Source organism: Seriola aureovittata, chromosome 15 (assembly GCF_021018895.1).
Source record: "Seriola aureovittata isolate HTS-2021-v1 ecotype China chromosome 15, ASM2101889v1, whole genome shotgun sequence".
NCBI lineage: Eukaryota > Metazoa > Chordata > Actinopteri > Carangiformes > Carangidae > Seriola > Seriola aureovittata.
In genome coordinates, this window is record NC_079378.1 from 5747527 (window position 1) to 5819615 (window position 72089).

General features: G+C 42.2%; 1 protein-coding gene across 1 annotated transcript; it reads left to right on the forward strand.

Annotated features, from left to right (window-relative positions):
- The first annotated feature begins 17441 nt into the window (after window positions 1-17441).
- Window positions 17442-21761, forward strand: pou4f4 (POU class 4 homeobox 4). The gene is made up of 2 exons (XM_056397617.1): window positions 17442-17870; window positions 19237-21761. Exons 1-2 carry the CDS (start codon window positions 17751-17753, stop codon window positions 20161-20163), a joined length of 1047 nt encoding a protein of 348 aa, XP_056253592.1. The 5' UTR covers window positions 17442-17750; the 3' UTR covers window positions 20164-21761.
- The last annotated feature ends 50328 nt before the right edge of the window (window positions 21762-72089 follow it).

The following is a 72089-nucleotide window of genomic DNA, read 5'->3' on the forward strand; positions in this document are numbered from 1 at the left end:
CCAAAAAACGCTCCAACCTCTATACTTTGCAGATTTTTTCCTCATATTTCTATCTTTGTTTTATATGAGCCTAAAGCAAGTTCCTATTAACTACACTGAGATAGCAATTCAGTCTTGAGAGATCATCACATAAACACCGAAACCCACAAAATAACACACACACTGCCATCATCTCTGCATATACACAATGCTAATGCAAAGGTAATGTAAAGTTCAAAATACCATGGAAAGCAGATGAGTACCCAACACACACACACACACACACACACACACACACACACACACACACTGCATCAGGCTCAGTTGCAGCTGTTGCTGTGTGTGTATTTATGTTGTTCATTCATTTATTCAGGTTATGAGGAGAAGTTGCAACACGCACTGTTTGTTATACAGGTGGTCCATAGGAAACACACACAAATGTCAGAAAGACAAGCACCCATGGGAGTCCACCCCTCCCATCCCTCTCTCTCTCTTTCCTCTACTTTTTTTTTGCCTCCCTCTCTTTCCCTTTCCTCACTCTCCTCATTCACCCTCCCTGCCTTTACCCATTTCTTTTCCTCCCCTCTCTCTCTCATTCATTCCCTCTCTCTCTCTGCAAGCGCTGTGCCCATGGTTGCCAGGCAGTTACCACGGAAACATTCTGCATTATTGATGGAGCGTGCTCATTGCGTCCCAGCAAGCAGCACCCAAACTGTCCCAGCAGAGCTCACCAAGCAGCACTGCTTTCTTACCGGCAGAGAGAGCATCAGCCAGAGCGAAATAAATAAAACAAAAATATTAACTGTAATGTTTCTGCAAAGCTTCAGGAATCAGTCGACCAAGATGTCAATTTCATGTCTTAAGCAGTTTTTCCTAAAGCGCTCCTATAAAAGAAATTTCAGCTTTTATTATTTCTAAAGGAATAAGAGCTGATTCTGAATTATTGACTGAATTACTCAGGGCAGTTCAAGTTTGTTGTAAAATAAGTGAAATTACAGCAAATTTATTTTACATTTGTATTACAGAATGCACCAAAAAGCAGTCTAAGCTTGAACAAAGTTTATAATTATTGTAATGTTTATTTAAAATGCTTATTAACTTAACTAAAATGAGATTAAGCAAAATAGAAGAAAATGATTTAAAAAAATGATTAAAAAAAATACGTACCAAAAAAAGCCAAAAGCCTTCGATAAAAGTGAGTTACCAGAGATCATGTAAAAGATGATGCTGATTTTTTTCAAGTGTGAGTTCCTTATTCGAGTCAGACCCCAGCAGGTTGATTAGAGGAGAGGAGCTCAGAGATAGAGTCAGGGTCCAGGACATGAAGCACTTTAAAAGTAATGAGTAATTAATCTTGAAATCAATCCTTAAAACAAGCTGGCCGCCAAAGTAAAGACATTAAGAGGAGAATGATGTGTTTTCTTTTCTCTTGGTTAGGGAGTTCAGTCACTTCTGTACACTTCAAAATGGTCTGAACGTGTACATGTAAATATGTATGTTGCAATAGTACAAGATAAAACATGTATTTATGAATGGAAGGTCACTAAATGAGAACAGTAATATTAGATATTAGAAATGCAAAGTTGTACTTCACATTTTAAAAGTTTACATTGATTGTAGATTAAAAAAAAAAAAAAAACAGTTTCTCTGCTTGGAACAACAGTTTCAGTTCATGTTGTCAAACCCAGTCAGACTGGCAACACTTTGTGTTTCTGACACGTGGCGTGAGGTGAAACGAGATCTGTTCGAACATTACACCAGGGGCCATGCGTGCAGCAGGAGTCTTTCAAGCCCACCAGCCAGTAGAGCAGTCTGATAGTCGACCAGTCATTTACAGTGACTGCAGGACACTGAGGGAACATCCCACCTGAGAGACATCGGCCTTTCAGTCGATTTATAGATTCAGTGACAAGAATAAAAGGTGCCAGGATCCTTCTTTCTGGCCTGGTAGAATGTGACAGTTGCTCATACTCGAACTCTCATCCTATGATTGAATGATTGAATTTGACTAATGTCACTGATAAACAGGTGTTAATATAAAACAAAGCATGATTTTTCAAAGCTAATTCACCTTAAGCTTTTGATATTCTACTGTATTATAAGTTTTTCCCATGAATAACTTGTAATGTTAAATGTGACCTGACCAAACACAGACTTGTGTTACCTGCTTTCCTTTCTGTCACTTCTTTTAATCGTGTGTCACTTACTTCTTTGTAAAGAGTAGGCTTCATTCAACGAGCATGTCATCCATGCCAGCTAATCAGTAATAATTAGCCATCGCTCAGTGCTTCCAGTCAACCAGCCGGACAGTCAGCCGGGCAGCAGCAGCATCACTCACCTGTTGTGCCCCAGGCAACGCCTCCCCCTGCTCCCCATGATGCAGCTGTCATCCCAGCCACTCCACTGCTCTCTCTCTCTCTCTCTCTCTCTATATATATATCCTTCTTTGTTGTCCCTTGCACCACCTTCACATCCAACGCTGCCTCTGAATGAGGCCTATTGTGCAGCATCCATGCTGTTGCTGCGGCGGCGTCCTCCATGACCCTCCGTGCTCTACAAACTTCTTTGGCCATCATGTTGCACCTCCAGAGAAGCAGTTCCTGTTTACTTTTCTTCTGTGCAGACCCGAGCGAATCCGCAGCCATGAAGAAATGCTAAAAAAAAAAATTGCTACATCGTTTGTATGCTGTAAACATCTGGTCTTGGACAAAGTCTGTGTATGAAAACTGAGGATGCATCCCACAAATCCCAGTGGTAAAATTGAGTGAAAAGAACCAATGAAAAAAAACAGAAAAACAAGAGACAGCAAATAAAAAAATAAAGACGAGGGCAAGTGCATAGTGCGTCCACAGCTGGCAGGCTGGACCGTGTTAAGGCCTCAGGGCTCCGATGGATGCTCCCTGCGCCGCATCTCAGAATGAAAAAACAACAAAGAAAAAGAATGTAAAAAAAAAAGAAAAAAAAAAGAAAGAAAGAAAGAATGAAAGAAAGAGAGCGAGCAAGCAGGCGCCTCTGCTTTGAGCAGCAAACAGGAGCTTGAGTGAGGAGGAGAGGAACGAGGCTGGAAGTTTATATGTGTTCTCTCCCCCTGAACCAGGGGACTGGCTGAATAAATAATACAATAGATATTGGTGTGATGAGGTCTCGGCGCGCCATTCATAATTATTTCATTGTAGCTGTAATGAGAGTGCTGGCCCTCCCGATGCTCCCTGTGCTGGCAGGGAGGCCTCTCCAGAAACCAGGGCCCAGAGGCAAGATCCAGCAAACCTGCCCCACCTGTGTTGGGGAAAGTAACTTTTTTTTTTTTTTTTTGTAAATAACTAGTTAATTTACTTCATTGCCTTCAAAACCCAATCCACACGCCAAACAGAAAGACTCTACAAAACCCTGGATTATGTTCAGTGACAATTAAGAGCCAGTGTTGTTTGATTATCACTACAATATCCACATATGGTCAGTGGGCTGCAGTAAGGCTACAGTTAGACAACCAAACCACTTTAAATATCATCCAAACAACTAAAAAATGTGTTACATTTTTTAAAACATCTCTACCTTTAAGATCATTGCACAAGCTCACACAAGTGCAAACCAGTGTGAGCTCTTCTCCAGTACGCCATGCTTCTCCAGCACAAGCCTTTGGCCGTCTTACTTCTTAATGAAGAAAGCCGGATGTACTGGAGAAAAGTTGAGCAACCTGTTTAATTCTGATAAATATTTTAAATAGCAATCATTGTAATGTATCTGACACAGGATACAAAGTTGTAGTTTCCAGTGCCAAAGTTGAACAGCTCACATACCCATCACACCTCTTTGACCTCCCATCTACACACACTCCTGCAGAATTGTTCAAAAATGAATGAGACTGACTTCCCAAATAGTAACTAGTTATTACAGCAACCTGCATATCATGGAGGACAGGTGTGATGTCAAGTGTCCAATTACACAAACAAACCTGGAGAAAGAGCCAGTGACAACATTGGTCAGTATAGAGTGACAAAAAAAGGTTTGGGCTCTGAAAAACCAAGTAGACATGGAATAACTACTGTCGACAAATACTTGACAAACTGTATCCGTGCTGCTGATTTTGCTTTGAAAACTATGAATTTCTTGTTATTTTTTCTCCCAACAGTGCTTGACAGCTGACCGTTGCCCCTAAATAATCCAGTATCTGTCACTATTTTGGCATTGGTTGCAGACACACAAGAGCAACAGATGACCTGAAACAAACAGTGTGTTGATATTGAAACGAGGTGCATGATGCACTTTTGATTTCTCTTCATGACAGATTATGCTCCACTCCAAATATTTCTTCGCAAAGATACAGCACAGGTGGATTTTCACGGCCCTGTCTTTTCGACCCACTGTTCGTTTTCACCCCAGGTTTTGAAGTACAGTATGTCACTCATTGGAAATTCAATCTCATACATACAACACACCATAAATACATTCATTCAAACACCTTTTTTGTCTCTGATGGCTAAAAAAAAGGTATCCATATGAAAACATACTGTATATCCTCTGTATGTTGACTACAGTTTCAGGTTTTCCCCACAGGCAGTACCACTGGTATACAAAGTAAAAATGTCATATGTTTTACTTGATATAATTTTTTTTTTTTTTTGTCTCATAAACCTAAATGAACCTCATTTTGACTTTTTAAAATTAATTTCCAGCAGTTACATCACAGTCTTTGATTCAATATTTGGTCTACATTTCAGCCATGAGGTAGGCTATTTCTCTCCAGAGCTCTGTAGCAGTTTAGTTAAAGGTTTAAATTTCATCATCTTTATAGAAATGAGCTTTGTTTTCTATTTGTATTTGGCTGTAATTTGGGAAGGATTTATTTTTCTGAATTCACTAAACTATGACAATAAATGCAAATGACAATAGAGTTAACAGTATCGGAAGAAAATGTATGTCAAACCAAATGTACAAAGTCATATACCGTTTATTCAACAAAGATGCACACAGCGTGCTTAGACACATGGTCAAACACAAAAACACACAGACTCCCAGTTGTGTCTCTTGTCCCTTGGGGCCACTGTCTCAAGGCTTGTGGGGTCCCTCAGAGCCACATACACTTTCCCACAAAGCCCCAGTCTCAGACACACACACACACACATCACTATAGCTTGCTGTCTTTCACATATGAACGTCCTGAGGTCTGCCGAGCGAGCACCTTCCATCCTCTAATCCTGTTAGTGGGAAACGGGGGAGTAAAGGGGGACAGGGGGTGTGAGGTACTGTTGGGGTGTGTGTGTGTGTGTGTGTGTGTGTATAGTTAGGGGGTGAAGACAAGAAATTGTGGGGGGGGGGGGGGGGGGGTATATGGGACACAAAGACCCCCACCATCCTGCACCAGCTGGAGCCCTGTGGTATATGTGAGACCTGAATACCCCCTCTTACAACACACACATACAGTATATCCATCCATCCATTCATTCATTCATATATATATATATGCTCATTTGTTGCTTAATGAACAGGACAGTAACAATCAGAGTTTTGGGTTCAATTCCCACTGGACCCATCCTTTCCTAAAATGTATACATGCTGAAAAAAAAAAAAAGAAGAAGAAACTCCTGACACGACTCTACCTGAAACTCAACCTACATACAGACTGAACTTGGCCCAAAACAATATTCCAACATCAAAACTCCCACATTACACACTGAGTCTGGTTCTCTTTTCATTGTGTGAAGTTGTCAGCCGGTCCATCTGTCTCAGCAACCATCACACCCACAAAGACAAAATCTTTAAACTTCTCCTCCCCAACAAAGCACAACGTAACAAGACCGCAGCCGCATGTTAACAATGGCAGTGTGAGCTAAATGCTAATGTTTGTATGATGATCATGCTAATTTTGAGCAGGTATAAAATAAAATTGGGCCTGATGGCGGTGCTACTCAAGGGATCACCATTAGGATTCGTCACCTGGGGACCATGGAAATCTGGACCAGATTCTAAAATGTGAAGCCGCTGGGGGCGCTACACAAAACGTCACGGGATCACGAAAGTCAGTAGAATTCATCTGGTCGGGTCTTTGAATGTAAAAAATATCAATCCTGTGGATATTTCAGTCTGGACTAAAGTGTTAGATCAACAGACGGATATTGGGAGAACATGGTCAAACTGTTGAGTTCAGCAAGCATTCTGACATAAATCAGATATAAAATACTGTTACCCCACAAAACAGAACATTTTCTATGATTGAAATTTTAGGGCAACACCACCCAGCTATACACACATTCTGTCCTGTATACTTTCATAACCTCAATGCAACTAAATGGGACTTCAGGACCACGGGTCTGCAGTTGGACCATGATCCCAGGGGAGAAAAACAAATTAAAACTAATTTAGCATTTCTTTTCTTTTTTTTTTTTTTTTTTTTTTTTTAAAAAAACAGATTTCTTTCAACAAATTTATAACATAAATCTGCAAAATAAAAGTCTCAGTATCAGTCTTACACCATCTCTGCCTTGTCATTCATCCATTTGAAGGTTATTTACTTGTCGTCGTATCGTGGCTACATCTGGGAGCAGAGCTGAAGCAAAGCTTCCACGCATGCAGCCTCTTCAAATAACTTTGATTCTTCTGAGTATTACTGTCTCTTTTCCTGCTTCTCCCTCCAGTCCCAAACACCAGAGACATAAGTGAAAAAGAGACTAATTTTAATTTACATACATACATACACTCTTCTAATCCTTGTTATTTCCCCCTTATCCCAGTGACATGTTCATACATCATTTTGTTTGTTTACTCGTTTTCCCTTTGTTCGACTGCTCTCTATTCTTGTAGTACAGAGGAGGATTTTGTTTGTATGTAAATTAGCCTGGTGGCTCTCTGGGGAAACGCTCTGAGGGCTGAGCTGTTTGATGCCTGGCCCCTCCACGGCGTGCCAGGACGTCACTGTCGAGAAATGTTAAACTCAGGAGAAAGGAGAATCCGAAGGAGGAAGCAGCAGGCTGATGTGAAGACCCCCAGATGTTGCATTAAGAAGTCAAAGTTCATTCTGTCGGGCTGACCCAGAGGAGCATAAAGTCTTTTTAGTCTATCTGATTAGCTCGGCAGCTTGTATTTTATCCTTGTCCTTCAGGATTATTGCCTCTGACTTTTATCTACATGAGATGAAGCTTGTTTTAGTTATCGGATAAATGCGTAAAACATGAAGTGAAATTCCAGCAGGATGTTGGTGTAGTACAGAGTGATCATTTGTTGGGAGATCAGTCAGAGAAATTAAGTTTGATTGGATGGAAGTTTTTAAAGTATGATGCATTTATGAGTCTTTCTTTATCTGCTGGTACCTCCTGGGTTCTTTGTTATCCAGATTTCATATGAAGTTTTAAGTTCCTCTCCAGATATGTTTTATAATATGTATAAACATATTATATATACACAACTAATATTTTGTTTAACATGATTTTCTCCACATAAAAAGTGAAAAAGCTCATCTGCTCTTACTTCCTCATTGAGAAATCTAGATCAGGCCCTGTGCCCCGCCCACCACCACTGCTTGCGCTAACTGAAAGAGCAGTGCATATCAAGAGGGTTAAAGGAGGAAACATCAAAGAGACTCAGCCATGTTTGAGCCTCAGTCAGACCCAGACTCACATGAGGAATCTGTTGAGACCAGAAATCAGCAACTAGCAGACATATCAGAATGGTTAGTGCAGTTAGCATCTTTCATTTGTTTATGTTGTTTGTTAGCTTATAACTGGCAGTGGCTGACCCAGTGTTAGTGGTTGTGCTAATGTAAACTCCTCTCTGTACTGACAAGGTTTCGGGTTTATTTAGCCCCGCCCCCCCATCCCCGCAATTTGACAGGATTGGTTTCTTAGATTATATGACGCATGAATCCCTGGCTGTCTGAATCTGTTTTTATCCAACTGATGCAGTTCCAAGGTGGAAATACTCAGTCATGACATTGACTTTGTATGTATTATATAAAATAAACATATGGACATGTTAACAAGGTTAAAAACTTGATTTACATCAGAGGGGGTTCATTGCAGCTTTTAGAGAATCCAGTGGCAGTAAAATTAGCTGACAGATAAAAAGACATTCAGTCTAATTGTAACTTTAAACATAAAAATCAACACGATATTGTTTCAACCTGCAGATCTGGAGTTGGGTTCCCCAAACTCAGGAATGTTTTCTGATTACTTTTAAGTTCACATCTCACACACATGATTTAAAGTGTAATTATAACCTCAGGTCAACGTTCATTAACACATTATTTTGTACTGCTCATATCTGTTAATGTCATTTTAGCCATTTTGTCTCCTTGGGGCGGAAAGTTATATTTTCAAGTCTCAGTTTTTACCAAACAATAAATAAAAGCTGAGGCATTTCAAGTTGTCCTGAGCTGCTTCTGGTATTTGGATGTGATAATGTTATTTTTTTTAATATACTGTGGGACATTTTGTGCTTGTTTGAGTTGAGCCTGGCTGCTTGCTACACATCATTAAGTGGGAGGCAGATTCGGGATTGTTTCCAGGCAGACCGCGTCTAATCTCAGTTCAACTTTGCCTGGTTCGGTTCGGCATGACAGTGGTCCCCTTGTAAGCTCAGAGTAAACAGGCCAGCGGTTATAAAGCTTTTACACGCCAATCCTGCCCAACATTCCCTTTATGTGCAAGTGCTGCAGGGCTCAGATGCATAATACATGAGCACTCAGTTAATCTATTGATCCAAAATATGTCTTCTCTCTTTCTCTGTCTCATTTACTGTCTGTCTTTCTCTCATTCTGTCATAGCCTCTCTCTTTACTTCTTGCTCACTGTTTTTCCTCCAATGTTTTCTTCTTCTGCTCTTTTTCCATCAACAGGCCCCGACAACAGATTAGAAGAAGAGGCAATGAGAGAGAGAGACATACATGAAGAGGTGGAGATAATGAAAGGTGTAACCATGAAAAATGCAGAAACCCTAAATAAGAAATAACCCTGTGAGAGAACAGTGGTTAGAATGAAAAGGGCAGAGTAAGAAAACCTGTAACTCACTATGATGATGAACATATATACAAGCACAAAGACAAAACACCAGCGCTATGCGAGAACGGTCACAGATAAAGACGTCAGCAACCTCACATCCAAAAATGCCACAAATCATAAGATACAGGCAGAGACGGCGTCAACAACCCTCAGCTACAGGTTGGAGCCCAGAGATTGGTCAGATCCTTTGGAGATTCAAGAAAAAAAAAAAAGAAAAAGTCCAACAATGGAAATTAAACTGGGAAAATAAGCTGCCACAACAAGCTGGAAATGTTTCCACACAATAACAAGTAACTGAGGGTTAGGGGTAGATAAGAACATTGGTACTGGATATATTTGGATTATTGATTTATTCTACAAAAACCTGATTCAATGGCAACATTTTCAAATTCTCACTCACTGTATGGTTAAGGTTGTAGATAGATCGTAGGTATAGAAAATGGACTACGGTTATGGTACAGTGAGGTTTAGGCAACTAAAAGACCTTGTTAGGATTGGGGGAAGATCACAGTTACAGTCAATAACTAGAAAATGCTATCAGTAGAGCGCATACATCCGCCAATGCCAATGTCAAACAACATACACCAGACTTCAGAGGAATGAAATCAAATTCGTAGTAAATGATTTGGATCTGCCCCAAAATTTAATGGGCTCTTCCCTGGCTCATGCCCCACCCTTCCACCACATTCGGTGTAAATAGGTTCAGTACTACTCAGGTAATTCTGCTGACAAACAAACAAACAGACATGGGTAAAACATAAAAAAGGAATAACACTGACAATAGAGGTCTAAACACAATAACCGACTCGCCTGTCTCTATGTCTCAGAGAGACAGACTTGTGAGTTAATGGATGGAACACACTCATATTCCACTGAGACTCCTCCTCAAAAAGAAACCCTCAGTGCTCCCCAACCATTTTACAACATGGCTGCGCTTCTACAGCCGCACCAACACTGTAACATCCTGTCCTGGTTGCTCGATTTACAGTACCACCTTCATACATATTTTACTTTTCTCTCCACATCTCTCCTTCTTTCTCACCCACTCGCCTCTCCACAGAACCTAAAGCAGGATGACATTGTCCTGTAAAGAATCTCTCAACACTTGAAGTCCTGACTGATGAACCCTGAGCTCCTGGTCTCAGCTCCATTTTAAAACTCTAACAAAGTAGCTTCATACCTCCAGGAAGATCTGCTGAAGCCAGAATCACCACAGATAGCTCACAAATTCCTGGTTGTAAAACATTTTGCAGTGGACTCTAACCTGTGTAATAATATAACATGCTCCTTTGTCCCACTGTCCAATGATAATCCACTTTCATCACATCATCCTCTTTCACCTTAAAGACTATGGAGAGTTAGACAGGTAAATTCAGAGGTGACCAAGCCTTTCCTTGTTGTTTCCTGGTTCTCGGGATGAAGATGATGAGATTTGATGAATGGTGAAGATGAGAGCAGACAGTGATGAACATCCAGGAAACGGCGAGATGATGGTGATGAGGGAGGTGGAAATCCATGTGGCAGTGGGGTGATGGCAACTCGAGCAGCACAGTTCAGTCTAGAATAAGGTCTCAACCAAAACAAAAACCCAGCCTGCACAAGATGTGCAGAGGAACCGCTTAGTTGTCCATAATATTCAATTCACTCATTCTCCATAAGACTATAATCAATTACAATAGCCTCACATTTTACAATTATTGCTATACCTATACATCTCAACAACATACAATCTCTAACTTATCTTAGGACTTACTTCACTTCTCCAGGTGAATAAACATTACAATCACAAGCAAAGATGGAAAATATGTAATGTACAAATTGCTGTTTACTTGCATCTGAATAATTAATAATAACTAACCATTAAGTCAACACTTTCCCATATTTATAGAATTCAACAATGTAAAATGAAACCTGAGCTATCACCTTAACAAGATCTCATGTCATCCCGACTGTTTTTTTCCCTTCACTTTTTAAACATAAACCCTAATAACACTGAAAATAAACAATAATCAGAGCACTAATTTGTTAATTAGTTAACAGCTTACTCATCGGAATGCTCAATACAGCAGCCGTTTGGTAGGGGTCGGCAGCTCCATGGCCTTTGCGTTTAGTCAGCTAGCAATTAAGTCAGTGGAAAGTTCAAAACAAACGCCGCTTGAGCCGGCAGCTCCGTAGCTTCTGCGGACAATTAGCTAACAGCTAACTCGTTGGAATGCTGAACACAGTTGCCGTTTGGAAGGGGTCGGACGCTCCATGGCTTCTGCGTTTAGTCAGCTAGCAGCTAAGACGAAAATTCAAAACAAACGCCGCTTGAGCCGGCAGCTGCGTAGCTTCTGCGGCTAATTAGCTAACAGCTAACTCACCGAACGGCTCAAGACAGTCGCCGTTTGGAAGGGATCGGCAGCTCCATGGCTTCTACGTTTAGTCAGCTAACAGCTAAGTCGGTAGAAAGTTCAATACAAACCCCGCTTGAGCCGGCAGCTCCGTAGCTTCTCCAGCTAATTAGCTAATAGCCAACGGCAGCTCCGTAGCTGTTGCGACGCACTCTAGTCTCTCTTTGATGTCGTTTTCCTTGTCACTCTTTAATTTTTCCAAGTGGTAATCGTCTCTTTTCAACTTTCCTGCATAGAACCTATCGGCTAGCTAGATGTTGCCCTCTTGTTGGTCTCTGTTTCTCTCCAACACAGACAAAATGTGGCACAGTACGCCACTATGGGGTGCTTATGTACCATAATAACCGAGGGTGTAATTAATCAAATATTGTCAGATCTGTTTGATGACTTTAGACATCATAACAATGACTATATTTTAATGTTCTTTTAAATTTAGATATGATGATAACAGTGACTACACATCTGCTGACACTGATATGTCAACATAATGTGAGGATATGACTACCTCAGACTACCTGCCTACAATAACAAAAACTGATGTGCACAGCTGCAAGTAATTTAAGATCATCATCTGGGTTTTGAGCTGCTCCAACTTCTTGTTTCTTTCACTTTTTAGGTTGTGCAGGTCTTCTATCATCATGAAGCTCTACTGGTGATACATGGATGACTTAAGTGTCTACATGCTCATCACGCAAGGCTAAGTCAAGCAGAAGGACAGTCTACCATAGACTCTCACTCCGTTTCCTCTAAGAAAGCAGAGAGACGAGAGGCGAAGCCCTTTTCCAAACCTGCAGGCGCAGGTAAAGTGCTGAGGATCTCTCGCCGAGCAAACCAACTAACCTTTCCTTCCAGCCTCGTGTCTTTAATTTGTACTGGCAGACAATGAAATATTTACAAGGAACCCTACAGGCAATTACATTAAAAGTGTGCGGTTAGACACTGCCTACCCTTCCGCGGGCCCCCTCGGTGAGAAGCTGAGGCCGATTTGGTGAATGGTCGCAAAGTTTACAACGTCAGATTTTACTCACTATCAATAATTCAGAGCTAGAAGAAGCAGAGAGGGGGAGGAAAGGAGGACAAGAGTGAACGGAAAAAACAGGGGAAGGAGAGGAGGAGGTGAGGGCAGGAGAGAGGAGCAACGTGAGGAGGTGTGCGTTTAGATTGTGGTGGATGTCGGCGGAAGGCTGCACTTCAGTGTCCATTTGCTAAATGTGGCAGAAATACACAGTGTGGCAGCCATGTTCTGCTCGCTGAAAGCTTCGCCGGACGTTTGATCCCTCAGAGTCCATCCTGCTTTCTAAACACACACACACACGCACACACACAGAGACAGACAGCCATCCATGCATAACTTGACATAACCTACACATACGCGTATTTTGTTCACTATTTGTTTTTCGTCTCCGTCTAAAATACACTCGGACACATATCATTTATCTGACACGTACATACACATACACACACACACACACACACACACACACATATATATTGCAAAACTCTTATCACCCCAAACAAGGAAAACATAATGTCATATACACACATTTACAGAATCAACAAATTAAGCAGTTATGTGACATGTTTGTTAAGTTGTGTAAAGTTTTGACTGTTGTCTTCGACCCTCATTGAAGTGTGTTAAAGTGTTTGAGGCATGTTTTCTGAGACGAATTAGACTTTTCTGTTTTCAAAATCAAATGTGCTGTAGTGACACCAAATATAAGGGTGACAAATCAAGAAAAACTTGGACACACGCCACTTCAGTTACAATTAAAGAGCTTTCATCCAATCCAAACAGACCCGGCTGGAGGGCCAAGAAGGAGCGAGGAAAACGACTAAGTGACTTTGTAAGAGGGTTCATTACGGGGACACGGTGTTTCGGTCACACCGGCTGCTCATCTGGCAAGTGTTTAGTGACATCCAGTTTAAATGTAGGGGAAGCGAAAATGCCTGAATGCTTGTTTGCAACAGTGAGAGGACACGGTGGCTCTGTTGTGTTTCCCTGACATGGTTTGGATCCTCGTGCCTTTACAGTGAAAGCCATTTCATTTCTGGAACATTTCTATGCTTATGGTTGTGTTCTCTTCCAGGATGACGGGTCACTGGTGGATTCGATGTGTATGAAAATGATGTAAATCCTATGCTAAGGCCTTCACATCATCTATGGAGCTTAAATCAATCAAGTTTAACCATTCTTACAGTGGACAGTAAGTAATACACAATAAGTACAAAGCTGACAGTACAGTAGAAGCAATGCAAGTCTGTTGTCTGGTGAACTGTTAATCTGATTACTTTCTCTTGCAATAAGTTTGAACTTTGAGGAAAAGCCACTTCTCTTTCCCCTAAATGATTCTTTCTTTCTTTCTCTCTAATCTCTTTTGCCCAAACTCTTCCTCCATCCTTTCATCCCGTCTCTCCTCTCCCTCCCACCCCAGCTGGACTCCCTCCATTTTGTCCGTCCGGTGTCGCCTTCCCAGAGGAGCGTCCCGCTTGCCGGTGTCCCAGTGGAGGTGGGTGATGTATATTTGATGAGCGGGTGCTGGAGGGGAGGAGTGGGAGGGGGACCCTCTGGAGGGCCTACAGCAGGGACAATGGACCTCGCTCAGGTTTCCTGCTGGCCGTCACTGACACTGCTGCTCTTTTTGTGGGCGAAGCTGGTGAGATGAGGCTGGAGTTTCAGCCAGGACAGCAGAGCGGGAGGCAGAGTTACAGCAGGGACAAGACTCAGCACAGTCCAGTCTCATGCACACTGGATTTTTTTTCAATATATTTCCAATATATTATCACTCAGAAAAACAATACTGTCAAGATGCTGGTAAGACCACTTGCTGAATTAGAGGACCGGTGATCATCATACTGTGTGTATAGATTCGGTTTAAAATGAAAGTTGAAATGATGGTTTTCAGTTATTAAAAAGAATAATATTTCATAAATATTTATTTAATTTTAGCAGTTATTTAAGAACTTATTCAAGCGATAAAGTAAAATGTTTTATTGAGTTATCTTACAGATGTTGCACTCAAGTGTGGTGATGTATACAGTTTATGAACATGACAGTTTTCTCCAATAAAAGCGACTCTGAACTGGAGACTCTCCCTTAACTATAAGAGTCAAATTTTCAGCCGCTACTTTTGGGTGAATGATGACAACACAGATCAGAAATAGACAATAAAACTATAACTATAATTATTACTAATAAAAGCACAGATTCAGCTCAAATGTCCTGTGAAGATGTCTAATGTTAATGAACAGCAGAGGGAAACATGCGCAGATGTTTCCATCAGTTCCCTTTAAACTTTTCATTCTCTTAATTCATTTTGTTTATTTCTCTGAATCTCTCCCCTTCTCCCCAACATTCACCTCACACATCTGCTCATAGTATCACTCACACTGAATCAGCTTTATTCGCTATTTTAAACACAGATAATTCAATTGTTTTAACACAATAAAAGTATTTTAGTTCTATTTTATCGGTAGTTCCCAATTAATTTCATTTGCACCATAAAGTTTTAGGTACAATGTAAATGAGCAAAACATGTGCCCAATATGAATCAGTGTGAAGTTTGTCAATAATTTTTTTTTGGTTTTATACCTGTATTGAGAATACTGTACTACATTTAAACTATGGTGCATTTATTTTAAGTGACAACAGGTAAAAGATGATCAAATGTGATGAGAATATCATGTTCACAAGACAGGGGATGAAGTCCAGGCACAACATTTTTATCGTCGAGGCGACATGATGTAAAAACAAGAGCGATACACACACTGAGCACACACACACTGAGCACACACACACACACTGAGCACACGGTGGTCTTCCTCAGGGTCCAGCAATCACACACAAGTGAGAAAACGCTTCAGTCACAAAAGAGTTGACTCTTAAAAAAACGTATTACAATAGACTGTTTGACTGTAAACTCTGTTGTAGTTTTGAATTGGACAATATGATTCAATATGGGACACAAACTTATTGAAAGCGTTTTAAATGTCTCTTGGTTCACACAGACTCCCCTTAAAAATAAAGGAGCCATTTGTTAATTTGTAATAACGTCTTAATGTTATCGTGAACAGAGGATTGCCCCTCAATAATTCAGTTCAGGTCAAAACAGAAATTATCGTCATTGTATATCACTGCTTAATGTACAGGGCAACAAAACAGTTTTTCTTCGGTGCAACAATGAAACATTAAAAAAGAAGTCACAGGATGAAAGGAGCATTTATGTAACAGTCTTTTACAAATTAGTTCTGGTCTGTTAAGACAAACAGAGTTAATTACTTGTTGCACATTTGAAATGAAGATGTAATTGTTTCTTGTATTTGAGAAAAAGTTTGTTCAGCCCTCAGTCACAACTGGTTTAATTGAACCTACTAGACATTTTATTGTTACTCAATTAGTTAATTTTGAATGTTTGGTAAACAACTTTGATAAAGCAGAAACTCTGGCATATTATTATATTTACCGTTATTATTATAATCATTAGTAGTAGTATTATTATTGCACGTGTAGCCACATAATCACATAAAAAGAGGGATTCTCTAACCTGGAGACCCCTCACCCCATCAACCCCTCCATCCGACATTTGACTCCTCCCCCTCCATGAACGCCTTTAGGTGATTAATGCGATAATTATTCAATCTTATCGCCTGCGTGTCTGCTCGCCGGAAATCCCCTCTGTGATCGACAAGCTGCTGCCCCGATGACCCCGCGTGCTCTATTTGTATTTCATGGTGCCCCTTAGATCCCATTCGGACCTGTTTATTCTTTAATTGAGATAATTGTGTGTGTGTGTGTGTGTGTGTGTGTGTGTGTGTGTGTGTGTGTGTGTGTGTGTGTGTGTGTGTGTGTGTGTGTGTGTGTGTGTGTGTGTGTGTGTGGGTGGGTGGGTGGCTGTTTGTATATGTATGTATGTATGTGTGTGGGATGGGGGCATCCTTGCTACAGCCACAAAGTAAATGAAGCATGATTAATTAATGTATTAATTGCCGAGAAAGTGAATGGGGTTCAAGCGGAGGAATTCCTGCGCATTTTACCATGTGCCATCAATTAATAATCGGAGCTGTACAAGTGCGTGTGCGTGTGTGTGTGTGTGTGTGTGTGTGTGTGTGTGTGTGTGTGTGTGTGTGTGTGTGTGTGGCTGCAGGTTGATATTCATAATCAAACGCCTTTAGTTGTTGCATTGTGAATCCGGGCAGAGCAGAGAAGGAACAAACCGATTAATCAGTTGAAGTTGTATCCGCCAATGGACCGATCACTCTCCTGTTTATGTAAAGTCATATTCACTGTATATTATCATCATAACATGGACTCTATATTGTAAATATGTAAATCTGTTCCTCAGCAAGTAGAATAAACAAGTAGCCTATATGCTTCAGTATGAGTGTAGAGGCGAACAACAACATATAGTATTGCTATAATAATAATAATAATAATAATAATGTGTCTGTGCTCTGCTGAGCTCTGCAACACTCTAAAAAAGCTGTGTTGCTATCTCAGCGTGTGATCCTCCACAACAAAAAACCAAAGCCTCAAATATCCATTTAAATAAAGCTTTAAATAATTTATCTGCTTTGAGTGTTTGAAGATTAAACTCAATGATTTCCCTGTGAGACTAGTTGACATTTACATTTGACTGTTTTCAAGCAAGAAAAAAATACAATTATTCACTGCTTACTGCACATATTTTAGGGAAATGATTGTTAATCAGCATTTAGATTATTACAGGAGTGAAAGCCAGACAAGCACATTTCTGTCAGAACCTCATTGATGCAGTTTCATTAAGATTATTTTTACTGCTAAATTAAATGTCTTCTTCTGCTGCTGTGATGATTCTGGTGGATTTCTTCTTGCAGGTGTTTTTTTTTTTTTTTAATTTTATTCCAGAAAAATCAACGGATATTTTTTTAACAGTGCAGCCAGACAGCATCCTTCCTCGTTGCTCCTTTACAGTGAGCCAGGCACGCTCAGGGGCGTGGTTACAGACGTCTATCTCCACGTGATTGGCGGAGGCGTCCAGATGGATGGAGTGAGGATACACCAATGAGGAGGAGCCTGCGCGGCACTGGTCCAATATAGGCGCTGGAGGCGAGGAGCATCTTTATTATAGAAGTCATTTACAGGCAAAGAGGAGGCAGGAGATCCACAGGAGTGCAGGAGTTACCTCTCCTCTTCTTCTTCTTCTTCTTCTACTTCTTCTATTTCTTCTTTTTTTTTTTTTTTAATAATCTGACGCCACCTGCGATCCCCGATTCACGAACGACTTTTCATCCAAACCGACTGCGTCTGGCAGGTTTTGTTTGTGTTTCCTCTCTGAGGCGTTCCTTTATAGAAAACTACCAAAACGGACCCGAACGACGAAGACGGACAACGACCCTCACTCACTTCTGCAATCATGATGTCGATGAACAGCAAACAGCCTTTCAGTATGCACCCCATCCTCCACGAGCCCAAATACACTCCTCTGCACTCCAGCTCGGAGGCCATCCGCAGGGCCTGTCTGCCCACACCGTCGGTGAGTCAAAGAAACCGTTCAGACTTCCTGCAGCTGATGTCATTTGACAAGAAAACTTCCAAAACGTCACATTTTCTGGAAACAGAGTAGAAAAACTTTTTTTGTTTGGTCATTCTAAAAACTTTTTACAGAGTCAAGCTCATGAGTGTTTAGATGTGAGGTTTCAACTATTGCGAGCAGAAGCACACAGGAATCATTGACTCTGAATTGAGCCCTAATGCGTTTCAACTAAAATAAGGTTTCCACATTAATGTAGAGAATGAAACTTAATTTCATAAAAATAAAAATAACATCATATTCTGGCTTCTAAAGTCAAAATCTCAGTGTTTACTCGCCTGAAAAGGTTTGAGCACTAATGGGAATAAAGCTGTAACTCTTAAAATGACAGATTAATGACATAAAGAATTCAATGTTTAGGACAGTAGAGATCAGGATGATCAGAGAGCAGCAGCAGCTCAAGGAGGGCTGCACAGAAAACAAGCCATTCTGGTTACTAGGAGCCAAACTCTGCGTAAATACGCACAAAACTGCATCTTTTGTCTCTGAAAAAAAAATCCCTGTATTCAAACAAGTGTGAGTGAAGCTGCTAAAAAAAAAAGCTGAAGATAAAAGATGAAGGGGATAGAGGAGGAGAGGCTGGCGCTGGACTCTGAGCGCGTGTTATCTCATATTGTCCCATTCATATTCAAAACTCACACTCGTCTCATTTCATTGTCCGTAGAAATTATTCAGGAGATCGTAAATATTAATTTTAAATGAATATCCATCCGCGCTGACACACTTTCCAGGCGTTGGACAGAGCCACTGATGTCCAAGTCGCGTTGGATTAAATCGTTTAAAATGTGGGAGACAAAGTTAAAGTTTATTTCATTTTCTTTCTCTTTTTTTTTTGCTTGAAATAAATCTGTAAACGTGGCCTGCGCGTTTAAGCTGGAAAAACCTATTTACTTACTGAAACACTGCTCTTAGTTCAGATGGAACCTAAACACATACCTGCTTTATATCCCAGTTTTAAAAGTTTGACTGGTGGTCCACCTCACAACTTAAACATGAAGCTTTCACGTGAGAACATGTAATAATATAATAATATAATAATACAACTTTAACATTTAACATGTTAAAATGTCAGTAGTCTTCAGAGCTTCACAGCTTCAGGTTCAATTAGAGAGAAACTCAAATTAAAATATGTTGATTGTCTCCTGCTGTTTTTCACATAAATGTCAAAATTAAATATTTGAGATGATTCCTTTGTAATAGAAAGATTGTAAAATGGAAACGAAATTGGTGATTGATGATTACATAAATTCGATAGATCGATTTCTGCCAGATTTCCACCTCTAACCGGCCTGTCTCTGCTCCTCTCCAGCTTCAGGGCAACATCTTCGCCGGCTTCGATGAGACGCTGCTGCAGAGAGCCGAGGCTCTGGCCGCTGTGGACATCGTGGCCCAGAAGAGCCACCCGTTCAAGCCAGACGCGACCTACCACACCATGACCACCATGACCAGTATGACCTGCACCCCGACCTCCTCCTCCGCGCACCTGCACCACCCGTCGGTGCTCACCTCCCACCACCACCCGGGGCACCACCAGCCGTCGCAGGGTCTGGAGGGCGACCTGCTGGACCACCTCACACCGGGCATCTCCTTGGGAGGCATGCCCGGCTCGGACGTCTGCTCCACGGCCTCGCACACCGCCCACGCCGCCCACATGTCTGCCATCAACCACATGCAGCACCACCACCATCAGCAGTCCATGAACATGCACCCACACGGGCTGGGGTCCCACAGCTCCTTAGGGACCGGCGGCGGAGACGCGGAGCCGGATCCCCGGGAGCTGGAGTCGTTCGCCGAGAGATTCAAACAAAGGCGGATCAAACTCGGAGTGACCCAGGCGGACGTGGGCGCGGCCCTGGCCAACCTTAAGATCCCCGGGGTCGGATGTCTGAGCCAGAGTACCATCTGCAGGTTCGAGTCCCTGACCCTGTCACACAACAACATGGTGGCCCTGAAGCCGATCCTGGAGGCCTGGCTGGAGGAGGCGGAGCGGGCGCAGAGGGAGAAGATGTCCAAGCCAGAGATCTTCAACGGGGGCGACAAGAAGAGGAAACGCACGTCTATCGCGGCCCCGGAGAAGCGCTCCCTGGAGGCTTATTTCGCCGTGCAGCCGAGGCCCTCGTCGGAGAAGATCGCCGCGATCGCCGAGAAATTGGACCTGAAAAAGAACGTGGTCCGGGTTTGGTTTTGCAATCAGAGGCAAAAGCAGAAACGGATGAAGTTTTCAGCGACTCACTAAGACCAGCAGGGGGGGGGGGGACCAGCGGGTCTCTGCCCCGTTAACACAAAGACAAATCAGAGACAAGCTGCTGCTGCACACTGTCAGAAAAACAAGGTACACCGTTGTGCCTTTTGTTACTGTGGCCCGACCTGTCTGACTCAGACAGGGGCCCATAGGTGCGCACTTAAAAAAATATTATATCCATCTTAACAAGTCATTTAATCTCTTATCGAGTCTTAAAGTAGAGTTTGGTTTTTATTTTCCCTCAAGATAAAAGTTTCTGCAGCCAGCATCACCTCATCGGCTGAATTCGTTATTTACTGAAGAGAAAAAAACATCTACATTTCATGACTGATGATGGACTAAATGTCTTGTTAAGAGTCCTTGCAGTGTTGTCCACCTTGTAAAGGAGCAGCATTCACAGCCGTATTTTTTTGCACCAGTGCCTGAATTCCAGTTGTGGAAATGATTTCACAGAAAGTATTTGAAACACAGGCTGCAACTTATTTTTTTTTTGTTTGTTTTTTTTTTTTCGCTTTTGAAGCAGATGCAAAGAAAAACCTGCCTCTGGGGGTGTTTCACTTGTATTTTACAGACACTGATAGTTCTGGATGTGGGACACCTGATGACCATCTTCACTCAGTATAAACCGGAACTCTTTTTGTTTTTTATTTTAAACCGTGTGGGGAAAAGTTCAGCCTCACAAAAACACAACAACTGGATTCAACGGTGTACCTTTATTTTTATTCTGACAGTGGAGACCGGAAGCACCGGGACTGGGAGAAAGACTGACACCCTGTCCAAAAGGAAAAGAAAAAGAAAAAAAAAAGACTCAAGACTCAAATCTCTCTGCTTCTCCACAGTTAGGCCGACGATCTCTGAGATATGACGGGAGACAGTGATCAACCATCGCGGGCAGGAAAAGAGGGGGAACGATGCCCCGTCCCATTCATTCATATGGCAATTATTGTACAAAAAAAATAAGAATAATAATGACGGGAATCGAGGAATAATTGTTATTATCCTCCTTAGTTGGAATAGCTTTTTTTATATTTATCATTGTACATATTTGTGAATATGTTGCACCTCCGTGTGTGGAAAAAGCTCATTGAAATGTATTGAATTCTCGCTGTCTTTCCTCCCAGGTGTTTGTTTCTGTAGGGAAATGGATGTTGTTTTTTGTTTGTTTGTTTGTTTTTTTTTAATGGGGGGGGGGGGGGGCAGGATCGGACCACATGTCTGTCTGTGGCGAATATATGAGGCACAATAACTCTACTGTAATCCATTGCATGGTTTACTCGTAAGGGGAGGGGGAGGTGGAGGGTGGGGGAGAGAGAGAGAGAGGGGTGTTTTCTGTGCGTCTCATCCAAAAATATCAAACTTACCATCCTCCCTCCCTCCACCCCCCACCCCCCCTCCACCCCCCCCTTCCCTCGAAGTGAATGCATTGCAATAAGAAGAAACACGAACACACGCACGAATACACACATTCACACGGTATATAGCTGTGTGTCTACCTCATTACGCAAGTGTTGGCACGTTCATGGTGATTTTAAAAACACACGCTAAAAAAAAGAAAGAAAAAAAAGAGGAGTAGGTCATGTTTTTTTTTTTTGTTTTTTAATGTGTTTTTTTTTTTTCTTTTTTTTTGTTCCTCTTCCACCGGTTTAATGGTGAATTAGGCCTAGAAACTCACTGATGTGTAAACCTGTTGTATCAAGTTCACTGCAATGATGCTTTGACAATCAAATTATTATTATTATTATTATTATTATTATTATTATTATAGGTTGTTGATCTTCCCCTTTTGTGTCCTCATGAAAACGAATCTTTTTTCATATTATTATTGTTATTATTATTATTGTTATTATTATGATGATGATCACTGACACCTTTGTGGAGCGCACTTTGTAGATATTCTGATGAAGGGAAATAGATCGGCCTTATTTATACATATTTTTTCACCACTTCTGAGAAAAAAAAACTTTACGTTTTGTTCTGTTTTATTTTATTATCTCTTATTTATTTAAACTTAATTTATTTTGGAGAAGAAAAAAAAATCATATTTCATTTGTGAAAGTGTGCTTTAAATGTGTCTGTGTAAGCGACAGAAGCTGAAATAAACCGTGCACGTTTTACTTCATCCTCTGACGGCCTTTCTTTGGTGAATAAAACATCGAAATAGAAAATAGAAATCGGGTTTTTGAGTCTTAAAGGAAGCTGAAAAATATTTTTCCCCTTTGACTTTAACGTGAAACAACGTGAAAATAGCTTAAAACAATAACATGTGCTTTTAAAGGAACATGTCAGCAGATTAAAGCTGGTGTTTGCTGATAGAGGTGTTAATCGTCTTTAACAGCGATAGATTTAAAGGAGAGATGGATTTAATGGAGAGGTGCAACCTGAGCTGTGAGCAGCAGCCTGTGTGTGTGCGTGTGTCTCTGGTCTCTGTCTCTTTGGATACATTGTGTGTGTGCGTGTGTGTGTGTGTGTGTGTGTGTGTGTGTGTGTGTGTGTGTGTATGTTTGCGCGGAGCAGAGCAGCTGCTGCTCTGAAACAGGAGAAGCCTGGAGGTGAAGGAGGTCCGTCTGAAAGCTGCTTCCCAGCGGTGATGAATAGGATTTGATACTTGAGTGACTCTAATATTGATCAGCCTTGCAGGGTATGAAGACTACATGCTCTAGCATATGAAGGAATAACGCAGGGAGGCCTCGTATCTGATGCTTTTAACTCCAACAAACGTTTCTCTGAGGCAGAAAACATCCTGAAGCCTCGGTGGGCGGGGCCAGTGAAAACTGCCACTGCTTTTTTTAAGTTAGAGAAAAGTAAAGAAGAAACTCTGAGCCAATTAGCAAAAAAAAAAAAAAAAGAAAGTCCATTCAACCAAGACATCTGTAAAATACTTGATGTGGATCAATGTGGATTGGACACTGGTTACATCAGCTCCTCTGTCCTGGATGGTTTTAGCTTAAGCAACTGAGACAAGTTTAAAACCTGAGGGAAAAGATTTCAGACTTCAAGATATAAGAAGAAAAGAGAAAATACAGGACAAAAGTCTATACAGTGCCCTCCTGAGAAAAACTTAACCATGAGTCAAAATAAAAAAGTCTAATTTCCCCAAATAAAATTCCCCAAAATAAAATCTAAGTGCTATTTAAAATGATCTCCACACTGCCAGGATACAGTTCTGGGCTAATAGTCAAAATGCAGCTTAATTATCTACAGCTGGAATCAGCTCTTAAAGGAGCAGCATCCATTTGCAGAAATGAAAGTGCTTCAAGTGAATGTTCCTCACTGTAGGATGAATGTTAACGTCACCTTCTCTTGTCTTCTTCAGCACGGTCTGATACTTCACAGTCTGAAGTTACTAACAATCAAACTGTGGCTTTTTCAGGTGAATATGTTCCATGAATGTACATTCAATTTCTAAACTTCTTACACACACAGAAAATGTGTGAATCCATCTGGAAACAACCCATCTAAGAAACAATGTGAGTGCGTTCCTCCTCGCCTCACTTCACATCTACTTCTAATTTAGAGTTTTTGATTCCATTCATTCATTCATTCATTCATTCATTCATTCATTATCCATCAGCCAACAATGAGCTTAAAGTTCATCAGTGGAACAACAACAAATAATTTCCATGGAAAAGCAGTGACATAATATAAGACACCCACAACAGGCTTTTAAACACATCTGTTAATAATAATTATAACAATACATTTTATTTACATGAAACTTAAATCACCTCATACTGAGAGATGCTTTACTTGATAAATTTACAAAATAAATAAAACATCATACAAGTGCAGAAGCAGTTGAAATGAATTGTGAAGACTGAATCACACATTTAAATAAATCAACAGTGTAAGAATAATGTAGAGGGAACATGATGTACCCAAACCTTAAACATACAACATTTACCTGCACAATAAAAACATATATAACTGTTTATGAATTGACTGTAGGATCTGCCTCATTTTGAACAGTGTTCAGACAGAGACACAAACTGAACTCTGTTATTAAAAAAACGCAAAATGATTAATGTGATAAAAACATGACGGCAAAAGAATCACACACAAACATCAACTTGTAATTTAATCTTGATATGAAACCAAAAGTCTCTCTGTGTATTTCACATACAGTATCTGCATATTTCATATTTATGAGTATTTTTCTTTTCTTTCCTCAGCTCAGCTCAGCAGGTGGTTTGGACCCGTAAACTCGTTATTAATGAATAATAAATATCAGCTGTTATGATACTATTGATTTTTGCTTGTGTTTGTTAAGAAGCTGCTTTTCTCTGTCGTACAACAGCAGCTCAGGCCCCGAGCCCCTCAGAGAAACCCAATAAAGGCCTTTTAAGCAGTGTGGGGCCCGGGGACTGCTGGTCCGGGGGGGGGGGGGGGGGGGGGATACAAAACACCTAACTTTCCCATTTTATGAGCTGTTTGCACAGCGAGTGGGTGTAGAAATATGAGTTTTCTTTCTCCACTGTTGTGTTGCAACGAGTGACTTTTACCTTTAGAGTGAACTAATCCTTTAAAGAGCTGGAACGCAAGAATTTCATCACTCTGGGTTGCAATGAAGAGTTTTAGGTCTCCTCCCGAAAGTGCTGTTTCAGAGGCACAGATAATAACTCTGGAAAGAAACACACGCTTCTGTGAAGCTTTTGAAAAATAATGTTTAATATGCTGAACACCGGCAGAGGCTCTAGACCTCCATCACCAAGTTACTTATGTATTCTGGCTGGGAATATCCTCTCAGATGGGACTCCTTCACATTATCTGTCAATAAATAAAAATAAATAAATAAATAAAAAAGAAAATCATAAGTTCATACTGTGAAAAAGACAAAGAGTCTTTCAAAAGCCACTGAAGAGAAAGAGAAATGACTTAATTTGTCAGCAAATAAAGAACAAACTAAATTAAAATACAAATAAGATAAGGAGAATATAATAATTGTAATAATAATAATAATAATAGTGAAAGTTGGGCTCTGCATTGTAAAAAAAAAAACTTTGATATATATTCTCAAAGTGTTTGACTTTACTAACCAGACATTTAATTTAAATTTCAAACTTATTTTATCTGACTTTCAGTTTATTGACAAATCATTCTCATATTTTAAGTCCACAGGAGGGAGAAAAAAAGACTCCTGTATTGTGCATTTGTCAATATTTACAGATATTTTTTTTCTGCCCAGCAGACAGTGGCTGGCATGTTGGTCTATAACAAAGAATGTAGTACATGGCTTCATCAAAGTTTAATCACGGAGCGGCTCTCCAGTTGAAGCCTATAAATTATATATAATTGACCGTGTAATCAATGTGAACAGTGTATCAAGTTTTCCTGAGACAAAGTGACTGAATGCAATTTTTACACTGAATAAAAAAGAAGGACGAGCTCTAATATCACCACAGTGTTCCTCAGTATTCCGGGTAGAAGTTAATTATCTATTATTTATTGTGACTTTATTTCTCACAGTCTATCACTAAACAAACTGGGTGATGAAGCTGTTCACTGTAAAGGGTTGATGGTTTTATTTTTGACAAGGGTTGAAAATGTATTATTTCCTGTGAGAGGAAAAAGTCAAACAAAAATCCCCCAAATCTTTATGACAGAGTGAATCAAAGTTTATTTAACTCATCGATGATGTTTGTCCAGTTTTGCAGCACAAACCTCTGAGGTGTTATGAACAATTTTGCAACAGAAAGAGACACACACAAAAAAAAGGTTCGGTATTTAAGGAGAACTCTGTGATCAAGTCAAGTTAAATTTTATTTATGAAAAAACCAAATCATAAGAGAAGTTCTAGAGGATACTCTTTATAATGTTATTTACAGAGACCCAACATTACACTGTGAGCAAACGCAGTGACAAAGACAAACTAACTTTTAACAGGAAGAAACCTCCAGCAGAACTGGGCTCAGGGTGGGCGAACATCTCCCTCGACCGGTTGGTTTGAGAGAGAAGCACCTGTATAGTCCAAAAACACCTGTACCGTCTAAAAACACCTGTACAGTCTAAAAACACCTGTACCGTCTAAAACAGTTGGTTTAATAATTAAGACCTATAAAAAAAGCCGACTCTATTGGTTGGTGTTTTGCATGTGATCCGTCCTCCTGCAGACTCCGCCCCGGCTGCTGCTGCTGCTGCTGTTGTTGTTGTGCATGAGCAGATAAAAGAGCTTCTCCCGGGACGACCGTAGTTAATTGTTTGATTTAAATAATTAAGAAACGGGAGGCCTCATTTTCCTCGGCTGTGTTTTCCTGTGTTGGATCCAAACAAGCACAAATCAGTACTGCAGCTTTCCTTCAGCGTGAACCAGGAGAGGGCTGATGCACACACACACACACACACACACACACACACTTAGCAAAGGACCAAATCATAACTTAATGTACTTCAGTTGAGGGACTCACGTCACACACCCAGAATGATTGACTGTCCTCAAGGGAAACGCTGCAGCCACTGAGTATGATGCAGGTCGACCATTACCACAGTCATTCCCGTGTCAGCCTGAAGGCCGTTATCCAGTCTGGCGCTGACCTCTTTTAAACCCTTTTCTGTGAAGTAAGTGAGACATTGTTTCTCCGAACCAGTCAGTGTGACTGACGCATCCAACATCCCCCCTTTCAAAATAACCCTGATGACGACTCTCTGATCCCTCACCTCTGTGGTCGCAGTTCAGACTAAACTAAAACCACTGAGCCCACAGTCATTGTTAGAAAACACCAGGTGGATTGTTGGTAGGAGACGGGATGCTGTGCTGTAACTGCAAGTGAGACAACAGTCATTATTTGCATAACCGCAAGTCAGGAAAACATAAATATAGTGTTTGAATGTGTCTCTCACTCATTGCAGGAGCTGTGTTAGCGTAGTTAGTGGCGGGTAACAAGGAGTTTACAATGTTAATCAAAGTAAAATGTCATCTGTAACATGTCATGTTGAACTATTTTTTATTTATTATTTGATTGTTGCTGTTCAGCTCTCAGGTCAGGCCTCCTCACATTTTTTACATGAGTGTGACGGGTAAGCAGCACTGACTCACTCCTGAAGTATCACAGGAGGCAGGTGATATCAGCTGTGTTGATTTAAAATGTCTGCAGCGGTTAAAGAGAGGAATCAGGCTGCTGTGCAACATGCTGACACTTAACATACAAAATACACTTTCATTGGCTGGATTATGATCATGGATGATGTTTCTTCTTTACATTTATGAATGGTGGCTGATTCACAGGGATCAGGGATTTGGATGGATCAGACCCTGCCGCTCCCTCCTGTCCTGCAGCAAACCCCAGCACTTCCCACCCCTCAGCCACCTGACTCCTCCCCCACCTGCCTACCCACCTGTTCCTCATTCTTCAATCACTCCCTTAGTATACCCCAACCCAGACTGACAGTGGTGCAGGAACGGGAACACATGCAAAGGGCTGTTTCTCACATGCACCATCTCCACTTCTGTAGTTTTACATCATGTCGGAGCATGAGCCAGAGATTTTCTGTACTTCTTTCAGTCTTTCTCAAGTGGGAACAAACCCAGATGAAATGTGTCCAGTTCTTTCATAATAATGGTAAGACATTCATGGTACATGGTCGAACAAGTCAAAGCCAGAGGACAAACACATTTGAACTTAACAGTGTTATGAGCTTCAGGTGTGAGAGACGCTGCAGAAACTCTTGTGCAGGATCAGATGCAGTGTGATGTGAAGAGAACCAGTTTGCCAGTATGGGTGATATATATATATATATATTCGAACAGGTGACTTATATCAAAAGTCACCCTCTGCACAGTTGTCACAAAGGGGGTAAATTAGCTATAGAGACCAAAACCATTTTTTGTACTAGGCTGAAAACATGTTTATTTCTGCTGTAAAGTTGGACATTTTAACCAGGGAGTCTATGGGAGATTGACTCAGCCTCAAGAGGCCATTTGAGGAACTGCAAAAAAAAAAAGCAGCAAATTTGTTTCCTCAAAACATTTCAAAGAGGTGGGTGAAGTGATTCATAAATCACTGGTGATTCCAGTTTTCTCTGTGTGAAGCATTCCCTTCAACATGGGCTTTCTTATCCTTTTACATTTGACTATGTCTCTTGTTGTTCCCACTGGTGTCTACACCAGGCAGCAGAACTTCATTTGGACAAGTTGAATCTGCTCCATCTCTTCTTTTCTCTGCTCACTGGCTGCAAAAACCTTCCAGGCACAGATACAGAAATAGAGTACACCGGCTTTAAAATGGGCTTCAATGCAACACTCCAGACCCACCACCATCCCCTGTGCACAAACCATTCTGGTTTGAAAACATGCAACTCAGTCTCATGCAGCACCGGGGGAAGATACGAACATCAAGTCAACTGGAAAGTGGTCTGTACGGTTTTTCTGGTCCCTCACCAGCTCATGGTAGACCTGCCATTGCCTTGTGATAGCACACGGGCCGCCCAGAGGAGAGCACAATCTATACGAATGAGCGGTGGATGCTGTTAATTCCACTCTCTTTCAGATTACTCCATCCACTCCTCTCCAGCTTGTGTTTTCCATGAAGCGAGGAAGCGCATTTTCATAAATAGACCTTGGCCGAGCGCTGCGGAGATGAAATTTTAATGAAGCTCTGAGTCTTGAGTGCAGCGCTGGGGCCTTGGAGAATCAGCCCTGTGTTACATTACTATGGCTTTCTCTCTCTCTCTCTCTCTCTCTCTCTCTCAAACACACACACTAATGCAAACATACCCTCCAACCCCCACCCCTCCACCACACACACACACACACACACACCCACAGCCCTGTTGCAGTGGTGCATGGGGCAGCCGGTTGCATATTGACAGCATGGCTGGAACGGGATCAGACTGAGGGGTGGGTGTGGTGTGTGTGTGTGTGTGTGTGTGTGTATGTGTGTGTGTGTGTGTGTGTGTGTGTGGTGTGTGTGTGTGTGTTGGGGATTAAGAAAAAAGAAAAAATTAGGTGTGTGTGTGTGTGGAGGGGAGGGGGGTTTATGTGAGGATCCAATTTTTTTTTGGCCAGTTATATTTTATTGTATCTTGAGGGGGATCGACCCCCGTTAGCGTTCAGTTATGGAGTTAAAAACCAAGTGGATGCTGGCAGCCAAGAACACACACACACACACACACACACACACACACACACACGCACGTACACACACAAACACACACACACACACACACACACACACGTACACACACAAACACACGCCCGCACACAAGTAGGCTGCTGCCGACACAGTGGAAGTGTTCAATTCTATCAATGCAATATTTATCAGCGACGTTCGTAGATAAATCCTTCGTTTCAGCCGTCTGAAAGAGTGCTCATTTTTGGGGAGGCAACACACACACACATACACACACACACGCACACACACACACACACACACACACACACTCAAAGCATGTTCTTCCACACAATTGTGAAAGCCGATCACATGGGCTACAAATAAAATATAAAGGAAAACCAGAATAAGCTCACCCTCTTCTTCACCTCTTCCTCCTGTAGGAGCCCTTCTGGAAGGTCAAAGGTCAGACTGACACAAAACAGGTGGAGGGTCAGATTCTTGCTCAAAAGCACTACAGTGCTTCAGTGTGTCAGTGCAGAAAACCAGGAAATAATCTGAGAATACTTCCTAGAAGCAGAGATTTTGATGGGAGGATGGTGTGTGTGTGTGTGTGTGCGCGCGCGCGTGTGTGCGCGCGTGTGTGTGCGCGTGTGCGTGCTTGTGCGTGTGTGTGGTGTGGCTGACGAGATTATGCATATGAGGCGGTAATTAAAACATGGCGGCCGTAATTAGGAACATTGTATAACTAATCAGGCCTAATGAGCATCGGGGCGGGAAAGGCGGTGATCAAACGGCCCAGTTATGAGGCTTAATGGGCGGAGAGCAGGATGACAGTCCCACCGTTCACTCAGCAACCACTGCTTCCGTTTTATTGTTGAAAAAAATAACGAGAAACAAAATTCTAGGGAAATAAAGTCCAGGTTGTAACAGAAGAGAAATATGAAGGGAAATGTATCATTATTATAACCATCATTATTATTAATAATAATAATAATATTAATATTGTTAATAATATTAATATCATTATTATTATAAGTAGGCCTATATATGATGGTAAATGTGAAACAAAACTGTTGCAGGATTCACTGAATAAATTCCTGACACAATGAAAAATGCAATGGCATGAATTATAAAAGCCATAACAATATCGTAGCAGCGATATCAATATTTACACAACAGGAATCCCAGATCTTGGGAAAGCCTCCTTCTTCACTGAAGAAGAGGAAGAAGCAGAGTGTGATAGGTTCATAAGACTAAAACAGGCATCTTCTCCTCGAGATCACTGAATTACTAAATAATGATATTGGTAATTCGGTTGAAAAAATAGGCTGCATATACATATAAATATAAGGAGAATGTAAATTCAACATTTTTGTCGTTATGTGTTGATTATGAGACGCCTTTGAAGGCCTGGACGCTGTGACAGAGGGAGCACGTGTCACTGATATTCAGTAAGAAATTAAACTTTAACTTCTATTATGGGCAGACATTTCCGGCCTCGCTCGCGCGTTAGCCTCTCTGACTCGTTTGTGTCAAGCTTCACGTTAAATATGCGATTTCAATTCTTATCAATAATGTAGCACACACCCGCAATTTAAATATTCATTTCGCGTTTACACTCAGTTTATACAGACACCGGTCTGTATTTGCTGCGTAGAGTTACCACGAGTCAAATATAAGATAAGATAAAAATAAATAAAAATAGAAATATAGCTGCTCCGCTGCAGACGTTTCATCTCTTCCTCTCTCTCGACCTGTAACTGCATCTTTATTTAATGTGCGCGAGAGGAGTGCGGCCTAAGTGCACGTGTGCAACACACAGTCTCTATTATAAATACATTACACACACACACACACACACACACACACACACACACACTGTAGGCCTATATAAATGCGCGCGCGAACACACAAGACCAGACACCTGGACACAGACAGGCTCCAAATATCAACCACATGAATAGGCTAATAGGCTAATATTGGGCCTGCTGGGTATTACACTGAGTGTGTTGGCTCATATATTGACAGAGAACACCTGAGGAATTAGGAATGATCATATTAGATAAATATGTTGTGCTACTATTAATTATTGTAAAGGAAAAAATAGAAAATTAAAGCCCCATTTAATTTGATAAACGAGAAGAAAAACAGAAATATTTAATTGAGCCACTTCAGTAAAAAAAAAATTAAATTTTTTTTTTTTAATATCAAAAATTAAAAATTTTTTTTTAGGAAAAGAACATTAAGAAATAGATTTTATTATTACTGTTATTATTAGGCTATTATTATTGTCATTATTAGTGTATTTGTAATTTCAATTTCAGTTAATGTTTATTAATCTCAGTGATTAAAATCCCTCAACATGTCAGCACCCTATGTCGTTTCCTCTCACACTCACACATCCACACACACACGCACGTGCACACCCCGGAATTATTCATAGCTCCTGCTGGATGCTGATCATCAGCGCATCGATACACAAAATAAGAACCAGCAGTGAAAGTTAATGACAGAGCGCGCGGGGCCGCTGCGTTTGGGCGCGAGGGCGGAAATATCTGCATCATGTCAGAGCTGAGCCGGTGATGGGACGGAGGAATACACAACTTCAGCATGTGGGCGTTTAAGCATAGCAAACATCTGCAGGTGATGATGAGACTTTTTGGAGGTGATGATTTCATTGGATGCACTCAGACATTCAGAGGAGCGTTTGTTTTTCTTCAGTTATTAATCAGATCTATTTGTTGACGTTTACTGTGTAGAATTTAATATAATAATAATAATTTTAAAAAAGGTGCTTCTCCTCCACATACATCTTCCTGGAGTTTCCAAAACCATCCAGCAGAACCAATCCAGCACGCTATTTTCAAAACTGACTGGAAGAAACAAGATATAAATACGAATTTCCGCTTAATTCAGAGAAATGTGTTCAAAGAGACGCGCTGCTACGGGCTCCTCTAATCATGTCTCATCAATAATGCATTTTAAAACTGACAGGATGCCCGAAACGCAGAGCGGCTACAACATGAAGCCCCGTTCCTCGGACGGACACCGGCTAAACTTCAGCGTTTAGTTACAGTACAATTTTAATGAAATTAAATTTATTGACGGCGGAGAGGAGAGTTCTGGTTTCAGCTTGATGAAAAGCTCGCATACTGAAAAATGGATTTGAGTCCGTGTTGCTGCAGCATGCACCTACTTTATTTTATATTAGGTTAAAAATTTCATCATCCTCATGGGGGAGTGAGCTGACAAATAAAAGTGACAAGGCCTCCTATATGTTATTATAAGAAATCTATTAGAATTAATGTTGCAAATAAATAAATCACATTAATTATTTTGTTCGTTTCCACCTTGTCAACATGATTCAAGAAAGTGTCCAGGAATTAAAATAAGACCTCCATGTATTTCTCATCGTTATTGACAGCTGGGGGAGGCAGGCACTCTCAGGTAGGCCTACAGTGGGAGTAAGGTATGTGCATAATCAACATGTACAGTAAATATGAGCTGGTGAGGAGCAGGTTGCTCATATGGCATAATGCAAGAAATCATTTCCAGTGCAGGCATCCTGGTAAATAAAGTCATGTTACACCAGTGCAGAAAACATAAATTTAAAGTTGTTTTTGCATTCATTGGTGGTTGTTTCAAATCCTTCCTCACCACTCCAGAGTATTGCTGGACCTCTGCATTTTTCACACAAACACCACACACCAATGCAAAATAGGCTGGATGAAAAAACTCGGAAGTGGGCTGCTGGGCCACTCTGATTAAAAAGCAAACTCATCTTCCCAGCAGTCCCTTTCAAATGCAGCAAACTGACAGAAACAAACTGACAGAGAGACCAATAATTGGTGTGTGTGTGCATGTGTGTGGAGGCTGGATGGATGTGTGGATATGAGGGTGTGTGTATGGTTGGTTGGGGCTTGTGTTTGGGGAGTCGTTCCTTGTGGACTAAGTTGCTTTATTTCTCTGCCCTATATATCTGTCCGCCTTCAATCTTTCTCCCTTTTCCCTCTCTGCTCTGGAGGCTGCTGCTGCTGCTGCTGCTGCAGCTGCTGCTGAAGGGATGTATGAAGCGCTACTTTCTTGTCTAGGTGATGAATAATGCAGGGCTCGGAGGCCAGCAAGTTTCCAGTTAAATACCAATTTGCTTAACCAGTGTTTCCAGCCTCTGCCAGCTCCACTCAGTATAGCAGGGAGCCACACCGGCCTTTGGTAATTAAAGAAAAGATCTATATCTGGAGGGGCGGAAACCCCCCCCCCCCTGCATGTGGTCAGCGAAGGGTCGTCCTGCGTAAACTCACAGCGCCTGATTTTATTCATGAGGCTGAAATTTAAAGAGGAACAAATCACCAAGTAGCAGGTGGGAAGAAGCTGTGGAGATGTTTGTGTTTTAAAGGCGTGAAAATGTTCCTCAATGAAAAGGAGAAACTTTTTCCATCTCTAAAATATGAACAGTAGCAGTTCCTTTATATTGGCTGTTTTAAGATGATTTCAGCAGCTTTTATTTGTAGCTGACAGACTTTTTTTTGTGACTGATCCTAATTTAACTAAAGATATGTTATTATGATATGAGCAGCTGAAATAACAAAGATGTAGATCTAAACTTACATCAGATGTAGTTTTTATTGGGGACCATCATATTTCAGCTTCAGTATAAGTTTGCTATTGACAAGTTTAGAGTTACACATGTTGCTCAAATTCTAGCTTCACATTTTCATGACAAGTAACCTGTTGTTTGTAACCTTGTATTGTGATGTGGCTAAAGTGCTTCCAACTGTGGGAGGAGGATTGTGTTTCATGTTTTTAATGTTATTAATTGGTTAAGAAGTCAAAGCTTTGAGATAGTCCAAACACACACCTCCTCCCCCAGACCAGGGAGACACAACACACACATATGAGGAAATCCTCATTTCAAACTTGGCACATGCTAAACCTCTCAGGTTGCAGGGACATTACATGGAAGGTGGACCACATTTCTTCTGAAGTAGCCTGATCATTCAACCACCTCATTTACATCTCATAACATCTTAAATTCACTTCAAAACTATTTATTTTGACACCAGCTCTCCAACAGGTGCCCATCCTAATACTAATGGACTTCTGGTGACTTATTTCTCTGAATCACTGAAACATTTTGGACTTTTTAACTGTGTTTTTCATCAGAATTTACCAGATGAGAGAGTGGACTTTTTCTGTAACTAGAAAATCCCAGTTTGGGCTCGGGTTTGCCAGGATGTCTGTGTTGCATGAACCTTGATGCAATGCTGTTGTGGGTTTTTTTGGCTGGACTGCAACATCGGGGGCCAGGCCTATAATCTGGAACGTCCCTGACTGACTGACTGACTGACTGACTGACTGATGATATTTCCAACACTGCTCAGCCGAATGTCTTTTCACTGAGTGGGAGGTTCAAGCAGGTTCTATTAGGGGGTTGTCTACAGCCTGCAGTGTTGCCAACTTAGCACATTGACGCAGACCTGCTACATGACTGGAGTGTATATGGATGCTAACTGGGGGATTAGTGCTTTTATAAGTAAATCCAGCTGAAATCACAGCTCAGTCTTTGCCTTTCATTTATGTGTTTGTGTGATTTTGTCAAACGACGTCGCAGTTAAAAAATAATGTCATTGGTTGTCAGACCTCTTTTGCAGATGAGACGTCAATCTCAAGAAGATTACCTAAAAAAAATGGATTCCCTAAAATAAAAAATGTGTAATGGCTAGACCTCCTCTCTCCATGTGACCTCACCTCATGTGACTCTACATGTGGATCCGACAGATGCCATTACAGGGGGCAGCGTGAGGTCAGCTTCCCCACAGCTACTGGTTCACAAACAAGCAGCGGGAGCCTGAGTGTCAGGTCGGACGTCAAGCGGAGTCCCTGCTGAGTCCCAAGCAGCTCGGCTTCCTTCCGGCTGAGGATTAGAGCTGGAACATGGCTCCGCACCACGAGTAATGACCGTGTGCTGCCCCCGGGTCGTTCCTGTCGCCCTCCCTCCTCCTCCCACCTCCCTTCCCATTTCAGCAATCAGCTCACCGAGGCGAGATGCAGAACAGAATCAGTCCTCCTCCTCGCCAACCTCCAGAAAGTAAACACTGCCTCTCCGTTCCCTCGCCAATTGTTATTCATAGAGCAGATAAATATTTAATTCCATCTAAGGATACCTTTTGTTAACAGAATTACCGTACAAGCCTTGCAGCCCATAAATCCCTCAATGAATTCAAATTCTGTTCGTTCTCCGTTCGCGTGTGGGTTCAGTCCTTGTGCTGCTCGACGTGTGTGTGTGTGTGTGTGTGTGTGTGTGTGTGTGTGTGAGACAGTGTGTGTTGATGCTACTTTTAGGAGGACTGAGGAGGAAGAGGAGCAGCAGAAAGAAGACAAAGGTGAGGTCGAGTGCGAAGAAGGAAAAGACGGTAGGGGAGGAGGGGAAAATGATGGAGAGCAAGGGTGAGATGGAGGATGGGGAGCTGATGATGAGGTGGAGGAGCAAAAACATGACAAAGAAGAGGCCGGAGAAGGTGGAAGAAGAGGTGGAGAAGATGTAGAAGGGCATGGAGTTGGACAAGAGGAGGAAAAGGGAAAGAGGACAAACAAAGTAGAGGAAAAGGAAGGAAGTAAAAAGGTGAGGATGGAGCAGAGCGAAAAGAGGAAAGGAGGAGGTGTGGAATGGCAGGGGGAGAAGGAAGGAGGTGAAAGAGCTTCAGGAGGAGTTGAACAAGGAAGAACGAAAAGAGGATGATGTCACAGGCAAGAAAAGGTATAGGACAAAAGAGAGAGACAAAAGACTGGAGGAGGAGGAGGAGGAGGTGAACAAAGGAGAAAGAAGAGAATGGAAATGAAGTTGAGAAAAAGGACTGAGGGAAAGGTGTAGGAAAGAAGAAGAAGAGAAAGATGAGTGAAAGGTGGTGGAAGAGGAAGAGTAGGAGGCAAAGGGGGTGGAAGTGAAGGGAGGGAAAATGTGGAGATGGAGAGAGAAGCAGAAGGAGAAGGAGGATGAGATGGAGGAGGGCGATAGGTCGGCGAAGTAGGTGTAGGATGAGAGTAAAGGATGTGGTGAAGGAAGGAAAGAAGAGAGTGGAGGACAATGCGGAGGGAAGAAGGAGGTGGAAGAAGACGTGGAGACAGGAAACACAAGGAAATGGAGGAAAATCAAGAAAATGAGAAGGAAAAGGAGGAAGAGGAGGCGCAGGAGTGGTAGACAGAGCCACAGCAGGCTCCATTGATCTGGAGCATGAAACGACTCCCTCACTTCTTTGTATTCCTTTAGAGCCATAAATAATGGATTGATGAGTTCTGATGAGAACATTAACATGAGGGTGAACTTAATGAGCGCGCTGACTGTAAATGATCTGACAGACTATCACCCGCTTGAATCGCCATGAATCCCAAACAACAAGAAGTGGAAAACCTATTGATTCCAAATAAAAGTCAGCGGCTTTGATTCCTGAAGAAGAGGGCAGGGAATCAGTCGATAATTTCTCTCCCGCTTTTCTTTTTCTTTTTTTTTCTACCTGAGCTTCATCTCGGTCGACACATTTGTTTGGTCAGCCGCTGGAGATTAAGACCTGTTGAGGCCACTGTTCGAGACAGCCCGAAGACTGTTGGCTCGCCATTAAACTTTAATCAGCCTCGCTTGGTGTTAATAATATTCTTTCCCCCCTCTTTTTTTTTAATGAAATTCTTTTTTTAAATTTTTTTTTAATATAATTCCCTTAAGCAGGACTGAACGGATGGTGGGGAAGAGGCTGTGCGTTTCTCATGGAGTAAAAAGGTTTCAATTGGGGCTCTTTGATAGCTTTTAATAATATCCCCATGGTTGATGGATAAAATCAAATAGAATGATGAGTCTTTGATTTATATCCCGAACATCAAACCAACGTGTATGTGTGTGTATGACGGAGCCGAAGGAGCCCGTCCGACTCGTTCCTCTGGTAAAAAATAATATCCTCCGCCTGATCCAGGAGCTTTTGAATTAGCGTGATCACAAAGATTTCATCCAGCTCCACATGTGGTGCAGCTGGTCGTCAGCCTGCCACGGACGGGAGCTGGAGAAGAGTTGGGGGCTCGACTGGATCAGATAACCTGAGATGTTTTACACTCGCACCATTTGGCAGATGATAGAAGTATGTGTATTAAGACAACAACTGATTGTAGTTTTCTTTGACATAATTTCTATTATTTATGATCTTGAAAACACAAAAAACAGCTGCGGAGATCCGTGAACACGATGACACTGAAGTAGACATTTACTTCAAATGACCAGAGATATTGAAATGCCTCTCCCTCTGCCTGTTTACAAATAGTGGATACATTTTTCCTTTTTATGGCAATTATTGACACATCTGGATAAAGACAAATACCAGCAAATGACGACGTGACAGTATGTGACTTCCTGTAAACGGCGAATAGAGTGCTGCAGGAACGAATCCGAAAACCCAGAACTTCATTAACATTTTAGCACCTCTGGTTTCCACTTCCTGAAGTCTATGTGTTTTTAGTTAGATTCCAGAAATAAGGTCTGTGGTATAATATGCTCCACATGGCTCAGGAAGATTTTCTGTTTCATCAGTTTATGCATGACAATGAAGATAAACCACAGTCATGGTTTTGCTATCCATTTAAAATTCTGTGTAATACAGGATCTGTACACTGACAGGCAGGGAATTCACGTACAAGGTATGTAGGGTATGTACATTATGGCAGATTCAATATTAATAGCTTTTATTAGCTTAATACATGCTGCCATATTCATGATGGTCACCTAATGGGGTGGGGGCCTCTCGCTCTAAAGAATGTCCACTTTAAAAGATGATTTCAGCATGAGCGGGGTTCCTGCTCATTTCAGGAGCTGATGTCTTTCTGGTTATAAAATATTAAAATATTAAGGGATTCTCAATGAAAAGAAGAAAGAGGGAGCAGTTTATTTCTTATGCTCCTCTTCAAAATTTTAAATCTATGACTGAATGCTGAGGTTAATGACATCACAGGTACATTTTTTGCAGTGTACCAGTCGCTCAGGGATGTTCCTTTAACCCTTTTCACGCAGGGTAGATCTGCTGACTGTGCTTTTTTAGAAAAGTCCTGCTTCACATTCATGTACTGCAAGAACAACCATGTTTTTATACTGGTGATATTTCTCAAAAGGCTCTATGAGTTAAAATATTTAAATGATAATCCTAAATTTTTTTTATTGTTCTTGATTAAAATGAAATATATAGTTCAAACAAAGAAGACCCAAGTCTGCATATAGTCTTTGTCAGTCTCCCTTTAGTGTGTGTGCGTGTGTGTGTGTGTGTGTGTGTGTTTAGTAAGAACCCAGTGGTATGAAAACTCCACAGTGAAGTGGGTGATAAAATTTTCAACACATTCAATCTTTCTGATGCTGAAACATGAAAACCTGAAAGGACAGTTTCCTGTGTGTTGGCTGTGAGCGACTGATCCTACACAATGCTTCCATATTGGTTTCAAACCCGCTGAAATGCAGGTCAAATATTTAAAAGTTTGAACTCTGCACCACTGGTCACACGTGTTTCCACTGACATGAAAACACTTAGAAGAAAAATTTGAAGAAAAAGTTGTGTAACATTTCAGAAAAATGCAACGAGAAGGAGGGGGAGGGAGTGATGGGGGGGGGGGGGGTCACTGCATTTAATATCACATGGCAGATGGCCAGATGGCAGCGCTGTACAGGTCACTTAAAAAAAGGAAAAAAAAACATCTTCATGAAAGCAACATTTTTGATATTAACATAGATTCAGATGTTTCTATTTAATGTGAAAGGGTTGTTTGTGCGCGTGATCCCACTGAGAATCAACACTCAACTTTGAGCCTCACATTTTTAAGATTATGTTTGCACATACACTGCTGCTTGAGTCTCAAAAACCCTCATCGACAACATCAATAAAAATGTAAATAGCCATTTCCAGCAAACAAGCTCTGATATCTTTCCCGCTTTAGCCCTTTGTGCTACCTGCCCAGCACCAAACACCAGGCAAATTTAGTGACTGAAAAAGAAACTTACAGTTATCATATTTTTTCTGGTGTTGGTGAAAACAAAAACATGGCTTAAAGTAAAAGTAGATTGAATATTGGCATCAGGTGGACAGAAAAAGGTGTGTAAAGACGTGTGTGTTTGCTAGCAGGTTAGCTGTAGCAACTTTATAAAACAGCACGACATATGTCCCGGTGTGAGTCTGTCACATTTGGTGGTTGATTAACTCAATTTAGCTTTGAGGAAAAAATATCCAGTATTTATATTAATAACACAATATTTGTATAGAAGTAAAACCTTTGATATTATGACTCTATCACTGCTGCTAGCTGAATAGGCATTATGCTAGCTCCTTGTGGGTTGGGACAAGGCGTAGACGGCAGAGGTAAGTACGGGTGTGTGGGCGGGGGAGTAGTGGCTGGTGATGGCGGATGAGCGGTGAGAGTGATGGAGGAGCCACTCTCACTGCCGGAGAGTCAGAGTGGGGCGAATGTCCTCTCTGATTAGCGATGCCGTCTCTGAGTGCACTAATGCACCTCGCTATTAGCATGTTTCTTCTGGTTGCCACGGGCAGCGCCGCGCCGCCTCTCCGTTTGACATGTCAGAACGCATATCAGTCACGGCACGCCGTGGCCCGTGGGCTTCACATCACTAAGAGAGAGAGAAAGAGGTTGTGGGTAAGAGCAGTAAGTGCGTCAGAGAGTATGTTCTTGTCCTTGGTTGAGTTTTATCTGTTTGGAATGGGGACGTTTTCATGGGGCGAGGCAGTTTTAGCAGGTTGTCACTTCCTCCAGGGGTTGGTTTAGGGTTAGGGCCTCGGTTTAAGGGCTGAGACTTTTTAAGACAATGCGTGTGGATGACAAATATGGATGAAGAGGGGAGGCATGAGGGAAGAGGAGCAAGAGGTAAAGAAACAGAAGTACAACAAACTTAGCTTTGGAAAAAAAGTTATTTAGTGGTGTTCCCTTCAGGTAATTATGTTTCTGCTTCAGCTTCTCCAAGTATTTACTATTCTACAGAGCTTAAAAAAGTGGAGGGCTTTTACAAGAGTCGTATTAGTGCAGCAGAGGCTGATACATGCTTTCTTGAGGCTGTAAATACGCCCCTGTAGGTCGTCTGTGCAAGTATTTATGAGGAGGAAGTCGGGTGACGTGGTATACAGAGCGACACGGTCTGAGTTAGGAGGAGGTTGGTGTGGATGAATATGTGGGTGGGTCGACAAAATATAGGACTTTGACACAGGAAACTGCTGCTTGTTTCTGTGTGGAAGTCAATGCTGTGTCTTTTATTCCATGAGAGTTTCACAACCTTAACTGTCACCATGACGACGAAGGTCCTCTCCGGACTGTTGCCCTTTTTTAGTCCCTAATATGAGTTAAGCTAAAAAAAAAAACTGTATCCTATTTTTCCCATAATGCAAGCACAAGCATGTTTTTGTTACACCCTCTCTTAAAAGCATTAATAAAACCATTAGTCCAATTCTTTATACTGTATTTTTCCATCGATCAGTGCCTCGTACAGCAACCCATTAAAGTAATACTGCATAGAATACATCCCATAATACTAACATCATACAGCAGTAGGATAAATGTAATCATTACTTCTGCCAAAGCTGCATGATTTCAACTTGTTCAATAACAGGATGTAGTTTTGGATCATTATCAAAGAACATTAATTTGAAATGGGTTCTTTGAGGAACCAGTTCTCACACTGAGAAATCCTAAAAGTTCTTGCAGGCACCTCTAAGGTGACTGAGGAACTTTGAGTTGCAGGAGCCCCGAGGTTCTTGGAGTCAGCTTCAGCAGTGAGGACTGGACGGACGGTACTAATGTTATGAGAGAAAGGCTGAGGAGACTCAGGGGCCACTTCTTAGGACCTTTTATGACTCTTTGGTGGCGTCACCGCCATCGTTATGGAGCAGCATCTCAACAGACGGACAGGAAGAGACTAAATAAACTGGACAGGAGAGCAGGCTCTGTCCTCACATGCTCCCTGGGTACAGTGGAGGTGGTGGGAGAGAGAAGGATGATGAGGGGGAACGTCTCCCGCCTCCTGCATGAGACTCTGACGGTGCTGTGCATCAGATCTTCCTGTTTACAGCGGCAGCAGACATGATCAGCAGTGACACACAGGTGGAAGGTTCAGGTGTTCACATACGACAGGCTCCAGATGCAGAGTTAGATGGAGAAAAAAAAGCGGGAAAAATAAACAAAAATCGAAAATGAAGTGACGGTTTACAGAAAAAAAAATAGACAGGAACAGAGACCTCAAGAGCAGTAAACTTGGCTGGCCTGTAGAGCGCAATCAATCATGAATAGATAGATGGAGGTACGGAGCGAGAGAGAGAGAGAGAGAGAGAGGGGGAGAGAGAGGGAGGGGTAGGTGAATGGAAAAGATGCCTGAAGGAGGTCGAAAGAAAAACCCACAGAGCTAAGCATGGGATGATTGATAGAGAGAGAAGAGAAGGAGGGAGAAATGCCTGGGTGGAGAACGGTGTAGTGGAAAGCATGAAAGGCCTCAGATAATGAGCGCGGGGGCCGAGCAGCCCGGCGTTCTGCACGGTGGGAAAACAGAGGAGTGTAAAAAAAAAAAAAATCCCCTCAACTTTTCTCAACATCAGCTCCAAAACCCTCGACTCACCGCTCCGTCCCTCCATCCTCCTCCTTCCTCCTCGTGCTCCCACCTCCTATTATTTTTCTCCCGTGTTACTTTCTTCTGAAAATCGCCCCGAGGCACGGCGCTCTCCTGGGTGGCTCACCCCGAAGCAGAGCCCTTGTTCCTCGCACGCTGGTAATAATTTGAGCCTGCTGAAAATGCCAAGGCTTTTAGAGGGATCAACCCGCACACCTACTCCTGCACCGCCTCCTCCTCTCACCCCGTCTGCATCCGAGGCATCAGGCCTTCTCCCACGCTGCTGCTGCTCCACGCGCCTCCACGTGCCACCCCCCCCCCCCCCCCCCTCTCTTTTCACCCCTCCCCGCAATCCCTGGACCAAATCGCCTCCTGGTTCTTCCCTCCTGACCTGCCCTGCATCCTCTCTTTGCACAACTCCCACTTCAGAAATGTATCTGTAGCCACCTGGCGCACATCACTCCTAAGGATCTCATAAGGAGACAGAAAACAGGAGAGACAAGACAAAGAGAATGAGAGAATTGTTTGTGTTGTTCTGGAGGAGTGTGGCGAGGAGCGCTGTTGTGGAAGAAGAGAAAAAAAAATGGAGATAGAAGGAGAAACAGGAGAGAGATGAACAGGAAAAAAAAAAAAAGAACAGTCATTCTTCTGTGGGTTCATGCATTTTGTACGGCTGCTAGACTCCACCGTCTCCTCCGTCTCCACCGTCCAACTTACAGCTGCCATCTTCCATATGCGGTTTCATGCCTCTTGCCGCTCACAGCAGCTTCGTCTCCAGACACTTTTACTATTTAATCTCTTACAATCAGCCCTGATCTGCTACAGTATGAACAGTTAGCACTCAGCTGGAATGAAAATACTACTTTTTTTTTTCTATTTTCATATTAAATTTGCAGCCGTGGGTGAAAGTCCTGATATGTTTGCACGTGTTTCTTATAATTCAGCTGAAGCTCGTTTCACCGCTGCTAATGTTGTAAATATTCTGTCAATGTTCGGTAGCGTGTTCACAATTTGGCAGCTTGTTGTTAAGTCGTTATCCACTTTTGCACTTTTCTAGCTGCTGAATTTAACCCTCATTGATGGGGACTGTGAGCAAACTGCCTGAATGCAAAAAAAAATTTTTAAATCACATCACAATCTTTACATATTATTCTGAGCTTTATCGAACCTTTAGTCATTTTTATAAACAATCCAAAAAGTAAAAAAAATGAATAGAAGGCGGTTAATGAACGTGTCTGTGAAAGTGTGTGAAAGGCTTGAAAAGGGAAGAAGCTTTTTTTGTTGCATCATCAGTGCAATCAGCTGATAACAAGGGAAGAGTAAAGAAACCACACTGTCCGTGCTGCTCATGCTGTGGTGAAATTAGATGTCGAGGTTTGTAAAATTAAATAAAATAAAAAAAGTGTAAAGTGTGCATCAATTTAAATTTGGGATAAAAGAGTCATAATATTTATTGTGACATTGGTTTTAACAAAACCAAAGTAGAGGACATACCACCACACCGTGACTTCATGACTTCGGGCTAACTCACAAACACAAGGCCACTACCAGAATCACTCCCCCAAACAGGGCAGGAGAGACGCGAACTGAAGGTGCATTCATGTATTGTTGGAATAATTGGAAAAATTTGTTTCCAACTTGAAAAAATTCACGCGAACTCCCCGTCAAGTCGGAACAAACACTCGGAAAGTCTGCAAAAATTTTGGTGCATGACTTGCCGAGTTGCGGCGTCATACACGCAGAAACATGATGGAGAAAAGTAAATGTTTGGTTGATGGTAAGAAACTTTTGATTGATGGTGCATATTCATGTATTGCATATCTAATTTGTTATATGGTATTGGGTTGCAGGCGTGACTTAGATTCATTAGAAAAGTTATTTATAAGCAGTAACCCTGATAATGACTAACAGAAATAAACAACTGTCAACTTTGAAGCATCCGTGTTGTTTCCACATTCTGTCTAAAAGCACATGAACACACTCGCTCTGTGGAAGACCTCATTTCACTATCATGCTCTACAGTTGTGTTATGTAAGTACTGTTCATTTGTTTTCAGAGGTAGAGGAGAAGATGTGACGAGAGGGAGAGGAGGAGGAGGCGGAGCGGCTGATGCAAAGAAGAAGGAGAAGACTGGGCGTCACATGTTGACATCTCATCCTGGACTTGAGTGGGGACGTCTCCTCTGTGTGAAGACACAACAGGAGCTTTAATAGACAGATCAGCCACCATCACTCAGCTGCGGCACACTGAGGAATGTGAGTGCGCACACTTCTGTGTGTGTGTGTCATACACACCCGTATTGATCGTACCTGAGGGGCTGCGATGCGCTCACAGGAAAACACAGAACCACCCCAAACAGACGCACACCTGCATTTACACACAGGTGGCAGGGCAGGTACAGCGAGCTCCTCTGTCCTGCCATCCACTGCTGGCAGATCTTTTATTTAGCCGCTGCAGCAAGCGGCTCCTTCTCATGAATTATGCAGCCGCGGGCCCCTGTAACAAGCTCCAGGCCGACTCTACACCTTGTGTGTGGCTTAAAATATAGATAAAAGCTGAACAGCCAGCTACAAACATAGTCTTTTTTTCGAGACAGAAGCAGACTGGTGAGCAGAGAGTCCACAGCAATTAGGTGAGGCTGTGGTGCTGCAGAGTCGGGCCGCTCGGGATCCGCAGAGAAAAGTCCAGCTGTTGACTACATGGAGGCAGAAACAGAGCAGAGTGGAAGAGAATAGAAAAAGAGCACAAAGCCAGATAGTGAACTGAACTGAACTTATTAAAGCACAACAGAGCGGAGCAGCACAGAGCAATTCACACCAAAGCAACAACAACAACAACAGCCGGAACAGTCTCATCCACGTTATTAGCCGAAGATGAAGGGCTGCGCTTGTCAAGTGAAATCTTTGTGCTTGTTTCTGCGCTTTGAGCATCCCGGGTGAAGGCAGTTTCTTTGTGTTGGCGAGATGAGCTTGAAGTCGGCGCCCTCCACTGATTTCATAACAAAGCTTATGCAACTTTCAAGAAGAGAACAGTGTGTGCAGCAGCTGGAGTTATTTTCAGACAAAGCGTGGAAAGATGCTCCTGGTTAATTTCATAAAACTTGTCGGGTAACAGATAAACACACACGCACACACAAACACACACACACACTTCAACATTTTATGTTAAGCTTAGGACAAGTAAATGTAATTTATATGTTATCTATATAGATCAGATCAGATGGAGGAACAAATCCCACAAAATATAAAAAAAAAAAAAAACAATCAGTAAATCCTGAAGACATATTTACAGCAGAAATAAACATGTTTCCATCCTGGTAGAAAAAACAGTTTTGGTCTCTATATGTCACAGTTCTGCATCTCAGGTCACCTGCCTCACTTCAGCATTCCCTGTCATCCAGCTCCCAGTCAGTCATTTCTGCCACGCCCACCTCATCAAGCCAATGCCCCTCACCTGGTCACACAGCTGCCCCTGATTACACTCACCCAGATTGTTCTTGGCTTTTCTCCACGCAAGGCTCTGCAGCATTTCTGATTTCCTGTTACTGAGCCTGTTTGTGCCTGACTCGCCTTTCTCGTCTGAACCCTGGTCGGCGCTTCAGCCTTCTGTCTCTGACTTCGAGAACTGCTTTTGTGACTTGGGCCTTTGTGTGTGTGATCCTGTGCTGAGCTACGTCCATCTTTATATACAGTCTATGGTTTTATTTCGCATGCCACTGATTTCCAAAAAAAATAGGCGTAGCATTTCACTGCACACAGCAGGTGAGACACTGAAGTCATCTGCACCCATCCACACCCTCTGGAGAACTAAATGTGGTCCAGAATCTGACGGAGGCTGCGAGGACACAGGTGGAAGGCGATTGCCGCCGGTCCGACGCCTGTTTGACATTACTACCAGAGTGGATCTGAGAAGACGGTGCTGATCAGGAGGTTGGATCATATGCATCACAACCAGACACAGGACCGAAGGCTACCAGGTAAGACACTAAGTTTTGTTTTGACAGCTGCGGTCTGCGTCTCGCGGCCGGGTTCGGGTCTGCATGGATCCAGGACAAGGTTTTAAACAATAGGTGAGTTTGGTTTGGGTTTGGTATTTTTCGATTCTGCATGGGTCCAGGTCCCGGCTTTCAAGTAGCTAATAGACCGGACTGGATCTGTTCTGGGTAGTAGGGTAGATCTGGGTCTTTTTGGGTTTGGACACACATTCTTGGACCTGTGAAGACCTCTAATGGAAGTATCTTGTGCTCTCTTGTCGTGACTGGTCTTTCCTGATAATCTGATCTGAGCTTATTTGCGTTGGATCTGTAAGTCGTGCTGACGATCGTCCTTTAACTGAACTTTTTGTCCACATTATTTCACCGTGTCACTCTGAGTGGGCGAGAACCGATGACAGACGTTGTTCACCATTCACCCGTAAAAACCCTTGTAATCAGCATCTTATTTACTTACAGTAAAAACTTGACATGAAACAGAATCCTAACACATGAAACACCACACAGCTGTAATAGCCTTCGCTGCGTGCTTATAAATTGTTTAAAAAGCTCATCTAATCCTTTCATATACTGTTTGTAATGGTATCCAGATTCTCTGAACAGGAAAAAAATGTGAATGGCACCGTGAATTCAACAGTGAGTATGATATCATACAACAGCGAGTTATCTATTCATGGCTCCATTAATGAATCATAGCCTCCCTAGACTTTATACTCCAGACATGCCCTCTTTGAATATGTCATAAGCTCTTATTCTTTTTTAATGGGACAGCAAATCACAGCCAAAAAACAAATATATGAACTAGTGCAAACATTACGGTGGGGGAGGGGCTTGCCGAGGATTTCCGTGGGTTGATCCGGTGGATGCAGGAAACCTTTGCGAGGGAGTTGTGGTTGTACAGTGAGTGTGCTGAATGGAGGGAATGGTGCAAAATAACCTGTCTCTCTCTCTCTATCTCTCTCTCCCTCCCTCCAAGTTACATTATTTATACTTTATACCCGGAAGGCTCTTTAAACAAGTTAAAGCCTCTGTTTGCATCGCTTTGCCAAGCTGCACCTTGGGAGACATCACTGCAGCGTTGGACTGAAGTGTCTCTCCACAGACCCAAACTTGGGTAAAGGTCAGATTTACAACTTTAGGAATTTCTCTTTTGTGCTGCTTATATCATCCACCATCCACTTTAACTTTAAACAGCTCTAATGTTTGCAGCTCCGACCTGTGTTTCTGCTTTAGTTCTCTTTAGTTTCTGCAGGCAGCCAAACATGACCCAGCATGAATATAAATGAGTGGTGTGAATGGGTAAAATCACTGACTCACTGATGGGTGAACACTTGATCTTGCAGTTTTGTCCAGTCACAAATGTCTACATGTAGGATCCCACGTATGGCCGAAACAGAGGAACCACTGAAGCCACCTGACAAATGTAAATATATTCCATCTCTTTTTATTAAATTCCTGTTTTGGTCTCAACCAACAAATGAGAAATATACCCAGATCTTCAACTTCCTCCATCAGCCGCTTGTGCTAAGCAGGTTGAACACGACTGGAAAAACTCCTGAAGTCTCAAAGGTCAGGTGGTTAGGGCACGCACCATGTGCATAATGAGCCCTGAGCAGCAGGTCCTCAGTTTGCTCCAATCAAATAAAGGCATTAAAGTTTAGAAGATTGAACAGACTTAAAGTTGCTCAGAGCTGCAGAGTTCAGAACCAGTTCTGACTGACCGACCACCGACAGCAGCCACTCAGGAACTCACACCTGTGATATTCAGAGAAACTTTCTTTGACTGATACATAACGAGAGTTCAAATCATCAGAAGGTCATTTTCACCTGAAATTCCTGCAAACGCGTCTGACATCAAGATTTATAAAAGGTTTGTAAAATGGAAGTCACACAGTACGTAAAAGGTGCAGAGAAGGGAAACCATGATAGCCTGGAGGTTTCCTGAATTACTGTCATCTATCTACTGTCAGCTATCACTTGAATACATAATTTTAAACAATAAAACAAGAAATAAAAAAGAAAATGTCAAACAATATGAGTTTTAAGATGCTTGTAAAAATCTGCGTTGGTTTGGTTTCTTTGAAACTTTTTGTGAAACTGTTCCAAAGTCGAGGAGCAAACAGCGAAAACTTCATCATGCAGATTCGCTCTTCGCAGACTAAAAACTTGACAATAATGTGCAGTGTGTTCATTGTACCCTGGCAGACCAACGTCGAAGTGGCACCGCGTAATTTTCCTCGCTGTATCCTGCCTGTGTGCTCGGAGCTGCGACGCTTCACAGAGACCTATCATCCATTCACTGTGATCAGTCTTTAGCTCGGTAATCAACGCCTGGAGTCCGTTCACTGCTCATCTGCTTCAGATGGATAAATAATGCACAGCTCAGCAATTAAAACACACAGATCTGATGCCGTGTCACTAATTTATTGATTACCCCTCAGCGCTTCCAGATGACAGGGTTAAATGTCAATCAGATGATCTGAGTCACACTTCAGTTGGAGTTATTCATTCCTCCGGCCGGCAGAAAGAATACAATTTCCCCTCTGATGGCTCTATGTATTATTAACTGTTATGCTAAGTTGTGTTGGACCGCTTTAGGAAGATGCTGGGATCATTCCCGATTAGCTCGCGTCTTGGAGGAGACTTTAAAGTGAATAAGAAAATGCGGACTATTTGATGTTGGCAGCCACGGCCACTCCGTCGCCGCTAGAACAAAGTCTCATGAGAACGATGGCCTCGCTGCCTGTTGTCTTCTGATGGACTGTAGTCCTACTGACGATTCAGTCAGTCCTCTCATGTCCATGTTTCATCTATAGATGAGTGTTCACTGTAAGGTCTGGGGGAAAGTTAAGGCAAAGAGGGCACAGAGAAAGGTAGAGCGACTATGAAAATAATTGCATTTGTGGGGGATTCTTCATGTCACTTTTCCGAAACCATCAGTCCATAAAGCAAACCGTCTTCATGCAGCGATAGGTCGGGTGTGTGGAGAGGAGAAAGTAGACACGTGTTTGATGGTCTCTGTCAACTTTTCATCTACAAACAAGTGCAAAACTATGAATGTTATCTCCACACTTAAGTCATTACTGCACCTTAGTCCTGAGGACTGTGGCTGTTAAACCCTTCTACAAGAAAGTAATATCATTTTCCCATGAATGTGCAGTTTAAAGTAGCTTTTACAAATAGAAAATGTATTATGAATCAAGCGTCTGAATCCACCTCCACCCTGAGTATTGTTCGGGATGCATAAAAATCTATATTTGTATTTACCCATCACTGCCCAGCTTTTGCAGCTTTTATCTCACCAATCCAGTGTCAGTAAATACAAGTACTGTGTTATTTCATATAATAGAAGATAAGTTTGAATAAGAAGCTGGATGTGGATAAATCAGAGGGTACAAGGATGAAAATAAATATGTTTTCTGATGATAAACTTGTAATTGATAGTGTGTGTTGGTAAGAAGATGAAAGTGACCCTGAATGTCATTTTTAGTTAGAATTAGTGTCATTGTTGGTGTTTGGATGGATTATCATGACCATGGGCCCTGGATGGAAACAGAATGTATTACTTTGAAATTATAATTGTATTATTATATATGATACATTAATGAGATTTGAGTCTAATTTTGTTTTACACACATGATGTACAGCACGGCATGAATTATTACTCTCGTAACAGTCAATACAAAACACAAACCTGAATAATGAATAGAAAACCGCCGACAGCTAATCATGACGCAACGCATATATTACAATCAAACAAAGTACGCAGCCTCAGCTCCGACCACACAGCAGAGCATCATCGATCTGTTTATCAAAGTCCCTGAGAGCTCAGATTCAGTGACCATGAGTCACAGCGTGCTCAGGTGTTTCCGTGTCCTTCATTTATTTATTTATTTTTTTTTAAATAAATCTTTTTTCCCTTGACATTTACAAGAAGGATTCTCCGACGCAGTTGCTGACAGGAAGTGATCATTTCTCCATCATAAACATGTTTCACCATGTTGATTTTTACAGTCACACCTTTACTCAACTTTACAGAATAAGATTATAATTGTTCTACATTTATAAAAAAGTACATTTTTTCTGATATTTTGAAAAGATCAAAAATACAAAAAATTATATATTTCGTACATATTTTAAAAATCGAAGGGCCCCTCTAGCTCCAGGGCCCTGGACATGTGCCCACTGCCAATAATCTGCCGTTTGCTTCTGCACTCGAAGCAAGATGTAAAAACCTTAACTAATGACTGACGTTGGCGGCCATCTTCAATTATTTTACTAAAGCACGCTTGTTACAGACACAAAATACCATTTACAAACTGACCGGCGCAGCTAACAGCTGTCTTATAAACTGAAGTTGTGAGGTTTCCAGGCGACAGCAGTGACTTCCTCTTCCTGTTGACAACATCTGCAGCCTGTCAGCTCCATCAGCGAGGAAGCGGAGCGATGGATCCTCGTCTCGCTTTAAAGTGATTTCCTCTGAGCTCTGCTGTCCTCTGGCTCAGAGTCGACAGTGACAGAGTGAATCACTCACTGACGCCTCTTTTATGGTTTTTTCGCTCATCAGCTCTGCTCCTCGTCGTCTCCTCTTCTACAGTTTCTCTCTCCCTCCTGCTCTGTCATCTTTTTTTTTTTTGTTCTCTTCTTTTCTTTTCAGCCGTCTATTTCTGTCACTGTATGAATCTCTTTTGGCTTCAAGATTTGTTGGGCTACAAGACACAAGACAGACGGAAAGAATAAAAACATCTTTCTATTTACTTTTACTATTTTATTTCCTTGCACATGCATGTTAGAATAAGAGTAAATAAAAGCTTGAAGAGAAAAAAGAGGAGAGATGACAGATAGTGAGAAAAACATCCTCAGCAGAGTCCAGATGTGGAGCTTCACCAGAGGGACCACAGGGACCCCATCATCCCAGTGTCTGCTGCGTTGACGGGGGCCTGGACGTGGAGCTCGCCCACGGGGCCCAGCAGACGGACCCGATCAGCAGGGAGCATCCACTCTGTCGGCCCACTGCAAGGCCTGCTGGGACACGAGACGGAGACAGGCGTGTGTGTGTGTGAGTGAGTGAGTGAGTGAGTGTGTGTGTGTGTGTGTGTGTGTGTGTGTGTGTGTGTGTGTGTGTGTGTGTGGTGGTGGTTTGACATACATGGATACCACATCTGCCTTCATCTTCATCGCTTCTGCATCAAATGCCCTACCCCCTCAAACACACACACACACACACTGTACTATTCAGCGTCTTCTCTCTTTGTCGTGCCCTCCTCACCAGCACAGATGTTACAGTTGTTGAGAAGCCAGTGAGGCTCCGACCTCCCTGTCAATCATCTCAACCCACATTCTGAGAGACAAAATCCCGACACGTGGAGTCAGTGTATTTACTCTGATTCCAGCCTTCGGTATTTTGTTTCAGCATCTCCGTTTTGTGTGATGTCATTTTAAATATTGTACATTTTAACCTGCCACATTTACCCCCATGGCTACAGTGACTGGAGTTCATTTTCAGATTAGGATTATTGAAATGAAAATCTTGAGGTTTAAAAGCTTTTAAACTTGTGAAAAGAGAAACGGCTCATGAAGTATTTAATCCTAATATATTAAAAAAAATTACAATATTTAAATTATTTATATTCAAACATTTGACCTGGTAACACACCACACTCTGAAAGGGAATTAGTCCTTTTACGTAGGATATTTATTACACACTAAACAAACATTACTGGTGAGGTGTCCTTATGTAAAGTGCTGAATGCGGTTTTATGGATAATGAAGGATTATCCTCAAAAGAAATCCATGAGCAAGGACACAGCTGAACAGAAAGAAAAGCATATATTATTGACAACATTAATACAGCGGAACAAATTAACCACAAAAAACAGCAGCAATATATTAAAAACATCAGAAGCAATAGATGGAAAATAAGAATGTAAAAGCAAGACAGTGTAAGAGCGGGAGTGACGAGCGCACGTTCAATTCAGTTGTTTATGTAAAACACCAAATCACAACATGTATTATCTCAAGGCACTTCACAGGTTAAGGTCAAGACCTTTTAATATAATAGATCAGACAAACTCGGGTCTTATTTTCATATTTTTGGATGTAACTTGTCAGTTATAATAACGTTGTGTTTGCTGGGTAATTTACTAAGATCTGAGAACACGGCGACAGGACTGAGATCAGACATATTCTCAAAACTTATCCGGAAACACCAAGGAAAAAGATAAACGTATGATCCGGGCTGGTTGGTGTAACCGTCCCAGCGTAAAAAGCCGACTTCCTGCTTAAAGTTAATGCACTCGCCGAATGACGATCGATCATTACAGACGCCTCCGTTTTTCTTTCACCCCTGTTTTGGATAATCTGTTCAAACTGTTTGTCGTAGGCAGCTACAGTGCGGCAGCTGGTGAGGCCTTCGTTCGCAGGGGTTGGTTGGTGGTTGAGTCCTGGCTCCTCTTGACGACATGTGGAAATGTCCTTGTGCAAGAACTGAATCCCAAAAAATTGCTCACAGGGTGCGAGTATATTAGAAACTGGAAGTCACTGCCGCATGAATTGTACGTGTCAGATCAGAGAAATGACTGGGTGAGTACAATTATCATACCTGGGAGAAATGATGATCAACACAGAAATAGGAGCAGCACCGTGAAGAATAAGTAAGTGACGGATCTGAGCACTGAGTACCTGATTGTTACCTGCCTCCTCCATATTCACCTTCACATTCAACACACACCACAGAAACACACACCTGTCCACCCTGAGCAATTTTCAATTTCCATTCCTGATTCTTGACCTCTGATAACCGGCTGACTGATGGCTGCCCGAGCGCGGTACAGGCCTCCTGTCACCTGCAGCGACGCAGGCCAGGCGGTGAATTATTAATGGCTAATATCATTATGTAGGCACTGCTTGTCATAACAATCTAGTCTAGTGGAGGGAAACTCAATCTGCCGCCCCTGCCCCTGCGCAGACAATGCTTTTTAATTATTGATACGGACTAATTGGCTACAGGATTCGCGGGGCACAGTTACTTTTGTTCCCTTCACAGCTCGCTCTGCTCCTTCAAGAAACAATCTTATTAGGAGGCCAGCCCTCCCCGATGCCCCCATGTCAGCAAATTAGCAGGGAGGACGACCCCACTCGCCCCTCTCTCTCTCTCTCTTCCTCTCTCACTTCTTCTCTTCCTCTTTTCACACCTCCTCCGTCCTCCTCATCTACCTTTTTTTTCCCTTTTTCACTCAGAATTTAAGATTCTCCTCTTCCTCCTCTCCTAACCTCGACATCGGACACCGGTTAATTAAAAACAGGACGGGGGGGGGGGGTCTCGACGTGGCCGCGCATCATGATTCCCGGCACATCCCTACAACACGGCGGGCTCGTTCCAATAAAGGCTGCCTGCTAAAGGACAGAGGAGGCGGAGAGAAGGTGGAGGTGAGAGCGATGGCAGATGGTTAATAGAGTTTAATTAGGGTCAGTGTGACGGTCCGAGGCCACCGTCTCTGCTTTACTGTTGTTACCATTCATTACCATACTGTTTCATATCAGCCCTACTCTTCCCTGTCCTACCTGAGGAGCCACACCACGTCTTCTCTGACCTCTCCTAAAGCTGAAATCATCACGTTTTCATACTTCATACCCTCCCTCACCAGCAAAATGCTCAAATACAACAAAGATGGAAGAGCATCCAGTTGTGACTTCGGCTTCTTGGCTGTTTATCAAACTCGTTCTCAGAGTTAAACAACAAAATACACTGCTCCTCCAGTCCGCATATCGAAGTGTCCTTGGGCAAAATACTGAACCCCAAATTGCCCCTGATGTTCCATCGGTTAATGACTGTGCAAGCTGTAAGAATGTGTGTGTAACCGGGTGAATGTGACTAGCAGTGTAAAGCGCTTTGAACGCTCGTCAAGACTAGGAAAAAATGTGTTTTACTTTACCGTGTGCAGTGACTCTTGTTCCATGCGACTTGGAAAATTAGGCCGACATTGGTGCCAACGACGCGTCCTCCTTCTGCCGCCATTTTCACAAGTTTGAAAATATGTTGACAGTCCCTCCCCTTTTCCCTACGCAGCCAAGATGGCGACCGTCGAGGGGGGAGAGGTGTCCATCGTTTTGCACGTTTTTTTTGACTGTTTTGAATGCACCATCCAGGAACCTGGGGTCCACTTCATGTTGCCAGCTAGTGAAAATATGGAATTACATGAACTGAGTGTTTTCTGATCTGACATCAGCAGGGTTACATCATTTTTCAGCACCTTCCAAAACTGTAAGAAATCAATGTTGAAAAGTGAAGTTTGTGTAATGATCTGACAGAGCTGTGGTTCACACACAAACACTAATTAGTTGAGGTCAGGGAAGGATTATAGTTTGACGTTATCAGTAGGAGACAAGACACAAACAGCCGTCTCCTGCGGCAAAGTTTTATTGACCTGCCCATCCACCTCCACCTCCTCCCTGTGTGGACTTTGCGGCGCTGTAATGGCATCACCCGACTTCCTCCTTTCCAAAGTAAAAGACTCATAATTATTACGGCACTGCAGAAATATGTTGTTTTTGGGGCATTTGTTGATGACCTCTAACTGCTGCTGGTACAAGTTTGCAGGTTTGCAAACAGTGATGGGAGAAGACCAGGTTTCAAAGCAACACACAGACACGAACACACACATGCACACACACACACACTGGGTATATTTAGGGAGGCTGCTCAGGTGTGTAGTGTGAAGTCTGAGGAGAAGAAAGACTGTGTTGTATTGTGTGTGAATACTTTATTTTCATTGTCGGAAACCAAGAACAACAGGCCTTTGAAGTTTAGAGTGTGTGTGTGTGTGCGTGTGTGTGTGTGTGTGTGTGCGTGTGTGTGTGTGTGTGTGTGTGTGCCAGCTTTGCAGTGTGTATAAATGAATGTGTTAAGATTTATGTGTTGTTGTGCTGCATGTTTGTGATGTGTCGGTACAACTACTACAACAACAACTAAACTGCAACAGCAAATACATTTAGTAGGGAACGTAATTGTGACCTGATGACGTTTTCTATCAACATGAAGAGGAAACTTCCATATCGCATATTGTAAACATGTAGATACTGATACAGATATCCAGTCGTGCAGAACAATATCCACGTGTAGTGACTAAAGCATCATTAAACTCTTTATGTGTGTGTTTGGACTCTCACAGCACTTGGTGAAGCTTAGAGGAAGATCCTGGTCGGGTTTAATACAAAACAAGGTCAAGCTGACTTCAGACTCAACCGGTTTATTTACATTTAACCAAAACCACAGACCTTCTTTCTTTAACCTTTAGCAAAGTGCTTTTAGTCCCTTAACCACGGATCTCCAGTGACGTTTTCAGCCTCTCACTCTGTGACACTAAACTGCAGGTCAGAATGTTATATATGTTTTTTATATGTTTATTTTTATATATGAGAACACTGAGGGCCTCAGTGAGGATTAATGTCTCACTTATTTTGTGTAAAAGTGCTGTTGTCATGGACTCTCAGCATGTTTCCATTATCGTTCATTATAATATACTTTTAATTCTATTTTCTTTCATGTGAGACGTCTGGGATATTTATGGAACTCAGTTTTATTTTGTACATATACATTTCTTTTATATTTATTTATTCAGACACACTCGTAGGCCTTCGGTACCAAAGTTGATGAGTTGATGGGAAACACCTTCTGCCTCTTCCCACCTGTCTCCTGATTGGCTGACCCTGTTCATCTTATTGCTATTCAAATCCCTTGAAGGACCTGAGTCTGGCTGCACAAAACACCTTATGTTTTCTATCTATTTTCTACTGTTTCCATGGAGACTGTTGATTTTCTGCCATTAGCGCTTGTGATACCTGTTATGACTCTGGGGAAGTAGGTAACATTATCTCATCCTCCTGTTGTGTTGAACTTCGACATGGAGAAGTTTGGTCGCTGAGGTCCAACCGACTATAAGTGACTCCTCGAAGTGAAGAGAACATTTCAAGGAAACCTTAAGGGGCAAGACTTAAGGGCGTTTTGTGCAACTGTTCATTTTAAGGAAACTGTAGCTCAGACTCTAATGTTGCATACATGATATAACCTTTTCCTTTCTTTATTCATTAAACGTGAGATCAGTTGCACAGATGGCAGATGTTACGCTGCTGCTCTCTGTCTCATCCTCAGCATCAGCAGCACATCAGGAGCACGAGGCAATGATGGGAGACATTTCACTCACAGAGGAGAGACGGGACTAAACTGCCTCCATCCTGCACTTGTCTCTCTTCAAGAACACGACTGTGGGCGGCGGAGAATCGGTCAGGGCTTCTGAATTAAAACAGCTACAATATTTAAACATTGTCTGCAAAATGAGACGGGCACTTGCAAATTTAATGCGCTGAGTCTTTTTGAAAAATTAACGCTTTGTTCAGCGGTATCATTTCCCGCTACTTCCCCTCTAATCTTATCACTGACAAATGTGTTATTTTCTTTTCTCTGTTGCAGTGATTTTGGTGAAATAAAATAAAAATTGAAAAACAGAGGGGCCCTTGAAAATTGAGAATCAAGGTGCATCAGTATTTGGGCTGTATGTTCACACACCACTCTTATCCATCTGACTAGCAGAGATAAACATGAGATGGAAGCCTGCGTTTCTTTGCCAGCTGAAATATTAATTTCCTTTAAACATGCTGTCAAATGCAAAGACGGCAGACGTCTGAAAGTAGGGCAGCGCTGCAGCTGGCAGAGAGAGGTTGAAAAACATCAGAGAGAGAGAGAGTCTGGAAAACAAACAGATGCCCTGGCATACACACAGACAGACAAGTATACAAATGGACAATACGAATGATAACAGATAATTATCTAGATGTAAAAAAAATTTCCACGGTGCCGCCGGGCTCCCGACCACGAAATAGTTCTACCCATAAAACCATTAACTGATGTTTTTACGTTTGTCTGCAGATTAAACAAGATACATAAGTGATCCGTTTCCTTCGCTTCAAGTCTTTATGCTAAGCTACGCTAACCAGCTGCTGGCTGTATCTTCATATTTAACAGACAGACATGAGCTAAAACTCAGCAACAAACTGAATAAGCATTTCCCCTCCAACATTTTTTTTTTCTTCTGCAAATTAAATCGCACAATAAACGTTATTATCCGCACAATGTAAATTGTCATAAAAGAGCCAGTTTTAAAATAATGGCCAAGTCTTAAATAACAGCCAGGGGTGTGGCCAGCATGAACAAACAAGGACTCACCTATAGCCGACTATAACAGCTCACAAAAATGTAAAATTATGAACTTTTCCACTGCACTTATTCCAGAAGTACAACAGCTGAGTAATTTTATTCTCACCACTTTTTTATTTTGTTTTATTTTCACAGAAATAATGTTTTCATCTTGTTTGGCTTAATCCTGATGGATGTTAAGATTTTAAGCAGCCAAAACAAAACTCAACACTTCTTGGTGTTTTTTCACATTAAAAGCATATTTATAATGTGAAGGCTGCAAGACTTTTGATGTGAAAATTCTGAGGGAAGTGTAGAGTTTCATTCATGCAAGTTTAACATCATTTAGAGGTAAACTGAGTGCATTTCGTGTCTCTTGCTGTACTGATGAACTGGTGCTTTGGAAAGTGGCGTTTCACTGAATTTATCCAGGTAAACATGGAGGAACAGGGGGATTAGAAATAAAGGCCTGTCCCAGTCTCTCCGACACCTTCACCTTAAACCTGCTCCTGAATCTGTGCTCAGAGGCAACGATTCCTCCTGGGTCAGCGTTGGTCTGTGGAAGTTTCACTTCTACATGAAGTGGTTTAGATCTGGATAAACTGGGTGTTTGCTCACAGACAGTCTGACCGTTAAATATTACTATAATCTATAATATGAGCCCAAAATAACACAGGTTATAAAAACAAGGCTGAATTTTCCTCCTTAAATTCCTGATCCATATTGGTCGAACGTTTCTATTAGTCGGGTTAAAGTGTGTCTGAACCATACGGGATATAATCTGTGTGTGTTTGTGTGTGTGTGTGTGTGTGTGTGTGTGTGTGTGTGTGTGGATCCCATAACAAGTGGGCAGCAGTGCCACTCTCATTCTGTACGGTGTCCAACTGCTACCTTTCCCCATTAAGACCAATCCTGGTCCACTGAATACACACACACACACACACACACACACACACATATGGGCCCTCACTAAGTGGCTTGCCATCTTGCACTCTCCGTCTCCTTCCCTTTCACATGCTTAGACACACTCTCACATCAACACACACACGACACATGCATGCAACACACACTCCTCCATGTAGACAACATCAGCACCATGTTAGGAACGAGGGAAAGCACAAGGGGATGGAGATGGGCGACTGCACTGAATCACAAGCACATACACACACACACACTCACACATGCACACACGCACATGCATGTGCTAATGCTGCCCTCCTGTTGGCCTCTGTGGAATAGCCATGTCACAATCAAGAGGCTCCCTGGCCCTAATCTGCTTTTTAGGGCCCCGCCACAAACACTCATCTGCATAATCGGGACGACAAGTGTGGAGAGGGTGAAAGAGAAACGGAGGGAGGGGAGGATGGAAAATGGATAGAGGGAGGAGGAAAAGGATGAAAGAAAGGGACGAGAGGGCGGGCAGGTCGGATGGATGATCGAGGGAGGTTACTGATGAGGGGGAAGGACGAGAGAGGGAGGAAAGAAAAGTGGGGTGGTGACAGGAAAGAAAGGAGAGTAGGACATTGGGAGGTTGGGTGAGGGCAAAAAGGAGAGGAGGAGAGGAAGGGTGAGAGAGGGCAAAAACGCCAGAAAAAAAGAGAGGTGGAGGGGACAAAAGCTGAAGGAGGAAAGGAGGGAGGATGGGATGAAAAGAAGGCGGGCTGAAGTTAAGGTGTGTGTGTGTGTGTGTGTGTGTGTGTGTGTGTGTGTGTGTGTGTGAATAGTGGAGCATGAGGTGTGTGTCTGATATTGGTTATGACAGTCACACCTGCCGCCCCTCCTCACCCCTCACCTCTCCTCTTCCTCCTCCTGCTTCCCTCGACCATCAGGAGTCATTGAACACCAAATGAAGGGGGGAGGCCGCTTTAAATCACCCACCGTCTCCCTCTCTTGTTTGTCTGCCAGACTCAGACCTTCCTCTCCGTCTTGTTTTCATAAAGGTTCTCGTCCTGCGTCCGACATGTTGACGGGTTTTACAGAAACTATGATTGAACAAAAATGATCTTCATATGTAAGTTAGTTGTATATGAGGATAATATTTAGGACCCGTTTACACTGAGTATTAAAACGCAATCTGTGTCTAGACACCTTATCTGCATGAGGATAAACGCATGTTATTGCTCCACACGACAGATCTGATCTCAATGAAGATAGCGAGAAGGCATTAAAAATACTTGGTGTAAGCGCAAAGTTGAGATCGGATTGTTTATTATCTGGATACAGATCACATTTTAATACCGGGTGTAAACAGGAAGTCAGAGACAGGATTGATATTTGAAAAACAGAATTCCAGAAACTTGAATATCGCTGGAGTTGAAGTTGTTATTTTAATGTCCTGAAGGTTTTGTGTATCTGTGGTTTGGTGTCAAAGTTCATTTAGGACCAACATCTAAAAGCGGAGGAGAAACTCAAAGTCTCTACAGGTTAGACACAGTTTCTTTTGTATGGTCGCAGATTCTCATTCATAGTTTTTGTTTTGTAGTTCAGTGTCATCTCGTTTCAGTGCTGTCATGCTCTCCTGATTCTCAGTGTGTCTCTGACATGCAGATGTATTCACAGTCTGCTCTCTCCACACTCTTCTCATTTCCTCCTCTCTCTCTCTCTCTCTCTCACTGCCTCTCTCCTCTTCTGCTTCTCTTTTGCATACGATGCGTGTCGCCCGGCGAGGCGAGTCCAGCAGCCGCGTTAAAGAGAGCTGAACGGAGCTCGGGTTCAGGACCCCCAGCCGAGGCCTGCATGCAGAGTGGGGGATGAACAGGCACTTCCATGGACGCCTAATTGAGGGCCCTTTAAAATTCCCACAGAGGACCAATCATGGTTTTCATCTGGGGCTAGGTGGGACTGAGAGGGGCCAGCGAGGGCCTCTCAAATAGAGGAAAGTGACAAGAAGATGTGGAGCAGCCCGGAGACCTTCCGGCATAAATCTGCACATGGAGAAATTTTAATGTAAAAAATACACTCGTCATATCCACTTAAGTCACCAAACTGTCCAGTTCAGTCACCTTGAATTCACCCTATGGAGCCGTGTTTCCAGGAAGTGGCTAATTGTTACAATAGCAGGTTATCGACTCTGCATTGATTAGTTGCAGAAAATACAACGAACAAGAAACAGCGAAGACAGTTACAGCGTTAAAATGCAGAATTTAACTGCAAGGCAGCTGCTAGCAAAGACAACGAGGTCAGCGATGCATCGTCCATGTTGCATTCACAACTGGTAGTGATGAGTGATTACAGCCAATCAGGGAGCGACCGTGGGTGTCAACATCATCGTTTCCAAAAGTCTCAGTTTTAAGGGCATCAGTGTGGAAGGCAGTGTCACATTTGACAAGACTTTTAGTTTATTTCCTGTTTTATTTTGAAACCACCTACTTCCTGTCTTTGTCTCGTTTTTTCCCTCCTTTCCTGCCCTAATGTGTTACACCTGTGCCTTGTTACCGGCTCCCCTTGTGTGTATTTAGTCTCTGTGCGCCCAGTTGTCTTTGTCAGCTTGTCCGTCCCTGCTAAGTTCCCCACTGTTTCCTCGAGCTGCCATGTTTGTTTTGGATTTCGTTTTTGGACTCGGCAGGTGAAAATGTAGCAAAAGTGATTCATAAGATGAAAACGTAGCAGTGTGGACGCAGATACAGACCTTGATAGACATTTTATAGTGCAGTTCTTCATCTGCGCTTCATGATTCACATGTTGTAATAGAACGATTTGGGGATCCCAAAAACAGGAAGTTGTTACACAAAGGTGTTTTCATTTCATTTCATGCTAGGATTCAAAAGAAAATAAATAAATACATAATAGGTGATGACAGTGGCTGGAGGCTGGACAGACCCTGACCAAAATAAGTTTGTTATGCATTCCACTATGACTTTTGTATTGATGTTCTCCAGTATCGCTTACACCACGTCAGCTTAGTATTGGACTAATATTTAATACTGAGGTGTGTTTTTTTTATTTACAGATCTGAGATTTAGAGGCTCAGTTTTCTTTGCCGTATATTTCTAACACTCAGTTTTATTTCCCACTCAGACCGTTCCTACTGAAAACAATGAGCGGACAGTAGCTTTGGATGAGAGTGTGCTTTCCTGCTTCAATCTGCATCATAAATTTAAAACTATAGATCTGATTCATATATTAACAGATATGACGCATGCTAACAGCTACATGCATATTGTATCCTCTGTACATATGTTCTCAGGGAATATCTCTTTTATGCATTAACATAAAAACCCAAGAGTTTTCAGTGCAACACATAAATAAAGGAATCAAAAACAGGGAAACACATTGAAGCTCAGTGATGTTTCTGAAATCTGTAGACGACAATGAGGGAGTCGTTAGGAGGCAGAAGGAGTCAGGGCGAGGAGCGCCCTGGGGCAGGAAGAAATCAGATGAGGGGAAACGATGTGTTGCTGCTTTGAGGTAGATAGGATGAGGATATTCATGCTTCCCAGAGGATGAATAGTAATGATTTTGGTGATCTCCTGACTTTTCCTCCGACATGAGGTCGACATTTTTTGATTTTTAATGAGATGTCTGAACAACTACAGGATGGATTACACTTAAAAATGGCACAGACATTTATGGTTCCCAGAGGATGAATCCCACCACCACCAGGTTGGCAGTTATGGATCATGGTGAAATGTCTCGACGTGGATTGGTTGATTTACTGTGCAAGGTGGTGTGGACGCTCATGGTTCCCAGAGGATGAATCCTAAAGACTCTGGTGAAGCTCTTACTTTTCCTCTAAGACCAGCACCAGTCTTTCTGAATGTTGGTGAACCATGGACTTTTTATCTTGTGCCGTATTCTGGTCAATATTTTAAGTTCTATCACTGTATTGGTTTGATTGTCTTGAGTACTACAGCCTCACAGGCACCAGCACGACTGCAGACTCTTTATGACCAGTTTCCTCTTTGAAACACACAGTATTTAACTTCTGCCACTAGGGGGTCACTCAATAAAAAACAATGACAAAAGACGGGGTTGGTGAATCCGCGTTGGATCACGGGAGGCGTCCTCCTCTCCAAAACTAAAAGACCTGGTCATTGTAACCAGTAAGAACACTGAATACAACAGTTTCACATTAAAGGTCAGTGTTTCACCGACGCTGTACGGTGGACATGGGATTTCAGGGAAAGACTGAGCCTGCAGCTGACCTTTGTTTTTATCATTTCTCTTCTAATTTAAGAACCAGGAGGTTTTCACCAGCAGCTGAATTATCCGCAGTTGTCCCTTTTTCCATAAGAAACGGACCAGAGGATTAAAACAGGTAGAAACATTGTAAAAAGATGTTTAATGTTAAAAATCTGTTCGGCAGACGCAGGACATTTCGGAGGGGGTTTGCTTGGCATGCACATAGGGGTTATGATGCCGTTGACAGGCGACCAAATGAAACAGATCATTACCGTGATTAGAAATATACTGGAAACATTTTGGATAAACATTCAAATGTGGAAAAGTCACATATTATAGCTTTAAACCTAAATAGGCTACTGCTAATTGGCATTCAACCTAATATGACCCATCATGCTTTGCAGCTTTATTTTAGTGTTTAGATATTCTGAGTAATAATGACTTTTAGCTTGTTTTGAAGACTGAGAAGATCAAAACTTTTACACAGAAAAATGACAAAAATATCACAGTTGTGTGTTATTTCTTTACTTTTTATTTTTTAACCAGAAATTTATTTATTTTTCTAGGAAAAGCAGACATGAAGACAAAAGCGCCACCTAACTCCACCCACCACCCACTCACTCATACAACCCTCCTTGTGCCATCCGGGGGTGTCGCTACAACAACTTGGAGCATGCTCTGATCCATGATCCACCACTGCCCCCCCCCACCCCGCCCCACCCCCCCCTGTGGAAAAAGTTACATTAGTGGGTGAGGGAGCAGGCGGGGTAGGTGGATGGGTGAGTTAGTGTGTGTGTGTGTTGCAAGCAGGGGAAGGAGGGTGGGGGGGTGGGGGGGGATGGCGTATGGAGGGTGTTTCCCCAGCGGGACGCATTAACAAGCCCATCCAGTTAAATGTAGCCCCTGCATTACCTAATGTACCGGCCCTTCTCCAGCAGTGTAGGAGACAGCAGCATCCATTATTGATCAGATGGAGCTTCGCCTCTGAAGCTGGAAGCCTGGTGGAGGGAGAGAGATGATGGAGATGGAGATGGAAAGAGAGGAAGGAGGGGAGGGGAGGGGTGGGGTGGAGGGGGAGGAAGAGGAGAGAGATTTGTTGTGAAAGGGAGATAAGTTGAAGAGATGATTATTAGGACTTTGCTCTCTTCTCACTCTCTTCACCACTCTGTCTCCCCGAATCCTCTCACTCGCTGTCGTCCTCAGTCACATCTCCTGCTTACTCATCGTACTTCCTCCCTCCTCCTCTCAGTCCCCATCCCTCTGTCCAACTCCCCATGTTTCTCTTTTCTTTTATAGAAGATTTGTAAGCATCGATCACGTCTCGCGCTGCCTCCGTCCACGCTGACGGAGGCTCGTCGCTCACATCACCATCATCCACATCATCCCGGCCATGTTTTCTTTTAATCCCTCTATCGTCCGATCATTCAGCCGTCCTTCGCTCCATCATCCGTTCCTCTTCCCCCTCCCTGGTGAGATTGGCTGCGGAGAGAATTTGAATTTCACAGAAAGTCATTGGAGATTTGGTTTTTTTCGCTCAGTTTGTGGAAAGAGGGGAATTTCGGGTTCTTATTTCTCTGTCTCTCTCTTTGTTGTTTGTGTTTCAGTCGTCTGAATTTTGTTCCTCTGGGTTGTTAAGTGCACACTGACATTCAAGCCAAGAGCTGAAAATAAGCATCCGCCTAAGATCTTTGGCCTTGCCATCAGCCACCGTATTTACAGCTCGGTGGTATTCTGGGTAGATTTCAAGTCTGACTTCTGGCCATATTTGAATTACTCTCAAAACGTCTTCACAAACCTCCACGCTGCACCGACCTCTTCTGCCCTGAAGGCTGTATTAAGGCTGTCTTTTGATTTGCTTTTTATAGTTTTATTCTTACCTGCTCAACAGGCAGAAAGTGGCTGCTTTCGTGTGATAAAAGAAGCCTCTGATCAGAGTCAGTGATGGACTCAACCTGAGCTGTTCATGTTAAAATAGCAGCTGAGTCGCCTCCTGTGCAGCGACTTCTTCCACACATTCGTCCATTAACCATAATAAAAAAAAAAGTCTGACATCGTGACAACATCTCGTCTTTTCAGCTTAGTTACTCACAACAATGGCCTCACACAGTGAAAATATGAACATGCAGTTGTGCATTTATTGTGGTACGCGCTCCAGCGGGTGAGCCAAAGTTAGGACTTTGTGATACGGTAAAAATTATTTTAACTATTTCTGACAAGTTCTAGCAAAATTGTCAATTCAATGAACTGAAAAAGTTCCAGAGTCCATCGGGTTGTCACAACAAAAAGTTCAACACCTGCACACTACGGGTCGTATGTACTCACTCCATTAAAAGCCATGAAAATAATCTTGATGCCAGCGTCCCACATGAACACAAAATGTGTTGCCAAAGTAACGATGGCTTTGGTTATTTGACAGGGAGGTGTCTGTATTTTTGTTTTTGCGCTCTCTCTCATTGGTTTAAAGTGGGCAGGGGTGAGTTGAGAAAAGCTGTGGTTACATATGTCCATGATCTTAACCAGGTGTGGGGATGGTTACCAGCAGTCTGTATTGTTCAGTGTGTTTAAAGGTTCATCTTAAACTAAACTGAGCAAATAATCAATACATTTTGTGATAGTTTGTTATGTCATGTCAGATAAATTGAACCATGTTGGAACAGTACTGTTTTGTTATCTGTGTGGTTCCGTCTGAACATGTTTGATTTATTATAAGTTTTATTTATTACTGATGTTACCATGAATCTGTCGTCTACATTACTGTAGTTTTATGATTATAATTGTAGAGTCAGTTAAACACACACAGTGTGCTTTGTGAATATCTTAATAAAAGTGCCAGTAAAAGAATCATAGACACATCATTGTCTCCTGATCCTTCATTTGATACATCACACAACAACGCGTTGCACACTGGTTACGTGTGTGTGTGTGTCAGAAACTGCACATTTATGTGTGTGTTTTTGTCAGTTTGGCATATGTGTGTCACTGAGTCTTCCTGTTTTGACTTGCCTGTGTGCATTATTATCAGTTTTCCTCAGCTGGTGTGTGTTTGTACTGTGAAGTGTGCCTGTGTGTGCGTGTATGTATGAACCGCAGTCGACCAGGGGGGAAAGCTAAATTATTGATGGGAGTTTCAGTGCAGAATTGTGTGACAGTTAGCTTTAATTTCCCAATTAGCTGGAATAAGGAGAGACAACAGTGTGCTAACGAATCAATACAACACAGTGTAGCAACACACATTAATACTGAGGTAATGAGACGCACACACAGATCCTGTTAATGCACACAGACACAATTCAGAGTAAAAAAAAAAATACACAAAACATGTTCCCAATAGAAGCATGCATCCTGCATGGAAAAACAGTGCATACACTATTATGACCAGCTCTCTGAGACACACACAGACACACTAGTAACAGAGGAAAAAAACACGGACACACAAAACAATGTGAGAGAATTCTCTCATATAGATAGATAGATAGATATTTGCTATTGCTACATAGCTAACGTTAACAGCAACAGCTGTTGCTTGCCGAGAGCTCCAGCCATCGTTGCATTTACAACCCAAGAGGTTATAATACGTCCTCTGAGCAGCGCTACTTCTTCAGGGCAGACACTACAGCAGACACTACAGTGACTCGGTATCGGAAAGTGACGAGATGAGCCAACCAGGCTGGAGCTAGCCAGCATGCTAACTTTAGTAGAAGAGCACATACAGATGAGGAGTCACATCATGCACATGAATTCTTCTTCTTTCACCCAGGAGTTAGTTTCATCATACGAAACACAGCTATTCTTCCCTGAATGAAAAGTAATGTTTTAATTTATTTTTTTTTGTTGTTTATTTTATCCCCCTCCCTCTTCCACCCTCCCGTCTTTCCACTGTATTGATCTCCATCTGAAGTTGGATGATGATCGGAGCCGCTACGCCTCAAAGAACAATTAATTGTGCATGTGATCGATGTTCATCCAGAAATCAATAGACACTCTGCTCCTCTCTCTGTCAGTCTGAGTGTATCAGTGCTTGTGTGTGTGATCATGTATGTGTGCAAGAGTATGATAGTGTGTGTGTGTGTGTGTGTGTGTGTGTGTGTGTGTGTGTGTGTGTGTGTGTGTGTGTTGTTGGCCAGGTAATAGTCATGTTGTGGGGACCTAAGTGTGTTTACACACATTATGGGGACTTGTTGCTCTTATGGGAACAAAAAGCAAGTCCCATAGTGTAAATCATCACATTTTAAGGTGAAGACATGTTTTAATGTTCAGGTAGTGTTAGGTTTAGGTTTAGGCAAATAGTAAATACAGAGTAAGTCTCCAGGAAATGAATGTAAGTCAATGCAGTGTCCTCTGAAGTGATGGAAACACTTAGTAAGGTGTTGGAGAACCAGAACAGCTTCAGTGCTCCTTGGCATTGATTCTACAAGTCTCTGAAACTCTGCTCGAGGGATGGACCAGCATTTTTCCAAAAGCTATTTCCTGATTTGGTGGTTGTGATGATGGTGCTGTCCCAGCGATGTGGGGAACCTAAAATGCTTTGCACAGATAGAATCAGGAGACTCACTTTCAAAAAATGTTGAAGAGTCCAGTACAAAAGTAGCACTACAAAGGATCCAATGGAGGGGTTGTACTTTAAATGGGTAACCATGACTACACTCGTTGTATAACCTCAAATGGCATGTTTATTATTGTAACCATAACAACAAATGTTCTCTAACCACAACAGCTTATTTTTATTATTTCCCTAAACATAACCAAGTGTTTATTGTGACCAAACCTTTACCACAGCATTGACACATCATTAATGGGATAGTTGTTTATTTTTCAACAGTTATTATCTGCAGCATTTCTCTAATTCAGGAAACGCTTGTCATATCAGAGTGTAGGGACAAATGACCTGCAAACGTGTTCATGGCTACAGTTTATGCACAAAAGCAAGCCCACACTCAGATACAATCACATATACACAGACTCCACCATCACGCTGCAGCACTGTGTTTTTACAGGATGTAAAATCAATGATCCATCCTCATGGATGATACAGCTTGTAGAACCACAGAGCAACCTTGGAATTTTGTTTTCTCCATCAAATCGCTGTTTTCCATTTTGTTTTTGTTTTCTGTTTCGTAAGTGCTGGGTGGATGAAGAGACTCTGGGTGGAAACAACAGAACGGAGCAGAATGAAATTATTATTCTTAAAATGTGCTTGGAAAGTTTGTTTTTAAAGAGAGTGGAAGTTTTTGGAGGTTGGAGTAGAGCAGATGCAGCTCAATACAACTCAATTTTACAATGGATGAGTTTACTTTTTCAACATTAAACCAAAACAGCAGCGTTTTTCAAAGTTCAAACCCACAAGAACAGATTTTTATGGCCACTTGGGTGCAGTGGAAACATGTTGTGAACATGACAGTTAGCTTTAAGATAAGATAAGATAAGATAGTCCTTTATTAGTGGAGAAATTTTCAGTGTTACAGCAACAAAGTGGACAGTGAAAAAAAAAAGATACTGCAAAATGTCAATATCAATATTAAAAAATGATAGTACAATAGTGTAATTCACTGCTTATTCATGCATAATGAGGCATAATTCACATTATTACTACGTACCAAATTATTTTGTCTTAAGAAGAAAACTGTTCTGGTTAGCTGCTCTAAGGTCGCTTGTAAAACAAATACATAATATACAAATTTTTAATTGGGTTTTGATCAATAAAGCAGTGATTTCTAGTATCAGATAGCCTATACATATAGAGATGCTCTAGGTGAGTTCTAAGTCCCCTAATGGAAGAAGGAGCAGTTCTGAGTTGGACCAGGAAATAAAACGCAGGCGAGACGGAGGAGACGAGCTGAGGTGGAGGAGAGGGGGTGAGGCCACCCAGATGAGCGGCCTCATGAAAAAATAAACAGGAAATCGGCACCCAAGATAGGGTGCTTCCCTCCTGCCACCCACCAGCAGAGGAGGGTGAGGGGGTCGTTGAACAGGAGTGCCCACTTCCTCTGCCCTGCCAGACTGGGGCAAACCTCTACCGCCTCCACCCCCTCCCTCCCTGGGTCAAAGTCAGACAGAGGGAATGGGTGGAAAGATAAATTTTTGATTTGGGAAGTGGAAAGATGATAAAAAATACATTATAAAAACACATGATAGCACTGTAGAGTGTTGCTTTAAAACAGTACTTTCAATTGATGAAATAAGATCACAAATTTTTATGTGATTAATAAAATTTTGTACTTTGTTAAGATGTCTTCATTTAGGTAATTACAGCTTTTATGTAAGTACATAATGAGCTGTGTATCATGTGAATTCCAGATTGACTTTGAATTAAACTTTATTCCTCTCCGTGCCCTTGTTTGAGTAATAAAGTTTGCAATGTGGCCTGAGAGGCAGAATTCAGGATAATAAAGTCCCAGAGACACTTGTCTGCAATAATGATGGAGGCACCGATTATTAATTTACTTTCATCTTTATCTGTAATAGACGACAAAACAAAAATAATGGCTTAAAAGACGTTAAAGGACAGACGTACGAGCAGAGGGACAGACGTAAACGTGGACAGACGTGTGATTAGAAGGGCTGATAAACACTTGGGGATGTGGTGTGCATGCTCAGAGATGTCCACGGCGAGACGCGCCAGTGAAATATTAATGAGATGCAAGATTTTTGCAGTGAGGTAACGTTTTTTTTTTTTTCTCTTGCTCATAGCGTCAGCAGGTATGTTGTCACCTCCTGAAACACACATGACGACTACACACAAACACACACACACACACACACACGCACACACACCACTTCTAATGGTCCAGACGGTTGCATCAAGTGTGTGTGTGGGTGTGTGTGTGTGTGTCTGTGGAGGCCATTTGCAGGTAGGGAAATGAACACGTTGTGGCACTCAGAGGGCAGCTGCAGCCTTTCGATGTGCGAGATGCGTGATGCATCCTGAGCTGGCAGCTGAGGCGGGGAATGAAAAAGTGTTTGTGTTTTTTTTTTCTCGTTTTTTTTTCTCCTGCATGTGAAAGTTAAAGCGGTGAGTTTCAGAGTGTATTGTGTGTGAATGTGAGAGGTAAAGTCACTTAACCCTCCTCCATTTTAGGATGAAAAAGCCCCACGGATGAATCGCATCTCTCTCCGCTGCATCACCTGTTCTCCCTCAGAGACACAGGGGGCGACGTGCAGTTGAACGTCAACTCATGAAATGGCATTTAAAAAGAATTTACATTAAAACTGTTTTTCCTGCTGTTTGAACTGATATTGGAGAGATAATTAAGTCCTGAATTTAGAAGTTATATCAGACCATTAGGCCTTAACACATAAATGTAACTTCAAAGAATAAACAAACAGCTGATTGATAAAATGCATTAATATAGTTGCGATGAAAGCTGCACTTGAACACAACACACAGGAATTTCAACCTGTCAACCCCTGACATGTTGAGCATCTTTGAGGGGAAGGGAACTATTCAACTAGTATATTATATAGCCTATACTATCCTACTATATACCATAGCCTAGCCTACTAAACTTTATCTTAACACATTACCAACAGGGGGCCTCATGATGGTTCCTGCTTCATCAGCGTAACAGGATCCAATTTGAGATGAGTCGTTGTTATACTTTGTATGAAGTGACAGTGTAGTGGACAGCAGGCAGCAGCTCTGGAAAACAGCTCTTCAAGTTTTCAGCCAGTGCCACTGTAGACCCTCACTTACTAAGATAAAATGAAATCATGCCTTTGTAGCTGCTGAACTCTACTGCCGCCTTTCTGACTGTCTTGGAGACTTGTGCAGTTCTTCCACAGCAGCAGGGGAGACTGAAGGCACGACAGAGATGTAAGTCCCCGTTAATGTGTTTATCGGGATCAATCTCACAATAGTAGCTAAAACAATTTTTGCTTTTACAGAGCTGAGGATATTGCTGTCATGTAAAAACGCTTCTCCGACTCTGGTTTTGACAGAGCTTTCACCTCACTTGAAGCATTTAATGGGTTTAAGGAAAGTCTTTCATCTCTGGTCTTATGAAACCCTCTTGAATCTGCCCACTCTGGATAAACCCAAACACATTTTGTTTTTTTCTGTCATGAACAATTCCTGTTTGGGCCGATGTTGTTGGCAGCGGATGGACAGCGAGTGAGGGAGGGAAAAAGAAGGAGGTATAAATGGGAGAAGCGGTGAGTGGCTTGGATGGAGAACTGAGGCTGATGTTTGAGCGAAAGACCTGAAGAAATGGCAGGGATAGAGACAAAGAGAACGAGCAAAGGGAAGGAGAAGGAAGAGAGAAGGAGGACAAGGCCCACCACACTCAGCTACAGGAAAGACTGCAATTAATAATTTACATCATCTGTCACTGTGCGCTCCACTGGACCACTCAGCAAACAGCACCCGTAATTTAAGGCAAAAACACACACACTCTCACACATGCAAGGGCACTGCGCACACACACACACACACACACACACACACACACACACACACACAGGAGAAAAAAAAACTCCTTGCATGCGTGCGAGGAGTTGCATTAACACACACATGCGCAAACAAACGTGGTCGCATGCAAGCCGCTGCACACACACACACACACACACACACACACACACACACACACACACACACGCAATACTACAACTCACCATCGCAACTTCCTGCTAAAAGCACAACAGTAGAGATCAAACGGCGGCACCGCGGCCCTCTCCTCTCCTCTCTTTTATATCCGTTGTTTCATATCCCATAACCCAGACCTCTGTCTCTCTGAGCCCACACTCGGAGAAGCGTACTTCTCGCAGTCCTGCCTTTTGTCTGTGCGGCGGCCATGTTAAATTTATGCAGTGTATGTCACTGCTAGCTAGCACCCGACAGTAAATATTTGATACGTTTCCCATCCCTCGGAGAAATTCCCCCAAGCATATGATTATAGACCTGTTGGGGGCAGGCCCAAAGCAAGAGCGGCCATGTTAAATTTACAACGTTTGTTTTGGAGAATAAAAATCCAGAAAATACCCGCGTGGAAAGTCATAATTGATCTGGTGTATCTACACCCAGATGTCTGGTTCAGATTAAAGTGGTATGAATATTCATCACTTGACAGTAACTGTAGTTTTTCTTTCAGAGGACAGAGGTGCCACCACAGGCGAAACATGGACATGATCCATGTGGCAAGTTGGATTTAAGACTAAATACAAACAACTACTGTGAACAATTATTCATGACCCTCACTTCAGAGCTACGGAGCCCCACTTACTTTATATTTAAACATAAAAGGTTATGTTCAAGGGTTGGTGAGGTTATATTAGAGAGCAGACAGTGGAGAAAGGAAATGGGAAAGTCCTGAGTTGGACACAAACCAGGTTGTCACAGTTTATGGTCTGCGCCTTAAATTTTAAGTGTCTCCTGGCTAAACCACTACTGTGGTCCAAGACGGATAATTGAAGACAAAGGACCCAGGAAAGGTTTTCCATGCAGCATGACCCCACACACTGTCAGAAAAATCATAGCAACTAGATTAGAAGCTAATAGAACAATTGTCTCTTTATCAATAAAATGTTCAAGTTGCCCTGGACAACATTCAGGATTCCTTTGTTTTCCAGTGCAACTGTCCCTCAAGACTTTCAGGAAACCTTGCATGTGCAAATCGTATTGTATCTTCTATTATTTCTGTGGTTTGGTGGACATGTGTAGGGAGTCAAGCATTAAGTAAACGGCAGACATACAACAGTCTTCAAGCCATGTTTAGGTTTGTGTAGAAGACGCAACCCCATCCTCTATATTAAGCTTTTTTTATTTTGTTTGTCAAAAATCCTATTTGAAATTTTTCAGGAACAAGAGTAAGATGTATAAACTGATGACTGAGGCGTATAAATGAGATGACTAATTTCTCCTGCATCATGACTCATTGTTTTTCCCGCTCTATGTGACTCATCGCTTTACTTACTCTACTAGTACATTAGCATTTTTGTTGAATAGCAGTAGTACAAGGT

Excerpts from the sequence above, each read along its gene's own strand:
- pou4f4 (XM_056397617.1), top strand. The coding sequence starts at position 17,751 with ATGATGTCGATGAACAGCAAACAGCCTTTCAGTATGCACCCCATCCTC. Across the intron at positions 17,871-19,236 it reads CCTGTCTGCCCACACCGTCG|CTTCAGGGCAACATCTTCGC; the intron begins GTGAGTCAAAGA and ends GCTCCTCTCCAG.